The sequence below is a fragment of the Prionailurus viverrinus genome, chromosome A2, assembly GCF_022837055.1.
Source record: "Prionailurus viverrinus isolate Anna chromosome A2, UM_Priviv_1.0, whole genome shotgun sequence".
Classification (NCBI taxonomy): Eukaryota; Metazoa; Chordata; class Mammalia; order Carnivora; family Felidae; genus Prionailurus; species Prionailurus viverrinus.
Genome location: NC_062562.1, coordinates 162949223 through 163016571, shown reverse-complemented (window position 1 = coordinate 163016571; position 67349 = coordinate 162949223). Strand labels below are relative to the sequence as shown.

The window sequence follows — 67349 nt, the reverse complement described above, 5'->3', positions numbered from 1 at the left end:
GTGGTTGAGCAGGAAGCGCGGCTCGCGGAAGCAGCGGCCGCACTGCGCGCACTGGTGCGGCTTCTCGCCGCTGTGGATGCGCTGGTGCGTGAGCAGGTTCTGCTTGAGGCTGAAGCAGCGGCCACACTCCGGGCAGGGGAAGGGCCGCTCGCCGGTGTGCGTGCGCTGGTGCACCTCCAGGTTGTGCTTGACGCTGAAGGCCTTGCCGCACTCGGGGCACACGAAGGCAGCCGCGCGGCCCACCCCAGCGTGTGCCTTCTGGTGGCGCACCAGGCTGGGCTGCTGCGAGAAGGTCTGGCCGCACAGTGGGCAGCGGTGAGGCTGCTCCTCCGCGGGGTGGTGGATGACCAGGCCTCGCTCGTCCCCCAGACCCTCCTCCCCGTCCCCCGCAGGGGACCCGCCCCCCGAGGACGCCAGCTCTGTCATGGGCACTTCCAGCCGCAGTCACCAGTCCCTGGGGAGGCAGAAGCAGAGAGAGGAGTCAGGGGTGGGGGGATCCAAGGATCAGCCGGCCCCCAACCTCAGGGTCACTGGACCTTGAACTGGCTTCCCACAACTTCAGCATCCACCCCTCTACAGTCTTGTTCAAGCCAGCGTTCCCCTGCTGGAAAGCCCTTCTTTCTCCTCTACCCTTTAATCACACCCTGCCCCTCCTTAAGGCCTTTCTCAAGTTCACCTCCTGCTAGAACCTTTCCCTGGCCCCTCCAGCCCCTCCTGAGCCCTACGGCCCAACCTTATGACCCTCAGTCATCACAAAGCCTTAAGGACAGAGCCGCCTCCTTCTTTTATCCCCAACAGCAAGCACCCAACCTGCCACACAAAGTACTGAATAAATGCCAACGGGTGATATCCAAGGGCTTCTAGTCTTACAACTTAGCACCTGCATATGTCTTATCTCTCCAACCAGCATCTCAAGGAGGGAGGGGATAGGTAGGTGCATCCCCAATCTGGAGGGAGGGATGGGGTCACCGGTGGCTCACAGATATTTTTGAAAAGCGTAAAAGAAGAAACAAAACAAAAACCCTGTACACTTGAAAGTAATCTCAATTAAACATTAAAGGCAGCAGCTCTTTGTTTATCAAAATGTGGCATGCCTGCAAAAGGTTTGCAAGTCACTGAAAGGGAGGGTGACCTTCCCTGGGGGGTGGGGGGGGGGAGGGCGGTGCTGGTCTCAGCTTGATTCCTCTTGGCATCCCCAAGACACAGAAGCCTGACCCCGAGGCTCAGCAAACACCCCCAAGTTCGGCTCCATTCCATTCATGCTGGTTCTAAGGATTCTCTTCCCCATAGCACCGTGGTCTCTTAAATTGTTTCCCACTGTCCTCACAGCAACCCCAAGGAAGGAACAGGGCTTATTGAGCCCTACTTTATAGACAGGGTAACGGAGGCACAGTGAGGTCACCTTACTTGCCCAAGGTCGCACAAGGTGAGCTCGGACTAGGCCCTAAGTTTCCTGACTCACTGTCAAAAGCTCCTCTCAATGTGCCAGCTGCTCACCAGCTAAACTCCCCTCAAAATACACATGCATGTACAAGACCACCACACCACTATCCTGACCACTGCAGAGTTCTAGATCACCCAAAGGGCCACTGCTCCTGTACAACCCTGTCTGCAACCACTCCTCCCATGCCCTCCCCCGCAAATAAAAGCCTAGGGCTCCTGTTCCTGCAGAGCACTGAGGCCTGCCCCAGAGCAGGCTGAGCCGGCACTCCCCTGCGGTCCTCCACCCCCATCAGGGACCTAGACCTCCATGCAGGCCTTCTCTACACTTCCAGATCTCACTGTTCACTACAACCTCAGTCGATCTATCTGCAGAGTGGGGTCTCAGAGATCCCCCTTCTTTCTCCCCCTACCCTCAGGCCAGGGTGGAACACACACCCGCCCTGGAGAAGGGGACCAGTACTACTTGCAATGGACCCCACCCACGAGGCTCTCAGCCCGCCAGCTGCACTGACATTTGCAAAGACAGACCATCACGGTCCCCTCGGCCAATCTCAGCCTGCCCTTGTCCCTGGACAGCCTCCTCGCTCTCCCCGGCATGTATCTCCGACCAAGGACCCCACTACGGAGAGGGTCTAAAGCCACGGCCCCCTCTTCTCCCCCAAGTTCCTCCATCCCCTCCCGCACTCACAGCCCAGGCTGCGCCCCTGCTCCTCCGGTCTCCAGCAGTGGCTCTCTCCTCTAGAGTCTGCGCTGCCCAGCGCAAATACGGTAACTCTCCCGCAGCGACTCCCGCGCCCCTTCTCCCTCGCCCCCATAAAGACGGCCAGCCTCCCGCACGGCCCTCCTTATCAAACTGCTGCATTAATCAAAAGAGCTGACCCCACCCACCCGACCTCCGCACCCACAACCGGGCCGACTCCCGGGGCCAGAGCGACCCAGGAGAAATACGGGAAACTCTGCGTCGCAACCTCGCCCCCACGAAAAGACGTAGGCCTCCCACCCTGCTGCCGCAACCCACCCCACGTCGCTGCAAGGCCCGGCCTCCTCGGCCACGGATGCGACCCACCCCCACCCCCAGCTCCCGCGACGCCCCCCGGGAGAACCACGCGACCCTGGATAAATACGCAATTAAGTCGCGGCGCTCCCCGCTCCCGGAAAGGCTCTGCGCGGCTCCCGGCAAATACGGTAGCGCGCCCGCAGTGACCCGCCCCCAAGGGTCCGGCACTGGCCTCGATAAATACGGTAATCTCCCGCCGCGGCCCCAGCCCCGGCGGCCCGGGACTCACGTGGCGCCGCCTCCCGAGCCCTCCGTCTCCGCCGCAGCGCCGCAGTCGCCAGCGTCGCCGCAGCCGCACAGCAGCCCCGTGAGGCTGGGAGGTCTAACTCGCCAACGACCTGGCTGGCGGAAAAAGGAGGGCTGCGAGCGCTGCGCCCGCCCGGGCAGGAGAGGGAAGCCGACGGGAGCCGCTTCGGGAGCCGGAAGCCCCGCCGGGCGGGTCACCCCAACTTCCCCGGCCCCCCCCCCCCGCCCCCGGCCTCGGCCATTCCCATCGCCGGATCCCCCCGAGGCCCCAGTCCAGCAGCAAGAGCCTCATCCCCATCTCCGTCATCCTAAAACAGCGCTACCCAGGCCGGGCCCACGATCTGCCCCCAGGAAGCCGGAAGGGTCTGGGGCGCTGGCGGTTTAAGCCTTTCCTTGCAAGAGAGAGCAGGGGGTGAAGGCAGGAGCCCCTGCTGCGCAGCCTCTCTGCGCGGGGTGTCTGGGAGACAGCCATCGAAGGGGCGGAATCAGAGCTGCCCCAGCTGACGGGGTTGCGAAAGCCTCCCCCTACTCTGTGGCCCGGTTTATGCCACCAGGACGGCTGGCAGCAAGGAAGAAGTGATACCCCTACTGTCCCCACCTCCTCAGAATTGGTCTCATTCCGATCTGACCAAAGATATCCCATACAAGGTATCCCGGAGGGGCCTGGACTTCAGCTCAGGGCATGCTCTCACGGTTCTGAGTTGGAGCCCCACACTGGGCTCTCTGCTGTCGGCGCAGAGCTCCGCCTAGGCTCCTCTGCTCCCCTCTCTCTGCCCCTCCCCTGCTTGTATGCTCTCAAAAATGAATAAACATTAAAAAAAAAAAAAAAAAAGATAGGGGAGCCCGGGTGGCTCAGTCGGTTGAGCCTCCGGCTTCGACTCAGGTCACGATCTCCCGGTTTTTGAGTTCGAGCCCCGCGTCGGGCTCTGTGCTGACAGCTCAGAGCCTGGAGCCTGTTTCAGATTCTGTGTCTCCCTCTCTCTCTGCTCCTCCCCTGCTTGTTCTCTCTCTCTCTCTCTCTCTCTCTCTCTCTCTCAAAAATAAACAAACATTAAAAAGAAATTAAAAAAAAAAAAGATATCCCATAAAAGAGCCACCTATCACACCCCTTTAGACAGGCCTGGGCTGAATTCCAGCTTTCAACTGTCCTTCAATAATAATACCCCTTACCTATACATTACTTTTCTTTTTACAAAGCCTTTTCCCATTTATTATCTCGTGGGAGCCTTCCAATAACCATGTGCTGTGTATGTTACACAAGTATCATTATCCTATTTTATAGATGGGAAAATAAAATAAAATTGAAATACAGAGAGCTTCCCTGGAGACCCAACGCTCTAAGCGGCCAAGCCCAGATGGGAAGACAGGGCCACCACCCAGCTCACTGTCCCCTGCACCACCCTGGTACCAAACCCCAAACAGAAACAGGGTGTGATGATCGTGATTGGAAATAATCTTGTCCAGAGTGAGAAAGTGCCTCAGAATTCACATCTCATAGATCAAGAAACTGAGGCCGGAAGGGAAAGCGATTTTAAGTGAAAAGTGCTGAGAGGAACATCAAGTAGCCTTTTTCTCTGTAACCCCTGGTAGCTGCCAGCTGGGGCCCGGGCAGAGCTCCTTACAACAGATGGTGGATGTGACAGCTGGGGTGGCGCCATCCCTGAGGAGGGGCTGTGGGAGACACAGGCCTCCCAGCCCTGTGAGGTCGCCCCTGCCACTCCACCCTCAAAACCTGGGAATCGTAGAATTCCGGGGGGGGGGGGGGTAGCTGGAAATAAACTCAATCCCTTATTCTCAACACCAGACCTGAAGATCAGGCCTGCCTGCTTTCACATCCCGCTCTGTGGACCAGTGAGTGCATCCCAGCAGGTCCATCCTGCCACCCTCAGCCTCTCAAGGACCCACCCCGACCCCACCCCCTCCGTGCTGCTTTTGTAGCAACTCACTGAAGTATGCGGGACTTCATGAGTTAGACATCCCAAGGACGTTGGTATTTAAAATAGAAGCAACAGGGAGGGAATTCTGGGAAGCCAAAAGAAATGAATCCACCAGGATAGATGTGCCCATGGCATTGACAAAAGGACCCCTTAACCACTGATAACTGATACCCACGCTCTACCCAGGGGCTGGCGCTTTGCTGGGGGGGGGGGGGGGGGACAGCCACACCTCCCAGCTCTCCGGCTCCCTTTGCAAAAGTTGTCACCTGTCAGAGCAACCAGCTTTCATCTCTTCTGCAGGCTACAGGACAAATGGGGACACTTGGTAAATGACCAGGTTTCTCAAAAGCAGCAACAACACTATACCTGAGGATGTCACCCATATTTTTAGCAGCACTTTCTAAGTAAGCTGTGCCAAAATGGAAAGGCACACGGTGGGGGGATGGGCGTAGGAGGGAGACAATGCCACCTAACACCCACCTTGTCAGTGCCAAGGGCCAGGGGATCCCGGAGGCCTCCACTCTCTGCTCTGCCAACGTGTGATTTCTGCTGAGTCACCTCATTTCTCTGGTTTCATACACATGCAACCCCCCCCCCCACAACAGACACCCCTCCCTCACCATTCTCATGTGCTGCGGCGAACACAATAGAAAGGAGATGTGGAGACATTTTGCAGAGGAAGCCATGCCTCTTTACACAGGCAGGGCTAGTGGCCGGCACGGCAATCACCGCGGCTCCACCAGGCTCTTGTGACAGCCGGACACTGGACCCTAACAAAAGCCTAGGCTGCTCACAGCCAAAGTGTCCCCAAGCAACGCAGGCTTGTGGCCCCCCGCTGTGAGTAGAGCCCTGCCCAGGGCCCTCCCACTCGCCCGGGGTTTACTAGGTGGACAATCACCCCCGCTTGCTCCTGCAGTACCCGCGGGGCCTTCCTCCAGCTCTCCTGCTCTGGGCTCGGTCCCCAGGGCTTTCCTGCTCAGCTGGGCAACCACTTCCCCCCTCACTAGCTCCTCCCATCTCCCCCAAATTGGACAGCGGTCACTAACATCCCCTTCCAAAGCACCTTGTGCTGACTTCCAGTTGGGATTTAGCACACCTTTGTGTTCCCACCGGGCTGTGAGCCTCAAAGGGCAGGGACCATGTTTTTGGCACCTCTGCATCCCAAGCGCCCAGCATATAATAGCTCCTCAGTCAATCTCTGTTGAATGAATGAATCTGGGTCTGCAAGCTCCATCTGGGAGCGTGGAGAGAAGAGATGCCCGCCCCCCCCCCCCCCAGCTAGCCAGTGTGCTGATGTCTTGTAAGGAATTGGGGGGGGGGGGGGCGGGGTTGCAGGGAAGGCTACGGCCCCAGCATTGGGGGCTGGGAGACCCCGCCGACCCCCGTTCAGAGATGTGGGGCTGTGGGTGCGCGGTGTCACCTGCACCCAAAGTTTCTCTTTCCTTGACACTAAAACCCAAGATGTGACCTATGATCAACTCAGCCAAGCCCTTAAACTTGCAGCTGGCCTACTTAACACAGGTGGCGACTTCCTCCTTAGGGGATGGCGCTCTGGGGAAAAGCCCATTCTTCTCTTTCCACAATAAACGTCCACTTGCACAAATGCTGTGCAGGTAGCCACACATGGAGTTTATCAACGTGACGACTGGAGCTGCTATTTATTGAGCGCTTGCTGTGTGCCAGGCACTATACTATATGCTCTCCCACAGGCTATTTGCACGGGGTCCCATGGCATACGTGGGAAAGGCAGAAGTCTGCCCCCGAACTCTCTGACTCTGTCCACTACTCCCAACAACAAAGGAAAGCTCTTTCTAGGTTTACGCGGTGGCAGGGAGAGAGACACAACATTTCTACCCCTTCTCGGGAGGAGCATTACTCCTAGGACTGTACTGTCCAACAGCCACGTGTGGCCATTTAAATCAATTAAAATAAAACAACATTTTAAATTCTGCTTCTCAGCCTCACAAGCCACATTTTAAGTAGCCAGTAGCCACAGGTGGCTGGTGGCTAGGGTATCGGACAGCACAGCTATGGCATGTTTTCATCATCACAGGAAGTTCTACCGGATAGCGCACCCCTCCTTCCAGATCTGAGTAACCTAGGAGACACCACTCTCTTTTGAACCCAAAAGACGAGCTCTAGGATACCATTCGTTTCTCTCTCTTCTCTGCCACGATCCAGTAAGAACACTGCCATGTGAGAACACACTGTTTCCAGCCGCAACACTCCTCCTCTTGCCAAAAGGTCATTTTTTTGTTTGTTTTGCCAGACGACTTGATAAAAGGAAAAGGTCTCAGAAGCACCCCCCACACCCACCAGGAGCTACCAAGTCCCTGCTGGTCCCGCGGCCTCCCTGTGGGTGCACCTGCTAAGAGGGTTTCCAGCCTATTCTCCCTGGGGCAACTCCCTGGGGCTGGGCAGCAGGAAGCCAAACTCTCCTGAGGAGGCTGCCCCCCTGCCGGCTGACTCCTGACTGGGAGCTTATGATGCTTGCCAAAGAACCACCATTTTCCAAGCTCCAGGGTCATTATTCTTAGCTCCCAGCCTACTTCTAACACGAGGATGATGCGGGCACTTCCAGAAACCCCAGCTCCACCAAGCTCATCTGGCCCGTTGGAAGCTTGACTGCGGGGTCCCTGACACAGACCTGCACTTACCTGGATGTGGACAGAAGTCTTTTAAGATCCTGACTGGCTGTTTTCTGCACCCCCGTGGAACTCTTTTCTCTCCGCATGCTCTAGAGTATTCGGGAGTGTAAGCCACTAGGATAGACCTGACCTCCTTCCTTGTCTGATTTTATGACATGACGTTTCCTGAGTATTCCCTGGCCTAGTTTTATTCTTCCAAAATGAGGGGGGATGAATATGGAAATTGACGATCCAGGCCACCCTGGGAGAAGCCTGGGGTCGGGACAGTGGAAGGGGCTTGGCTAACAGGAGGCCTGGCACCTGCCCTTAGTTCTTAACTTGAAACAAGACCTGGCAGACAAGTCCCTCTGCAATATCCCGCTTTCCCGGATCACTGCCCTGCCACGATCACCGACCCGCAGTGAGGCTAAGTGACACGATGAACAAGGAAGCTTTAGGAAGGGGGCTGGGGGCTGCTCTTCAAGAGCTGGCCGTACAGATTGTTCTGAGCTACGTGTGTGTATCAGTGACTTTCCACGAAGGTTCATGAACTCCTCAAGGAGAGGGGCCCTGACTGCTATTGGCTGAATTGCGTCCCCCTCCAAACTCACATATCGAAGCCCTGACCCGCCCCCCAGGTGATGGCATTCAGAGACGGGTCCTTTGGGAGGCAGTTGGGTTTCAGTGAGGTTGTGAGACTGGGGTCTTCCTGACGAGATTAGCGTCCTTGTGAGAAAAGGAAGAGACGCACCCCTGTCCCCACCGTGTGAGGACACAGAGAGAAGGTGGTTGTCTACAAGCCAGGAAGCGGGCCCTCACCAGGAACTAAATCTGCCAGCCCCTTGATCTTGGACTCCCAGCCTCCAGACCGTGAGCAAATACACGTTCATTGTTTCAGCCCCCGGCCCGTGGCACTCTGTTGTGGTGGCCCACAGCGTCACTCCAGTTTGGCACAGCGCCTGGCACACAGTAGGCTTGTTTAGTGAACCGATGTTTGCCCTCCCCTGACCTGGTCCATGGGGCAAGCATCGCAGTACCTCTCTGCTCTAATGGCACCCTGTCCCCCTTGTGACCCAAAGCACTCACTTGTGAGGACCGGTCACCTCGGGTTAGTGAACGGACAGCCTCATGAATGTGCACGGGGAAGAAAGCTGCAATTAGACCTTGTTAACCCCTAGCAACACAGCTCTTTGATTGACTTAGCCATCAAACACAGGCCTTTGTGGACAACGGCCCGTTCTATTGTACAGAAACTCCCATCTGACTGAGGCCTTCACCGTCTGCCTGCACTGCCCCTCAGGCACCTGATTTGACAGGGCTCCTTCCCGACAGCAGCCTTCTAATGCAGGAATGGTACTCTGGGACACCTTCCTGGAGGAGGTGGGCTTTGCTGGAGTTGGCCTCAGGATTTGCTGAGTGGCAAAGTGGAAGAAGCAGATGACTCCCGAACTTTCCCCCTGTTTCAAGTAGGTGTTGCTGAGATCCCGGGCCCTTGGCCTCCCTGAGCAGGGCAGCCTGGGACAGGAATTGCAGGAGGGGGCAGGCATTACACGGGAGGTAGGGCAGCGCCTAGCGCCTAGAAGAACCCTGCTGGGCTGAGAGCCCAACTCTCACATCCGTGCCAACATCCGGGCCCAGCTCACCCAGTGGGAGATTCCACACAGCAGCGTTCGCAACGGAAGACCTGGACCAGTTGGGCAGCCCGGCTGAGCGCTGACCGTTACTGGTGCCCCCGTTAACCCAAGTAAACCCCGTCGCCTCCACAGGTCTTCCCATGATGCTACAATAATCAGAGCTCCTGCCGGGTGAGGGGATTCAACAGAACCTGAGAACGTGGTGGCCAGAAGCCGGGCTAAATCCGGCAGCTCCTGGAAAACAGGTAGCACTTCCTCCAGTTCAGAGAAACCGGCGGGCCCCTGGGACACAGGCAGGCACAGTCCGTCCTCCTACAGAATGCTAGGGTCCCCTCTTTTTCCTCCCACCTCCCAGCTCTCCAGCCCTAGTGCCCCAACACCCACCCTCCCCTCCAGAGGCCCGGCCTGGAGCCCCGCATCCTTGTTTTGGAAGGGACCCCTGGGGACCAGAAGTAGAGGAGGGCATGTGGGAAGACACCAAATGGCTTGGAGAGGGTAGGAGAGTACTGCCCCCCACCCCCAGCCAGAACCAGGCATGGGGAGCTGCTACGCTCAAGGTCGAGCTCCCTGTCCCGGTCCTGGGGGCAAATGGATGCCTCAGAGCACACACAGACCTAGAGTTCCGAAAGGGCAGCTTACAAAGGACAGTGAGACCACGTGAGACAGTCCATCCTTCATTTTTTTCTCCTCTGCAACACTGACGTTGAGAAGGATCCAAGTCAGTGACGGCCACTGGGAGCGCCACAGGAGGGCTTCTTTTCCTGCTGTGGGCCCCTCCCCAAGCTACTGAACTTCAGCTGCCACCCACCCCTCTCGTGTCAGTCCGGCCACCACACCCATACCAGTCCCAACGTCCAGCCCGCTGTGGCAGCACCCTGGGCTTTGGGGCACTCAGGGTTGAGAAGGACCGCAGAGCCATTCAGTCCTTCCAAACATATGCACTGAATGGCCATTAAGTGCCAGGCACTGCCCTTGACATTGGGACTGTGCTTGACCCTCCTCAGCCGCGACTGCTTGGCTTCTGTCCTTGCTATACCAGCGCGTCTGTTAAAACTGCCGGCACTAGACTGGCCTCTGGCCGTCCGGCAGCCTGCATGGGACAATCAGTCCAGCCCTGGGCCATTCCCCACCTCCCTCCCACCTCCGAGGGACAGACGGACACATCCGGCCTCCTGAGTGAGGAATGCTTCGTCTTACGTCCTCCCTGAGCCCACACTGGGACCTCTACCTGTCCCCTTTGGGATGCTACTGGAATTCTGTTCTCTAGCCTTCGGAGCCCGGAGGAAATCGCCTTTTGACGGGGGTTTACCCCCTGGGGTCGTAGGAGCCACCATTCCTGGCCACGCGCACCCCCCCACGGGCGCACCCCCACGGGACATCCCCTCCCGCCCCCCACGAGTCCGCTTGGGTCCGAGGCGCACTAAAGCGCCTGGTCCTTGGCGCCGGGGGTGGGCGCCAGGGCCCCCCGGTGCACGCGCTGGTGCTTGAGCAGGTGCTGCTTCTGGCTGAAGCCGCGGCCGCACGCGGCGCACAGGTAGGGCCGCTCGCCCGTGTGGTTGCGCCGGTGCCGCGTCAGGTTGGGCTTCTGGCTGAAGCGGCGGCCGCACTCGGGGCACGGGTAGGGCCGCTCGCCCGTGTGGATGCGCTGGTGGATGGTGAGCGCCGACCACCACGAGAAGCTCTTGCCGCACTCGTTGCAGATGAACTGGCGGGGCTCGCCCGGCCCGGCCAGGCCCGCCCGCGCCCGGCCCCACGGCGCGCCGCCCGGGCCCCGGGCCGCCTGGGGGCCGCGCGGCGGCGCCGTCAGCCCCGGGGGCGCCTCGGCCTGCGGCTCGCTGCGCACGGCGGGCCCGGGGCGCGGCGGCGCGGCGGCGGGGGCGGCGTGCGCGCGCTGGTGGGCGCGCAGGGCCGCGCGGCTGGGGCAGCTCTGGCCGCAGCTGGGGCAGCGCGCCGCCTGGGCGCCGGGCAGGTGCGTGCGCTGGTGCTTGAGCAGGTGCTGCTTCTGGCGGAAGCTGCGGCCGCAGTGCAGGCAGGGGTGCGGCCGCTCGCCGGTGTGGTTGCGCAGGTGCCGCGTCAGGTTGGGCTTCTGGCTGAAGCGGCGGCCGCACTCGGGGCACGGGTAGGGCCGCTCGCCCGTGTGGATGCGCTGGTGGATGTTCAGGGACGACCACCACGTGAAGCTCTTGCCGCACTCGTTGCAGATGAACTGGCGCTGCTCGCCCGGCCCCGCGGCGGCGACTGCGGCCCGGGCCCCCGCCTGGCGCCACCAGCCCTGGCAGAGCCCCAGCCAGGCCCACTCGGGGCGGCCCCGCGGCGGCCCGGGCCGCAGGCGACAGCCCCTGCGGGCGGCGGCGGCGGCGTCCCGCAGCAACTCCTGCAGCCCCGCGCGGGCGCCCAGGCGGTCCCGGGCGTGCGCGCGCTGGTGGATGCGGAGGCCCACCTGGTGGCGGAAGCAGCGCGCGCACTCGGGGCACGAGTGGGTGGCGGGCCGCGCGTGGGTCTTCTGGTGCTTGAGCAGGTGCTGCTTCTGGCTAAAGCGCCTCGCGCACTCGGGGCAGCAGAAGGGCCGCTCGCCCGTGTGGTGGCGCTGGTGGCGCGCCAGGTTGGGCTTCTGGCTGAAGCTCTTGCCGCACTTGCCGCACAGGTACGGCTTCTCCCCGGTGTGGGTGCGCTGGTGGATCTTCAGGGACGACCACCAGCTGAACCTCTTCCCGCAGTCCAGGCACACGAAGTGACCCTCGCCGGCAGAGAGAGCCCGGCCCGCCAGACCCCCGGCCTGCTCAGGGGGAGGGGCCCATCTTGGACCCCCAGGCTCCTCCTGTCCCCCCAGGGCCCGAGGCTTCCCCACGGTCTGGCATGGCGGGAGGCCCCGATGCTGCTGGAAAATGTTTTCCTTATCCTTCTCGGAGAGCACGGCCTGCGGCATCAGCGTCTGCAGCAGCCACTCGGGCTTCTCTTGCTTGATCTTCATCACCGGCCCATCTCCTGCCGGGGACAGAGAGAGAGTGGACGCGGAGGGTCACTCACTGCCCGTGGGGTGGAGGGCAAGAAGTGCCAGGAAGGCAGAGCAAAGGCAACGGGGCAGGAAGGAGGAGTGGAGAAGGCAGCTTTTAGGAGGAAGTAAGGGGGTATAAAGAAGAGAGCGGGGACGGTAGAATAAAGGCAGGTCGGGGTGCCGGGAAGGGCAAAGAAGAAAAGGACAAGAAAGGAAGAGAGGCTGATGCCCCGCCTTCTCTGCCCTGAGGCCCTGAGATGCAGGGAAGGTTAAAGAAACCAAGCCAATGACCCCTCCGACCAAGCAGAAAACGGCCAAGCTTCCAAAGCATCTCATTCTTTTTTTTTTTTTTTAATGTTTATTTTTATTTTGAGAAAGACAGAGACAGAGAGAGTGCAAACAGGGGAGGGGCAGTGAGAGGGGGAGAGAGAGAATCCCAGGCAGGCTCCGCACTGTCGCTGTCAGCCCAGAGCCCAGTGTGGGGCTCAGTCTCACCAACCATGAGATCATGACCCGAGCTGAAATCAAGAGTCGGACCCTCAACCGACCCAGCCACCGGCATCTCATTCTTTTTCTAAGAGGATCCATGTGCCGGGAGCTTGCAAAGTGAGCGCACGCCCGGCCCCTCAGTGTTTGGGGGGCCTAAGCTCCACTCCACTGCCAGGCTCTCCAAGGCAGCCGCCCCGGTGCCTGAGCACCTCGCCTTCTTGGACCTTGGCTGTTCGGGAACTTCACCCTGTCTCCAACAAAACAAGAACAAGAAAGCAGGCCAGAAAGGTCTAAGCACCCAGAATAGGTGCTGCGCCGTCCTGACTAAACCCGGGCTGCTTTACTCCCCACGCAGCGCTGTGCGCTCAGGTCTACAGGGTGTGTGTTCCCCTGCTCGTGGACATAAGCCGTGATGGAAAAGGTCTGCTACAGACACTAAATACAGACTGTGTGATTCCACTTAGATGAAATTCAAGAGCTGGCAAAACAGTGAGTGAGAAGTCAGGATAACGGCCCGCCTATGGACAGTGTTGTGACTGGAAGGGGGCCTGAGGGGCCTTCCGGTGTCCTGGCAGCGTTCTCTTTGTCAATCTGGGTGCTGGCTTCATGAACATGTCCACTTTGTAAGAATTTATAGAACTTGTGATCTGTGCCTTTTGCTGTGTTATACCTCAACAAAAAGTTTACATTCAATAAAAAGCAGGTGAAATTGGGGCGCCTGGGTGGCTCAGTTGGTGAAGCGTCCAACTTTCGCTCAGGTCATGATCTCTCAGTTCGTGAGTTCGAGCCCCACATCGGGCTCTCTGCTGTCAGCACAGAGCCGGCTTCAGATCCTCTGTCCCCCTCTCTCTCTGCCCCTGCCTCTCTCTTTCTCTCTCTCTCTAAAATAAATAAACTGGAAAAAAAAGTAGATGAAATAAAACAGTTGTGAACAAAAGAAGAGAAACTCTAAATAAGTTCCAATATAAAAAAAAAAACAATAAAGTAAACCCAAGGAAGTAGGAAGTAGGGATTAATAAAGATAAAAGCAGAGATTATAGGATGAAGGGAACATAGAGATATAAAAAGGAGTCTAAAAATCCTAATGCATAAATGTTGTATCAATTTGAAAAATCTACATAAAAAGGATGATTTTGTGAGACGACATAAATTAACAAAACTAACTCAAGAGGAACTAAAAAAAAAAAGAAAATGCTAAAAGATAACAAAAAAGACAGCTAACATTCTACCTCGAAAATGGGTAACAGTTCTCTTAATGATAAAAACAGGTTCTACTAAAACTTCCAGGGAAGGTTTATCCGCAGCATGCATAAACTGTGACAGTGACTAGGAAGGGGAGGGAGCCCCCAGGCTAGCATGGTCCAGTGTCTATAAGACGAGGGCAGAGCAGGCGGGAAACTATAGGTTTAGCATTTGAAAGTAGACACCAAAAACGAACAAGCAAAAATACTAGCGAAGCAAGTTGAGCTGGGATCTTCCCCAGGAAAGCAAAGATGGTTCAACATAGTTCATGACATTGACATTTTAAACGTGAAGAACTTTCTACAATCTCAATACGGAAAAAAATGTCCTATGATAAAATTCAACATCATTTCTGGAGGGAGAGAAGGAAGAAGGGCTGGAGGGAGGAGGCTCTTAGCAAACTAGGAATATGAGGAAACTTCCTTAGGTTGACAAAGAAGCTGCACTGGCGGCTGCAGCAAATGTTATAACCAAAGGCAAGAGATCAGAAACCCATTCGAGTGACGAACAAGGTGATGCTCACCGTCACTGCCACTCTTCAACATTGTCCTTGCGGAACTAGCCAAGGCATAAGGGGAAAAAGAAAAACATATATAAATATTGGAAAGGAAAAGTGTCATTGGCTGATAATTATTCACCTAGGATGTGCAAAAGAATCTGACAAAATATTAGAAATAACAGGGTCGGCAAGATTGCCCGATACAAAAACATACAAAAATTCCTTTTTAAAAATGGCAATAAAAGCTATGAAATAACTGGGAATATACCTGATACACATGCAAAGCTTATATAAAGCAGGGGCCCCTGGGCGGCTCAGTCAGTTAAGCGTCCAACTCTTGATTTCGGCTCAGGTCATGATCTCATGGTTCGTGAGTTCGAGCCCTACGTTGGGTTCTGTACTGACGACTGTCTTGGGAAGCCGCCTGCTTGGGGTTCTCTCTCTCCCATCTCTCTCTGCCCCTACCCCGCTTGCGCACACACACACATTCTCTCAAAAAAATAAACTTAAAACAACCCTTATATAAAGCAAACTATTAAACGTTATTGGAGGGATAAAGAAAAGGTAACGAAGAGGACAGAAACATCATATTCCTAGACGAGGAGGAAGGAAGCTCTTCACTCCAAAACATGTTTAAATTCGGTGTCATCCTGGCGAAGCAAATTACAAAATTTCTGATGTGCATAAATCATCCAGGAGACGCTAAAAATGAGCCAGGAAGAATCTGGCTTCTGCACCACTGAAAGCTAAAATACTACCCCTGCATACCTATTCGAACGGCCCAAATCCAGAACACCGCCAACACCGAATGCGGGCCAGGATGTGGAGCCCCGGGAACTGTCACCCGCTGCTGGAGGCAATGCCAGAATGGTGCAGCCACTTTGGAAGACAGTTTGGCGGAAGGAGACCTACGCTCACCATACAGTACAGCAACCGCTCCCCCACGTCTACACCCAAAGGAGGTGAAAACCTCTGTCCACACAGAAACTTGCACCCAGATGTGGATCGCACACGCAAACTGCACAGGACAAGTGCACGCGTGGCTGTGCCGGGGGCATGAACTGATTCAGACCTTTTGGAGAACAATCGGGCAGCGCTTATTACAATTATAAATGTATCTGACCTTCCACTTCCTCCACCCAGCAGTTTCTACTCTAGGTGTTCGGCCTAATGAATGCTTCCGTGTGAGCGGACAGAGGAATGTCTGAAAATATTCACTGCAGCGCTATTCGTAACCAGTACTGATTCCCCATCAAGAATACTGAAACAAAATTATCACTCCCTTCACAGTATGGAATAGTATGCAGCAATTTAAAAGAATACAAAGGCAGGGGCGCCCGGGGGGGCTCAGTCAGTTAAAGGTCAGCGCCCGGGGTGCGGGGGGGGGGCCTCAGTCAGTTAAAGGTCAGGGTCTTGACTTCACCTTAGGTCATGATCTCAGGGTTCTTGAGTTCAAGTCCCCCGTTGGGCTCTGCGCTGCCAGCCCGGAGCCTGCGTGGGATTCTCTCTCCCTGTCTCTCTGCCCCTCCCCTGCTGGTGCGTGCGCTCTCTCTCTCCTTAAAATAAATAAATAAACTTTGAAAGAATAAAAAAAAAAAATAAAAGAATACAAAAGAGCAGTATAGGGTGGCATAAAGATTTCTGAAACACTTTAAGGAAAAAACAAAAAACACAGATCGCAAAATGGTATCGTCTGACCCAATTTATGAAAAATAAAACTATGGACGTGCATATGCACAGTCCAGGATGATTCACGACAGTGGTCACCCTGTAGACAATGTGGACAATATAAAGGCTAGACAGAAGAGGTCAAAGGGGACCCTTGCTTTTCCTGCATTGTTCGATTTCTTTTTATGTTTATTCATTTGAGAGAGAGACAGAGAGAGAGAGAGCACATGTGCACCAGCAGGCGAGGGTCGGAGACAGACAGAGACAGAGAGACAATTCCAAGCAGGCTCTGCAAGGTCAGCACAGAGCCGGACACAGGGCTCCATGCCACCAACGGTGAGATCATGACCTGAGCTGAAACCAAGAGTCAGATGCTCAACCGACTGGGCCACCCAGGCACTCCTCTGCACTGTTTGAATTTTTATGAGGATACTCAGTATAATTTTCAAACCTTTAAAACATTTTAAGAAATAAAAAGAAAACCTCCTCTAGAATCTGGCAGCCTTTGGTTCTCGGGCCAGAGAGTTCCGCCCTGCTCCACAGCCTTGCTGCCCGTCACAAGGACCCGAAAGAGGATATGGTGACCGCGGGGATGAACGTGGGAGTCACAAAAGTACCTGTGAGGGGCCAGTTTTCCTCCTGGCAAAATGACCTTGTGAGGCCTCCACAGGTGCTCAGTTGTGAGAAATCATAATTTGAAAATGAAAGTGGTGACTTCAATCGCACATTGGCAGGAAGTGAATACCCAATTGTAAGGAGTTTACTTGATTATAAGAGGGTTTCCTTAGATGCACTGAAGTGTTGGGCGGCTGAAGTATTTTACGGGGCGGCTAGAGGTCCAAATTGGGTGGGTAGTGAATCCAAAATATACTCACGTGGCAGGGTCCCAATTAATGCCCCAGAGCCCCACAAAAGCCACTGCCTTACTCTCATTAAACCTGACCTTGACGTTCATCATGGTGCCTGATGGCTGGGAAGGTTCACCCTCTCCAGCCAAAAAGAAGACCCCAGTCTGAGAGCCCAGAGAACGTTCCTGCCCACGGCTGCGGGGCCCAGAGAAGACACAAGTGCCCGGGTTGTGCATGTGCAGACCCCGTGAAGTGCACGCACTGGGACTTCTCCCTCAGGGCTCAGGTATTAATGTAAGGAAGACAGGCCTTGGCCTCTACCTGTGGAAGGATCCCTAAAACAAAGGTTCTGCTCCTCAGTTATCATAAAAAGGTTAATTTTTTTTTAATTCTAAGCAGTTCAGATAAAATAAAAAGGTGCTCTATGGGGAGCTCTTACTCCCCAGAGTTTCTGGGGTGATGAAAATGTTCTGGAGACGGACGGTGGGAGATGCTCGCACAACAATGTGAATGGACTTAATACCACTACACCCACTGTATGCTTAAAAATAGTGAAAATGGTGACTTTCACGTTACGTATATTTCACCACGATAAAATAAATAGAACTTAAAAGGTGCTTAAAAGAGGTAAGCTCTTGGGGCACAGGGGTGGCCCAGTCAGTTGAGCATCCAACTCTTGATTTGGGCTCAGGTCACAATCTCACTGTCGTGAGGTCGAGACCTGCATCGGGCTCCATGGTTAGTGGAGATTCTCTCTCCCTTTCTCTCTCTCTCTCTCTCTCTCTCTCTCCCTCCTCCTCCTCCTCCTCTGCCTGCTCTCTCTAGTTCAAAACAAAAACAAAAAAAAGTAAGCTCTTAATTATCTGGAAACTTTGGCCAGCCAGGAAGAGTCCTCCCTAAGCCTGGCCAGCAGGCGGCGGAAGCCTGTGGAAGGCCCAGAGCCGCAAGGATGTGACTGCAGCCCGAGACGCCCCCCAGTCCCCTGGTGTCTCTGTCCTCAGGGGTCAAAGCCAGTGTTCTTCCGCCTCTTTCCTAAGACCCCAGGGTACCCCAGAAGCTGCCACAAGTCGGGGAGAGGGCCCTGGCAGACCCTACCTCTCATGCCTGAATTAGGATTCTCCTTACGAGTTTACCCGGGAAAAGGTTCCTTCTGCTAAAATGTTTGGAACCATGTCCTTGGTTTTCCTATAATTATGGTAATGTCAGCATCGCTCACACACACACACACACACACACACACACACACGCACACACACACACCACACACACCCTGAGGACTCAGCCTTCAAAGTGACAGGGCAGCAGTGGGTGGCAATGCTCACCGAAGTCTGTGTCAGGACCCAACCCCAGAATGTGTGGTGTCCATGCATCATACCAGCCCCTTGGAGCTGGAGGCTTCCTTCCTGTAGTACCCTACCGGCTGATTTCTGTCCCCGTCTTAGGTTCATCGCGACGTTTATCCGGGGAGGGTTGGGGCTCTGGAGGGGAGGGGAGGTAAAGGAAACTGAGTCACTGAGCCTAGGGGCAGCATTCCTAGGAATGGGCCCTACCCTCCTCCCAGGACCAGAGCCATTCTGCAAAAGGGTGGCTATACTCTCCCCAGGGCCTGCGAGGAGGCTGGGGATGCTGGGGGGTGGGGGGGCGGGGGGGTCTTCCGCTGAAAGCACAGGACTTTCCACTCACAGGAGCACCTGCTTGAGAGACACCAAAACTGATGGCCTATTTCCTCCCCATCGGACCGTGAACTCTGAGTGACCCCAGGAAGCCTCAATGGACCAAACTGCACTTGGTGATGGAAAACCAACAGGGATCGTCCCACCCGGAGCGCTGGTTTTCAGAGTTAGATCCGCACGCCCGCCGCGCACTCCCTGTGCCACACTTAGCAAGCACCTCGCTCGCCCTCGGGCATGGCTTCCTACGCGGGTGTGCACACGTCCCCTTGCCTGGTGAGTCACAGCGGACTTGGTCATTGTATTAGCTCCATAGTCTGTCTTCTTTCCATTTTTTTTTTTAATGTTTATTTATTTTTCAGAGAGAGAGGCAGAGAGGGGAGGAACAGAGGATCTGAAGCAGGCTACAAGCAGACAGCTGGATGCGGGGCTTGAACTCACAAACCAGGAGATGGTGACCCGAGCTGAAGTCGGACACTTAACCGACCGAGCCACCCAGGCGCCCCTTCTTTCCATTCTTTGACATGACCTTCCACATCCTGGTCCCGCCATGCAGTTCTACAGGGAGGGCAGCAGCACGCGCTCAGCGGCAGGGCAGGGGGGGGGCGACCTGGAAGAGGAGGCCGCTGTTGGCTCCCACCCCTCCCTGTGCTCCCTTACCTGTGCTCGCGCCAGCCAGGCCACCCTCCATCCGCGGAGGCCTCCGGGGCACCCGCTCTGCCGTCTGTGGGGGAGAAGGGGGCAAAGGAAGGACAGCTGGCCATCAGGACAAGGACCGAATGGGCCCCCCTGTCCTCCTGCCACCTCACAGAACATGTTCCCTCTTTATTAAGAGCTCCTCTGTCCATGACCTCCGTTGAAAGCGCAGGGCTTTTATAAGCTGCACACTTACCTGCTAGGCAGGAATTATTCTCATTTTATGAGGAGGAAACTGAGGCCAGGGAGGGCCACTGACATGCCCCGAGTCACAGGGAACAGTGGCGCCGGTGAGGCCCCATGTCCTCTGACTCCCAGACCAGAGCCTCACGCCCACGGGCTCAATACCGGCAGGGGAGGGTGTGAGAGACACCACCCCAGGAAACTCAGCTGAGTCCAGAGACCTTCCTGAGTGGTCGTGAAGACACCCTGGAAGGCAGAATTGACCCTCCCAAATCACCGGCCCCTCTGCTGTCCCTTTCCACCCCTATTCCACGTGAAATCACACACAGGCCATATGGGGTGCTGGTTAGAGCTCACCAATCTGGGGCTCGTCTCTTTTCCTTTATTTATTTTGAGAGAGAGAGAGAGAGAGAGTGCACACGCGCCAGTAGGGGAGAATCAGAGAGAGAGAGAGGGCAAGGGAGAATCCCAAGCAGGCTCCACGCTGTCAGCACGGAGCCTGACTTGGGGCTCAAACTCACAAACCGTGAGATCGTGACCTGAGCCTAAAGCAAGAGTCAGAGGCTCAACAGGCTGAGCCAACCCGGTGCCCCTCCCCCGCCTTTTCTTTCTTTAATGCTCAAAGCTGTGGACACACCCTGACCGGCTCACTGTCAGGGACACGTCGCGCTGCTGGGGGGCCCCAGGCTTTACACCTCACATGCTGCCCGTCTGCCCGGGAGGCTCTACCCCGGAGCCCCACGCCGCCTTTCAGGTCTCTGCCTAAACGTCTTCAGAGTGGTCTCCCCAGGCTACCGTGTACAAAGTCACAGCCCTAACTCCACTCCACGTTCCTCTGTGACTTTCCACCACCTGACGTGGTATGTATGTGCCTGCCATCCCCCGCCACGGAGAGCTCAGGACCGTTTTGTGCTCACTGCTGAATCTGGGTCCGGGAGGGAGCCCCTGCCCAGCAGGCACTTCGGGTGCAGAGGCTGCCCTGTACTCGGAGGGGGTGCCGCAGCCCGGGGGCTTCTGCGCGGTTCCCTGGCCTGCCCCTCCTAGGGACGGGGATCTTGTTTCACACACCCATACCCGCTCAGCGCCCAGGCTCACAAAGGCCCGAGTGAGGACCTGGGGCGTCTGCCCCCCCCAGCCCAGATGCTCGGCTCCCCCCCCCCCCGCCACCTGCCGCTACAGAGGGGCTTCTCCAGGTCACAGTCAGGGCTTCCTTCCCGCGGCTCGGCCACCTCACGAAAAGCCGTGTCCTGCTCTTCACCTCGGCCCTCGAGCAGCCCCATCCCAAGGGCATCTCCCTCCCCTCTCCCAGGTCCCCTTCCAACAGCCACTCCCCGACAGGGATCCAGGCTGGGAACCTGGGCCCTGCCCAGAGAGGTGGGGGCAGGGGCAAAGGGCAAGAATAAATTTAAAAAATAGGTAAATCGGAGCACCTGGGTGGCTCAGTCAGTTAAGCGTCTGACCCTCTCAGATCACGATCTCACGGTTCGTGGGTTCGAGCCCCGCGACGGGCTCTGTGCTGACAGCTCGGAGCCTGGAGCCTGTTTCGGATTCTGTGTGTGTGTCTCTCTCTCTGCCCCTCCCCCACTTATGCTCTGTCTCTCTGTCTCTCAAAAATGAATACACATTAAAAAAAAAAACTTTTTTAAATAGGTAAATAATTTTCCCTGGGGCAAAAAGGGAAAGAGGCCCCTCCCTTTTCTTTTATAGCATTTACTTGAGAACAGTTGTCATTCTGAGTTTTTCTCTGCCCCTTAGAGATGCACGCAAATCTTTTTAAAAGCTACCACAAGCCTCTTGCCAGCTTTGCAGCCCAGGCCTCTTTCCCAAGACCCTGAGAGCCACCTCCCTGATACCTAAACATCACGGGAGATGGTGACCCTGGGTCCCGCTGCCCACAGGAGGGAGGATGGGAACCTGACTTCTGCGGTCGCCAGGCTCCAAGTTGCAAACCCACCTCCTGCCATAAAGATAGGAGCCGTGCATTTTTCCTTTGCATGAAGGCAATTAGCAAACACAGGTGGCTACCCCAATCACCAGGTGAATTCAGGATGAACTACGGGTGACAAATGGTACCATCGAGGAAGTGCTCTTGCCCGAAGACTAGTTACACTTTATCTTGAGCGTGTGTGTGCACACACACACACGTGCACGCACACCTCTGCTGGGCTGTGTAACAGGGTGAGATCTCTTTCTGTTTTCCTGATCTCTTAGCAGATTGCCTGTGATGTGCAGCTCTTTCTGGTTTAATGCTTATTCAATCGGAAAAAAAAAACTGTTCTCTTTCTCTCCTCCTTTTGTGGGAGCTTTTCTGACTTGGCAGGAGATTTTGTTTTTAATTCTATTTCCCCAAAAGGGGTCTGCCGTGCGCTCCTACCGTGGTTTCCTACAGACACTAAAACATGCTGGTGGTGCAGAGAAAAAGCGGGCGTCAAAGACGGGAGGAGTGGGGCGCCTGGGTGGCGCAGTTGGTTAAGCGTCCGACTTCAGCCAGGTCACGATCTCACGGTCCGTGAGTTCGAGCCCCGCGTCGGGCTCTGGGCTGATGGCTCAGAGCCTGGAGCCTGTTTCTGATTCTGTGTCTCCCTCTCTCTCTGCCCCTCCCCCGTTCATGCTCTGTCTCTCTCTGTCCCAAAAATAAATAAACGTTGAAAAAAAAAATTAAAAAAAAAAAAAAAAAAAAAAGACGGGAGGAGGCCCGCCGGGAGGACCCTGATGGATGCTGAGGCACCTGCCCTCACGCCCCCTCTTCCCTCTGGGGTTCCTGTGTGTCCTAGCCTTGGGGAAGCCTCTCACCCGCTGGAGATACAATGGCCCCCTAAAGAGGTTCAGAGGGCTGATAAAGGAGGAGGCTACCTCAGTTCGGGAAAAACTCAGAGGGGCCAGAGCCCCCGGGGCCACAATTCAAGGTGAGGACAGAGCTTAGGGCCCGGCCTCATTCACAAAAGCCATACACAACACCCTTGAGCCCGATTAGATCAGTGCTCCTTGATCCGTTCTGTCTTCCAAGGAATATTAGGACCTAAAAATCACCTCAGGTGGAGAAAGGCTTCAATTCTTGGTAGATAATTCACAGTGAGCCACAGAGCAGCCCCTCCCGTGTCCCAGGGTACTTCTTTCTGCCCCAGCCACACTAGGGCTCAGGGTGTGGTCCGAGTCAGCAGAGTGGGATCAGAGGGAAGGGGACCCGAGGAGACAGGGGACAGGGGAGGCACAGAGGACAGCAACGGGGGGCAGGCCCCCAGGTATTGAGGGCCCATCTCCAACTGGGTGTTCAGGTGGGATGTGTCTGGAAAACAGGCCAGCAGGTGTCCTGCAGGTAAAACGCTGAGGAGGCCAAACGGTGGAAAGTCTCCGCGTGTGGCCACGTCTCTGCAGGTCTGTCTGCCAGGCCACCCTGAGCTGTGCCCTTTCCAAGCTTTTCTTTTCTGCCTCTGCCCTGCTATACTGCTCTGCACGCCCCTTCCTACCCGCCACTCCCCCACCCTCCCTGACACACGGCTCACCTGACCTGGCCTGGAGTGCAGCCTGCCCAGAAAACAGAAGGAAACGAGGCTGACCCGCCACCCCCACCAGTGCCCACACTGAGTCCCTGAAGGCTGCTCGCTTGGCCTGTCGTTCAGGGCCCTCACCCCAGTCTCCAAGGACCTCCCCCCTCCCTGCTCAGCAAGTTCTGTGGATCTGGGGACAAACCCCTGGTCACCTCCCCCTTCCCAGCACCTGGCTCTGGGCCCGGCCCTCCCCACACTGGGTCAGGCTGCAGTTGGGATGACAGCCCCCCAAAGAGAGGCCTCCAGGGTTGGAGAGGGGGCAGCTGCATGACAAGGCCAGACCACACAAAGCGGGGATTGTGCCCTGCAGCAGGTGGTGAGGTTTGGGGGCAGGGGAAGGTAACAAAGGGGCTTTGCTCTCAGCAGAAACGTGGGGGCAGGGAGGGGAGCGGACAGCAGCTGGGGTGAAGAGAAAGGCCACAGATGCGAGGGGCAGCGCAGGGACATGGCCACGTCTCCCCGCATGCTCCCAACCTCAGCCCCTGGAGCTTTTTCCAGCAGCCAAGCACAGCCTTCTTCATAGATCAGGCCTCAGGCAGGAAGAACCGGATGGCACCTCCCGTGTCCTTTGTCACTGGTGGTGTGGGGATTGGCCACGTGCCAGGAGCGGAGGCTTGGAGGGGGTGGCATCTCCCCAAACCCTGGCCGAAGGCCCAGCTCCCAGGCCCTTCTCAGCCATGAGCTCCCCCCAGGGCCACACCCAGTTCCTCACCACCCACCACTGCTCCCCCAATAATCCCCGCCCCCCCAGAAACCGCTCCTCCCAAAGTGCCCCCTCCTCATCAAGCGGACCCCTTCTGCCACACCAGCAAGACTGCCATGCTTCCCGAATCCTCCGCTTCCATTAACCCCATCTTTCCCACCCCTCAGCTGGCCTGATCCCACCCGCTCCGCAGTGGATGGCCCACCCACCCAGCCTCCCACCCTGGCCGCCACATGCTCTCGTCCGCCTGGCCCGCTCCCAGCTTTTATTTCCTCAGGTCCTGTTTCCCTGTGGGCAGGCACCACTTCTCATCTCCTTGCCCCGACCCACCGTGCTGGCTCACACAGGTCACATGCCCAGGGAACGGGACTCCAGACTGTGGCTCAGGACAGCATTTGCAAAGGGGTGGCCCGGCGGGCACAGGCTCCAGCCAGCCCCCGCTCTGGGCAGATGCTCTCAGAATGTCCCCTGGGAACGGAGGTTCTGCCTCTCCTAACCTCGTCTATTGAGGGGAGTGCGGGACTTCCCTGAGATCTTGACATTGATCTGGCTGTGGAAAGAAAGGGTGGTCAGCCAAGACTCCACTACGGCCAGGGAGACAGCCACTACCTACTGAGCACTTAGCCGGCGTCGCCCATTTCAGCCCTCACGACCCATTTCGGCTCAGGAGCCAGGGCTCCGAGAAGTTAAGTCATTTGCTCAAGGCCACCCAGTTAGTAGGTACCAGAGCCAGAGGGGTCAGCCTGCCCCAGCCAGAGTTCTTTCTCCTGGACCACGCTGCCTCCTGGGAGAAAGTGCACGACTTAACCAAACCTTAAACTTCCAATCCCTCGTTTTCAGGAGTCTGGCTTCTGTACCCACATGTGGTTATTCAGATTTACATAAATTCAAGTTTAAATTCAGTTTTTCAATCACACTGGCCACATTTCAAGTGCTCCAAGGCCTCATGGCGCTCGAGCTACCGTATGGACAGCGGAGGACATCCCCGTGTTCACAAAGCTCTGCTGGGTGGCACTGCGCTGGACTGTAAGCTCTGGGCTTGCCCTGCCCAGTCCCTGATATGCTCGATTTATAGGCACACCTCATTTCATTGCGCTGTTTTCTTACACTTCACGGATACTGCATTTTTTTTTGTTTTTTTTTTTTTACAAACCGAAGGTTTGCGGCAAATCTGCACTGAGCAAGTCTATTGGCACAACGTTTTGCAACAGTATTTGCTCACTTTGTGTCTCTGCGTCACATTTCGGTAATTCTTATGATATCTCAAGCGTTTCCATTATTGTTGTATTTTTTTATGGCAATCTGTGATCAGTGATACAACCTGCTGAAAGCTCAGGCGATGGTTAGCATTTTTTAGCAATGAAGTTATTTTTTAGTTAAGGCGTGTACATTGTTGTTTTAGACATAACATATATATAATGCTACTGCACAGGTAACAGACTACTATATAGTGTGAACATAACTTTGGTATGCACTGAGAAACCAAAAAATTCACTTGATTCGCTTTATCCCAGTATTTGCATTACTGCAGTGGTCTGGGAATGAACGTAATGTCTCCGAGGTATGCCTGTATACTGAATGAATGAATGAATGAATGAATGAATGAATGAATGATTAAATGAATGGAGAAAACAAATGAAGGAGTACAGAGAAGGCTCCTCTGGCCCCAGTCCTTGGTCACTAATGACCACGATCTCAGGACAAGTTGATGATGTTTTTTTGCCTGGGAATCCAATTTCAGTCACTATCAGTGGATGTTTTCATCTACCATACGGCAATCACAGGCATCCGAGAAGAAGCTGATATGAACACTAAATGTACACACAAACACAACCAGAAACCACCGTATCTAACATCTAACACAGCTGTGTAAACAAAAGTCCAAAGGTGCACAAATACAATACGGAGACTCTCATCCCTGAGATCATAGTTGCAAAACTATATGCAAAGTACGATGAAACCGAGGTGTTTAGAAACCCAGAGATACACCTGCAGACCCACAGAGACCAGCGTGCGCCAGGGCGAACCACATAAGCAGGGCACGGCGTGCTCGTGAAAGTGGAAATGTGGATCTTTGCAGGGCACGAGTATCCTCGCACATTCACGATCCTCCCAACTGCCCACTGCTTGAGAAAGGGATCTCAGGGAGACGGTAGCATGATGGAGGACCGCCACCTGTTAGGTCACCTGCGCTGGGGGAAGGGACGGGATGAGGTCAGCCAGGCTGCCGCTGGCTGGGGAGAAGTCAGATCCACCCAGGAAGCCACAGATGGGAGCACTGGGGTCTGCTCAGCAAGCCCAGAGCAGCAAAAGCCCCCTCCCAGGGCCAGTCCTGCAGGGGGTCTAGCCCAAGAGGAAGCAGCAAACCCTTCCCCTGCGACCCTGAGCCCCACAGGGCTGGCCCCTCGGCCGGGTCTGCTCCCAAAGCCTGCCCCTCTTCTCAGGACCCGGTCTCTCACATCGGGCCCATGTCACGCCCAGACTGGGGATCAGGGCCCTGAGTCCTAAACCACCTGTCCTTGATAAGCCACTTGGCCTCTCGGCCTCAGGTTCCTAAGGTGAAGGTGGCTGAAAGGCCTGCTCCCCAGGTTTGTCTCGAGCACCGAATGAGACAAAGCTGCAGGAACACTACATAAGCTTCCCGAAGCCTACACACCAGCGGTCTCTCTCTCTCTCTCTTCCATTCCCAGGGACTGAGAACAACCCACTCCCCACTCCCTCAGCCCTCTCCAAAGGGCCACTGCCGCTCACTCTTCCTAAACCTTTACTCCTCCAGCTGCTTCAGAATCTTCAGAGGCCTCCGATGCCCACTCAGTCACCCCCAACCCTGCTCACCAGCGTGAGCGGGCCTGGCGGGAGGAAGCGGGTGTGCCCGGATTTTACTGTCGGGACTACCTCAAGGCCGCGCACAGCTCCATGTATGGCAGGTCACTGGACCCTCAGCGGCCCTGGGGGAGGAGAGGCTCCTGTGGGCCGGGTGCAGGTGCCTAACAGGGTAGGGGCGGAGGTGGCCCTGTGGGCAGTGGTAAGGAAGGCAGGGCTGGGAGCTGGGGTTGCTAAGTGCCAAGTAGGAGGACTGGACTAGAAGCCTTGGATGCTTCTGCTGGTCTGAGGCTCAAAGCTTCAGCTCTGTTGTGGGCAGGGTGTCGGTGGAGCCTGTCTCCCAGAACCTGTTCCAAAGCCACTGGGCCCTCCCCCAAGGCCAGTCCTACAAATGCCACTCCTGTACAAGGCTGGCACCCTGGGGTTGTGTCCCGGCTGGCCTCTGGATAGTCAGCTCTCTCCAGGTTTCAGGCCCCTGAATACCAGACCTCCCACCTTCCTCTCATCCAGAGTTTATGACCAAGGAGGACACACAAAACGGTGGATTTAAAATCTTAACAGAAACACAGCCCAACTGCTCTCAGGGCCCCCAGGACACCTGCTTCCTACCTTACATGGCCCCAGGGCCCAGAGACAGACAAGCAGGCCCAGAGGTCCCAGCTCAGACCAGGGAGGTGTCTCCTCCACCACCTAGAGGCCCACCTCCATCCCACACCCCGACGTGAGCATGCTCAACATCCTTCTGTGACTCCCACAGGACTCCCCAGCCCCTCCTGGGCCTCCACTCCGTCTTCCTCAGATCTCACTCAGCCCCGGGTCCGGTGTGGGTGCCCCACGCACCTTCTTCCAACCCCCGCCCCTTCTCCTACTTCTACTCCAGCATCTTCAGACCTAGTCTCCCAAACACAGGGTCCTCAGTCCTAGAAGAGGGGTCAGAGGTGGGGAGCAAGGGGAAAGAGCGGGCCACGATGCCACAGAAATTATTAAATGGTTATCTGGAAAACAAGAACACCTGTTCCTGTGTATAGAACTGTTGAATCAAGCAAGGAGGAAAAACAGTATGAAAGACTCTGAAGAATGTTCACAAGGTGCAAGACAAATTATTTTTAGGTCACTTCATTGCCTTCACCCCCTCCCTGCCTTCCACATTGTAAGAACTGCACCTGAGGGTTGCCCTGGTAAGAACAGCCCCGTTCAGTGACTTCAGGTTCCTTCCGGCAGCATTCCCAGGGAACCAGGTCCATAGACAGCCCAGGCAGCTGCCTTATCCTCTCATGCTTGCCCACCTCCCCAAGGTCCAGGATTTCACCCCAGGCCAGTCTCAGAGGGCCCTCCTTCCAGGACCTCTGCCCCCACCTGCCCAACATTGGCACCTTTGCAGGGACTGCCCCACCCCCACCTCCCTGCCCCCGTGCCTGTCCCTCACCTGTGGCATTCACAGCCCCAGTCTCTGTTCACCCATCTCCCTTTAGAGGAGATCCCTCAGCCCCAAGTCCAAGACTCAGGAGGCTGCCAGGGCCTGGAGACCCCCGTCACCCGATCTGAAGGCAAGGGATGAAACTGACTGCTAACAACACTTTGAACAGACGCCACGATTCCATTTATAAACACCTTTCCGCACCCCCTGCTTCATTCAAAAGAGCTTGGAAGGGGCAAGGAGTGCCACCCCACTTGTCAGATGAAGAAAGCAAAGCCCTGAGGTGACACCCCTTGCCTCAAAGAGTTAGACCTAAGGTCTCCTTCTGCACACCCCAACCACACTCTTCCCTCCCAGCCACCCCTGCGCTAGGAAATCTTGGATTCCTCAGCTTAACCCTCACTAGGGGGCAAGTGCATGGGTCAGACCACCTCCATGAAGTTCTGCACTTTGTCCCGGGTAGCCCTTGTCTCTCCAGCGGGGACAAAGGGTCTTCATCAGGCCTCCCAACACCACGGCCACTTGTCACTACCACAAAGTGCAACTGTCCCAATGCATCGGTCACGAAGTTGTACTAATGCTATTTTTAGTGCCTGCAAGATCCTACAGCCCCACCTCAGTCAGGCCTCCCTTTTCTTGCCCAAAGACTGTAGCTTTATAGTTTTATAGCTTCTCTTGCCCCTCCAATCCATTCAGCACCCAGAACTCGAAAACTTCACCTAAAATTACAGTGAGGACAGGTTACTACTTTGCTTAAAATATTCCAGTGGGTCCCCACCACTTGCAGGTTCAGCTAAAAATGTCTTGGCAACACCATTTAGAGCCTGGCCTCTGCTCACCTCTCCTCACTGCCTCCCAGCTCCCTATTGTCCCAACATGTGACTCCCTGACCTTGTAGCATCTTGGCTCGCCCATGACCAGTCTTGGAACACTCTTGCCCAGCACTTCTCTGCCCAGCCTAGATCAGGGATCACTTGGACTTAGAAGCCTTTCAGGGTATGCCACCCTCAGTTAGGGGCCCTTCTGTTTGACCTGTGCACCTGCCCAACCCAATATCATGTACATGGAATAATAATTCGTCTGGGGGCACCTGGGTGGCTCAGTCAGTTAAGCAACCGACTCTTGGTTTCAGCTCAGGTCATGATCTCACACTTCATGGGTTCTAGCCCTGAGTCGGGCTCCCGCTTGGGATTCATTCTCCCTCTCTCTCTCCCCCTCCCCTGCTCTCACTCTCTCTCAAAATAAATAAACATTAAAAAGCATAATAATAATTCGTCTGTCTCCACAACAAGACTATAACGATCTCATCATGGAGTATTTCTCTCTCCCCAACATCCAGCCCAAGGTCCCACGTGTTGTAAACCATGAATGAAAATTCTAATAAATAAACATTTACAATACAGAAATTTAAGTCCAAAACAGATTAGAAGCACTGAATCATGGAACTTTAGAGTTGAAAGGAGACTCTACCCTCTAATCTGTTCATTTTACAGATGAACAAGGACCCAAAAAGAACAGCTAATTAGTGGAGGCTGGACATCAGGCAGCCTCAAGCTCTTGGGCTCTGACCACACCCAACCCCAGGTCTGGCTGACGAGGACACACTCCAGGCTCCCTCCCACCCAGAGGACTGGAGGAGGCAGCATCTCTGTATCCATCCTCCACCTTTACAGGGGAAGAAGCCCCCAGCTCCTACCTCCACCCCCACTGAGGTCTTGACTCCGGTGCCCATTTTCCTGGAATGGAGCCTCCCCAACACACACACACACACACACACACACACACACACGCACGCACGCACACACACACACGCACGCACTCTGTGGCGCTTCCCTCTTATTGTTCGCACTCCCAGTGTTTATGCCCACTCATTTACTCATTTATTAAGCACCTACTATGTGTCACTCTGCGGCGAGCACTGGGGTTCCTGCCCTCCAGAAGCTCGGTCTTTCGCACAGCTGACACAGCTCCCAAGCATCCGGGCAGCGCCTGGGCAGAACGCGCCCGGAGGGACTAGGGATCAGTCCCCCGCTTACCACCCTGCCCTCCCGCTCTCACGCCCCCCCCCCCCCCCTGCTCTCTGCCCCAGCCTGCAGCCCCTTCCACGCACGACCCGGGCCCCTTTCCCCAGGGGCTGTGTGGGGGTGGGGAAAGTTCGGGGCCGCGGCGTCAGGGGCTCAGGGGACCCCGAGACCCCCGAGGCCGCCTCCAGCCGGAGGCTGGGTGGTGGCAGCGCGGGAGGAGCGGGCCGGGCGCTGGCCCCACAGCACGGTCCGTCCCTCCGCACGCCCCTCCCGCCCGGATTCGGAGGGACTCGGAGGGAGGAGACGGGAATAAATACCTTGACTTTGTGGTTAAGGTTAACGGGAACTGCCACCCCGGGGCGACTTGGGCACTGGGCTCCCCGGCCCCGCCAGTCCCGGGACAGGCGGGGCGGGCACCTGCTCTTGATTGGTTAATGGGCCTGGCCATCCCCAGGGCCGTCCCCCCACCTGATTGGCTGAGCGGCTCAGATGACCAGCTCCGCCCTATCGGAGAAGCCCGCGGGGCGGCCCCTTTGTTCTCCTGAGCCAATAGCCCGCGTGGGCGGGCTGACCTCGGTGCCCGCGGGGCCTCCCGGGGCCCCGCGCAACGTTAACGCTTTGGCCGCCGGCTCCGGACTCGAGTCCAGGGCTCGGAAGGGAAGGGAACGGGGGCGAGGCCGGGTGCTGATCACCGGGCGGCGCCGCGGCACCCTGGTGCTCCCCTCGCCGGGCTCTCCCTCCGGCTCCAGCCCCGCGGACGCGCTCTCAGGTCGATCCGGTCGTTCCGCAACTATCCGTCCGACTCAGGGACGCGCCCGCACCGCTCTTGGTGCCGGGATCCGGGGGAACGAGACGTACAAACCCCACTCTGACGCTCCCACTCGAGTGTGCGTGTGACATGGTGGTGGCACTTGGCACTACGGTACACCAAGTCTTAGGGTGAGAAGCAGTACTTGTCTCGCGCGACCCGAGAGAAATCGCCCTCCGCACCCCGCGCTGTCCCAGGCACGTCGTGGGCGCGTGATGGACGATCCTGGGGTCTCTGCGAGAGACGGAGACATCATTAAATCCAACCCCCTCGCTTTCTCGTCAAGAAACAGCGGTCTGAAGAGGTCACGTTCTTAGGTCGAGTGCCACTGCTGATTTTTAGAGGCAGGGTCCAGACGACCAAGGAGGATCTTCAGGAAAGAGAATTTTCATTTCTACCCACACTAATTGGAAGCCAAGGTTCCTTTATACCAGTGAGAGTCCTGACAGTGCTGCCTCAAGCCAGCTAGGTCAACTCCCACCGGCAGGATGCTCTCTGGAGCTGCCTAGAAACTGCCTTTGAGACACGAGGTTGTTAAAAACATAAGCTGGCCGCTCTCTCTCCGAGACTTCCTACAAATCTACCGTTAAGCGGGTGGACCTCATTCTAATTACTCTAAAGCTGCCTACTAAGCATTTGCCACGGCCCCAGCTATTGTTTAGCCGCCTAACAATAGATACTGTTGGACTGAGATTCTGTCAATTTTGCCACTAACTTCTGTGCAGTTTTTACAAAAGATACTTTTCTGTCGCTGGACTTTGACTTAACTGTAAACGAGTTAATAATTTCCTAGTTAGATACTTACCTTCCTGGATTTTTGCAGGACCCAAATTGTTCAATTGTCTATGGAAGCATTTATAAAGCATAAAACCCTACACAGAAGCCACTCGGCCATCAACCTTTTACAGAATCCCATTCGTCTCTTCATTTTCTTGATTGCCTACTGAAGGTTTAACAAAGGCTTGTGTAATTCCAGTATGCTAGTTCCCAGATCTGCCACTGGTTATGAATGAGAAGACCACTTCTCTCTGGACATGGTTCCTCCTCTAAAGAGTGCAAGACTTCCTCCAGATTGACATTTCACGACCAAGAGTATTTCAAGGACCAAAAGAATGAAGCCCATCTGGGATCCTATTTGCATTAAGAAAAAAGAGACAGACGGAGCACCTGCGTGGCTCAGTTGGTTAAGCCTCCGACTTCGGCTCAGGTCTGGATCTTGAGGTTTGTGAGTTCGAGCCCTACACCAGGCTCTCTGCTATCAGCACAAAGCCTGCTTCTGATCCTCTGTCCCCCAGTCTGCCCCTCCCCCATTTGCATGCACCCATAAGCTCTCTCTCTCTCTCTCTCTCAAAAATAAATAAACATTTTTTAAAAAAGGAACAAAAAAGAGAAAAGACAGAATGGGGAGCAGGGAGGAATGGAAGACTTCCACATTTAAAAAATATATGTCTGTATTATTAAATTTTGAGAAGATAATTGAGTACTTTTGTGACTGTAGAAGAAAAAGGGGGAAAAGAAAACTGGACACCTCGGAACAGAAGCATAGCTCCTGTCTGCAGAACTACGGCCCCTCCAGCCTGAGCATTTCCTCCTTCAAGACTGCTGTCAGCAGCGCGCCATGCTGAGCAAGGATTTGGGAACCACCTGGTCCCCCAAGGGACCCAGGAAGGACCCACGGACCCAGCTCTGTCACAGCTTTACCAGCCCTCTCAAGGCAACTTCTGTGGCTCCCCCTTTTTCAGGGCACTTGGGTGGCTCAGTCGGTTAAGTGTCTGACTTTGGCTCAGGTCATGATCTTGGGGTTGGTGAGTTCGAGCCCCAAGTCAGGCTGTGCGCTGATAGCTCGGAGCCTGGAGCCTACTTCAGATCCTGTATCTCCCTCTCTCTGCCCCTTCTCCACTTGTGCGCCCTCTCTCTCTCTCAAACACAAATAAACATTTAAAAAATGTTTAATAAATAAAGATGATGGTTTTTCAAAGTCAGGAGCCCTGGTCAGATCCCCTCTCCCACATGCTTTTCCCCAACCCGCAAGTAAAAACCCTAGATGCCTGAGGACCTGTCTCCTGCTCCCTGCCCATCATCTCCAGACATTGACCTACTTTCCTGCCCTCCCCCCCCCACCAAAAAAGCATGGTTCCCCTTCCCTTGAAGCCCTGGGGTCCCATAAAGAGAGATATTGGAAGTGAGGCATTCTTGAGACAATGCTTCCAGTCTCTGAAAGATAATTTGCCATTTACCACACAGGTTTTTCAGTGGCTCCCTACCCTCATAAACCCGTATGAAACTTGGAAGCTATCTACTTCCATCCTACACGCTTGGGATGGGGGAGTCCCCATCGTCTCTGCTGTCATCTGCATACACATACACGTCCTCCCCGGACTTGGGCCTCTTGGAGGTAAGGACAAGATCTTGTCTCGGTAAACCCCTAGTTTCCATTGTGACATCAAGACCATGGTGGGCATTTAATGATGATCTGCCCCCAAAGCAGCAGCATACTGCATTCACCCGATAAATAGGTGGCAGAGGTCAAGAGCACAGGTTCCAGGAGCCACACAGGCCTGGGTTGAAATCTGAAATCTGGATTCTCAGTCATGTGCCCCTGAGCAAATGTTTTCACCTGTGAAAGAAGAGCACCTACCACACCAGGATTACGTGAGACGGTTTAGGTAAACTTCTTTGCGAGGTGCCACTCACATAACCATACTGCGGTTATTATTATGCGCTGCATGCTAGATGCTGGATCTGTGCAGAAATTACTAAACCTGGTGGGAAAAGGGCCTCCCGATATGTGTCAAAAATAGGCACCCAAATTTGCAGGAGACAACCGGTGCAGGGAAGCATCTGTAGTTCCAGATGTGGGGGGCTGCAGCGGGCCAGCCTCGAAGGCACTGCAGGACATTCACATCAGACCTTTTCCTCCTGATAACTGGCACCAGACAAGTCTGACTCGACCCCACAGAAAGCTAGTCCCCCGGAGAACCAGTCCCCCCTGCGGGGTGCGCCTGGCCTCCCCCCGCCAGGAAGAACTGGAGGCAGGGTGCAAAGGAGCCCGGTGGGGCACTTGTCCTGTGGCCAACCCCCGTCCCCAAATTCCCCTCCTCAGAGCAGAGTATGCTGCTGCTCCTTCAAACTACACAGCTCCCCGGGAGAAAGGAACACTCGGCCACCAGCTCTAAAACCAAATCTTTATTCTCTAGTTTGAAAAGGAGGGTAAGCGGTTGTTCCGTTTCATTCCAGAGAACAGAAGGAGCCCCGGTAGGTAGAAATTACAGGAAAGCAGATTCCATTCATTCTAAGGAAGAATTTCTAACAATTAGAATTATCCTACAATAGGACCAGGGCCTCAGGAGGTGGGGACTACCCGTCACCTAAGTGTTCAAGCCGAGACTGGGCATCCATGCCCTAGAAAGGCTGGAAAGGAACCTCACCCCTATCTTCCTGCCGGCTGACCCTCCATTATCAGTGGGGCGGTCCTTTCCACCATGTTGAGTTCCGGAAGGAGTGGAGGGTTGGGGTGTTCAGACAAAAGCCTGGACACAGGGCTGCTGACAGTCAGGGGACGCTCAGAGCGCCGGGAGGGCGGGGTGTTGACGGTGGGGAGGGACAGGGTGGAGCTGAGTGCTAACAGCAGATGGGTCTCTGTCAGTCCAGGTGCCTATGCAGGGGCAGGAGGAAGGGGACAGGGTGGGACAGGTTACAGCAGCACAGCCTCACCTCTCAGTGCTGGAAAAGGCCCAGGTGCTGCCTAACAAGGCCAGCAGGTTCTCCCAGGTGTATCCAGCTGGTCCACTTTTCCTCCCAAGTGCTCATTTACTAAGGACTGTACCACACCTGCTTCCAAAAAAAAAAAAAAAAAAACCAGCCGAAGGAATTCATAATAAAGGACAAGGACATTAAGGCGTTAACACCAGAGGGGAAGGGTCTTCTTCCTGCCCCCTGGTGGCCCCTCCAGCCAGAGGGCTCTAAGGGGTAAGTGGAGCTGCTATTGCTACTTTTCCAGGGCACAGGACAGTCAGGACAGAACCTTAGCAAACACCAGCTGGAGGCCAGGGTCCCTGTGCCCCGGACAGTGGCCTCCCCGGCCGCAGGGGGGCCAGACCTCCCTCTCTACCAGGGCCCCCAGCTCACTGGCTGCCTCTCCCACCCCTCGCCTACACCAGCAGCAACCTAGGGGCCCCCCGACGGCCCAGGCCCACGGCAACGCTCCCCTGTGAAGGGCTCCCGGGGCCCCTCGCCCTCAGCCTCCGCAGCCCCTGCCCTCTCAGACATCATGCTTCTTCTGATGGGCCAGGAGCTTCTCCTCGTCGTCAAAGGTCTGGCCGCAGATGGCGCAGCAGAAGGCGCCGTCCCGGATGTGGCTCTTGCGGTGGGTGATGAGATTGGACTTCTGGCTGAAGCTCCGGTCGCAGTCGGGGCAGGCGTAGGGGCGCTCGCCCGTGTGGATGCGCCGATGGGACACCAGGTTGGACTTCTGGCTGAAGGCTTTGCCGCAGTCCGGGCACACGTAGGGCTTCTCGCCGGTGTGGATGCGCCGGTGGGCCGCCAGGTAGGGCTTGTGGCGGAAAGCCTTGCCGCAGTCCGGGCAGACGAAGGGCCGCTCGGGGGCATGGTCGCGCCGGTGGGCGGCCAGGTGGCTGCCCTGGGAGAAGCGGCGCCCGCACTCCTCGCAGGCGAAGGGCCGCTCGCCCGAGTGCACCCGGGAGTGCGCCACCAGGTGCGTCTTCTTGCCGAAGTTCTTCCCGCACTCGGCGCAGGTGAAGGGCCGCTCCCCGGTGTGCTGCCGCTGGTGGGCCCGCAGGAAGCGCTCCAGCCGGAAGCTGCGGCCACAGTCTTCGCAGCCGAAGAGCGAGGGGGACGCGGCCGCCGGGGCCCGCGGGGGCGCTCCCGGGGCCTCGGGCGCAGGCTCAAGGGCGGGTTTCAGCGGGGCCTCGGCGGGGGGCTCCGACGAGGCCTCCTGCGGGCCGGCCGGAAGCTGGGGGCTCCCCGCGCCGGGGACGCCCGGCGCGGACCCTTCGGACCGCTTGTGGATCTTGCTATGAGACAGCAGGTTGGGTTTGTGGCGGAAGCGGCGCCCGCACTCCGTGCACGGGTAGGGCTTCTCGCCAGTGTGGATGCGCCGGTGTGAGGTCAGGTAGGGCTTATTGGTGAAGCGCTTCCCGCATTCGGGGCACTGGTGGGGCCGCTCGCCCGTGTGCACGCGGCGGTGGGCGATCAAGTTGGGCTTGTGCCGAAAGCGCTTGCCGCAGCAGGCACACTGGAAGGGGCGGTCGACCGCGTCTCCACCGGGCCGGGGGGCGGTCACGGCCGGGCGGCCCCTAGGCCGGGGCCCCAGAGCCTTGGCTGCTGCCTCCTCCAGGGCCTCGGCTACGTGAACCCGCTTGTGAGCAACTAGCTGGTCCCACTGGGCAAAGCTGCGGCCACAGTTGCCACATATGAAGGGCCGGGCCTCCGGGGCTGGGGGGTGGCACCTCCGCGCGTGAGCTCGAAGCTGCTTTTGTCGCCAGAAGCGTCTCTCACATTCAGGACAGGCGATGGGCCGCTTTGCGGCCGAGTGGGCTCGCAGATGCAGAACCAGGGCCACCCAACCTCGGAAGCTCTGCCTGCAGAGGTGGCAGGCGAAGCCCAGATCTGGGGTGGCGGCGGCATGGACCTGGCAGTGCAGCGCCAAGAAGGGGGCGTGCCGGAAGCGCCGGCCGCATTCAGGACAGGGCAGGGGCAGGCGGGCCTGGCAGTGTCGGGCGTGAAGCCACAGGGCCACCCAGCCGGGGAAGTGCCTTCGACAGTGGGCACAGCGATGGGCCCTGCCCGGGGCTTGGCTGCCCGACGGGGCCACGGAAGTGCCTTGTAACCTCAGCCCGCGGGGCTCCTTCTCCAGGGTCGGGGGCAACTTCTGGGAGGGCCCAGAGAGCCTGGGCTGGGCTGGGCCCATGGCCAGGGGGCCCCTGCAGCGACGTTCCAGCATGGGTTCTTCCTCTGCTGAGGGTGGAAAAGTAGTGTCACTCTGGGGATCAACTCATCCTGCCCCCGTTCCTCCCTGGCCGACCCCAGGCCCGAGTGGAGCTCAAATCTCTGAACTGCTAGAGCCCTTGAATCAGGACTACCCTTCTATTGCCTTCTGTGTTCTGCGTCAGTTCAGTCAGGGGCTTCCAGATACCATTCCAAGTGTATTTGTCCTAAGTGTTCATGAGCCTGGAAACTACCAGAAGGGAGGAACTCTGACACTTCTTGGAATCCCCCTCGTGGCAGTCACCCCGGGTCTGGCATGGAGTAAACACTCCAGCGCTGGCTGCACAAACATTCCTGCCTTAGGACTCACCAGAAAACGCCGTCCCCTCTCCCTCTAGTGCTTTCCACTTTTCAAGTGCTTCCCTGCTGCCCTCGGCTTGTTTCTACTATTTCCTCTTGCTACCTTTGAGTAGCAACCTTGTGAGGCTGGATGAACAGACATTATTAAGCTCCCTGCTTGACAGATGAAGCAACTCTGAGGCATAAGAGGAAGGAGGGAACTTGCCCAAGAGGACACAGTAAACCAAAAGCAGAACCAAGACTAGGGGACAGGCCTTCTAAACTCCCAGTTAGCGTTCTTTCCTCCAAAACACCGGGGTATGTACAGCTCCCACAGAAACTCCTACGGCCCTTATCGTATTTACCCTCTCCCGGGCTCTAAGCGCGCCACAGGGGAGGCATTTCTGGCCTCCCTAACCTCAGTGTCTCAGGGAGGAAGCCTGGAGAGCAAGAGAGAACAGCGCTTCTGGGGAACAGGAGGGCAGAGCTTGGATGGTACTCCCAGGACTGCAGAACGCCAGGCCACTGTCTGTCCAGGCGGTGCCCACACTCTGCCTGCCTGCCCCCCTCCACCCACACGCGATTAGGACATCGCGAGAAGGAAAGCGCCCATGAATCCAAGGAACACCCACAGCCTGTTAGCCTCGGGCCCGGATCCCTGCCTCCCCCGGGGTGGTAGCGATTACTGGGGCAAGAGAAGGGGAGGAAAGACAAGACTGCAATCTGGGTCCCCTGCCAGGTCATGCCCCAACCCCACCGGGGGCTGCCCCACATTCAGCTATTCCGCGGTGCCAGGGAGCCCAGATTCCTCAAGAAGAGCTTCCTATAGCCACTGAGGGGTGGATGGTAGTTAGCCTCTTAATGGACCTTCACTGCAGGGTTGCAACCTCCGGACACATCCTCCCTAAATCCCCTAGAGCAGAACTCCTCTGGAGGAGCTCAGACGTGACTCATTCCCCACAGCCAGACTGAGCACAGGGAAGAAAGACGCTGGTACGAGAATGTGATCCTTCCCCCCTACAGGTGACTTCCTTCCTCCAGGAGGAGATCTGAGCACTGGGGCTGTGGAATGGTGTGGGAACCCAACAAAGAAGGCCAGACTCTACCCTGCAGACCGTAGAGCTGGAGATGAGGCTTTTTCCAGCTCCTCCGGGGGATGTTCCTGGGGATACTTCTGCGGCTGTAGCGCCTGCTTCGGCCCACACTCTGGTAGCCCCCAGATGTCAGAGAAAACTGCAGCAGTAAAGACACCCCTACCCCCATGGCAGAGCTCAGACCTCTGAGCGCAGAGAGGCCAGCCTTACCTGCGGGGAGGGGAGAGAAAACACGCGTGAGGCTCTGAGCTCCTCTAGGGCAGTCATCTTTGTGTCCTCGCCAGCCACAACCCCCTCCCCCACCCAGGCTCGACACCCCGCCCGGCAGGGGAACCTTAATGGCTACTGGATTAATAAATGAATGTGTCCCCTTCACCAAGGAAGTACACGCCAGCGTTCGGGGGTCATTTCCTCCACTGGTAAGGTCACAGCACGAATTCTCCATGCTGATGGCCAAAGGCCGGCCGATGGCAGAAACTCGGGAATCCCTGCTGGCTCCCCTTCCCCCACCCTCCTCCCAACAGGAATTCCAGGCCTGTTTCCCAAGGGGCTGCGTAGGGCGAGCTAGTGTAGCCAGGTCTCGGTCACAATCCCCTTGCGCCTTCTGGACGGCAAAGGGTCGTGGAGACCCCACACCCCCCTTTTGTTTTCGCGCGTGTCCCCCGTCCACGTCGCGAACATACGGCTCCGCGCACCCCGAATGGGCCCTTTCGGGTCCCCACGCAGAGCGCACCTCGCGGAGCCTGTGCGCAGGTGCGCGGGCTCGGCCCCCCCCCCCCCTTCGGTCCAGCACTGTCCGCCACCCCCCCCAACACACACACAGCGCACACACAGTCACGCGCCCGGCAGGTAGGGCCGCCCGCCTCGGGCCCGCGTGGAACCCCGCGCCCTGCCCGGGACGAACCTCTCCGGCGGGGTGCGCGGAGGCGCGTCGCGCGTCCATGAGGCCGGAACGCCGGCGCCGGCGGCCGCGCTCCCCACCCCGCGCGGCGACAGCGGCAGGTTCGAGTTCACAACTGCCAGGCCCGGGCCCAGCCCCCCCGCCGGTTCCCAGCGCCACGTGACTACAGGAGCTGCCGAGGGTCAGTCGCGGGCTGGGGCCGGCGGCCGCGGCCGGAGGGCGGGGCGGGCGGCGGGGCCAGTCCCCTCCGCACCCCTCCTCCCAGCGCCCCCTCGCGGGCTGGGCCGGGTCGGGGGCGGCTGCCGGGAGCCCGACTCGGTAGCCATGGCGACCGCAGCCCGGATTTTCCGGGACGGGCCCGGATCAAGTTTCCCGACCCTTTGTCCCTACGGAGGACACGCGTCCCTGCGCGACCGCGTGGCCGGGCCGCGGTCCCTGGGCTAGACCCGGCCTCGTTGGCTTCTTCCGAGAGGGCGCTCGCGGCCTCCCGGCCACCCCTGCCCCGCTGCGGCCGCCGTCGGCCACCGCGACCTCTGGCCTCGCTGCAGGATCGAAATACCCCTGGCTGGGGGCGGCGCGGCTGACCCGAAAGTCTGGCTTCTGGTTTGTTCACGAGTGGAGAAAGGAAAGGCCCGATCGCGTGAACTTTACAAAGGGAATGCCCTCAATTCCAGAAATTACCACGAGCAGGCGTTCGCTGCTTCCTGGGGCCGGGGGCATGGGGCCTGGCTCAGGGACAGCTCTCGCACCGGGCATTTCGCTTGGAAGCGCGCGGCAGCCGGTTGGCGAGTGCGGAGGCGGGTGCGAGCCTGCGCCCGTGACTCACCGGCGAGCAGGTGGCCGTGGCTTTCCAAACCATACACTTCCTGGGGTTTCCAGGCTATTACAGTGTCATGCACTTTTGGGCTTTTCAACAAAGTCAATGTTAAGGATACAATCATTTTTAAAACACTTAAATCTGTTGCAACAGTAGGAAATAGAATATAAAAATCTCTCCTACTCTTAGATCCGTTACATTTGTGTTTTGGTATGTCTCCTCCGATGTTTTTTCTATGCTTACCTATGCATGTTTGATGTGATTAGGATAATGCGATGCAAAAATGTATTCTGCCCATTTCTCCCATTTTATTGGATATTCTTTTATGACATGATCCTTAATGGCAGAGTAAATGTACAGATACATTTTCTTGTTTTTCTATATCACTGATCATTATAGATTCATCCTTTATCGTACATGCCTGATTTTAAAATTCTAGGAGTGGGCAACTGATGGGTCAAAGGCCCAGTATATTTTTTAAATGTTTTCTAAATTACCTTCCAGAAAATTTTATTAGCTTTCCCTTGAGAAATGCCCATTTTTCCATCTTATTGACAACACGGGCTATTTTTTTTCAAATTTAAAGTCATTGTCGGGGTGCCTGGGTGGCTCAGTCAGTTAAGTGTCTGACTTTGGCTGGGGTCATGATCTCACTGTTGGTGAGTTCAAGCCCCATGTTGGGCTCTGTGCTGACAGCTCAGAGCCTGGAGCCTCCTTCGGATTCTGGGTCTCCCCCTCTCTCTCTGCCCCTCCCCTGATCATGCTGTGTCTGTGTCTCTCTCCCAAAAATAAATAATAAAACATTAAAAAATAAGTAAATAAAGTCATTGTTTCTCATTGTTTTGAATTTCATATGTCACTTCCTGGATTACTAGTGAGCTGACTTGTTTTTTCACATAGTTATGTGTTGCCTTGCCTTTTTGTATTTTTTTTTTTTTTTTTTTTTTTGGCGAATTTGCTTATGTCCCTTTGCTCACTTTTCTATTTGTATGTATGTTTTTTTTTTTTAAGTAGGCTCCACGCCCAGCACAGAGTCCAGTGTGGGGCCCAAACTCATGACCTTGAGATCAAGACCCCAGCCAACAACAGTTGGTCCCTTAACCGACTGAGCCCCCCTGGCGCCCCTCTATTTGTCCATTTTTAAAAGCTGGGAAATTGGTTTTATTTCACATTGGGGACTCATTTCTTATAAAGTAAAAGACTTTCATGGTTTCTGCCTTGGGTGTCATATATAGAGCAGCCACTGCACCCCAAATTAAATTTTATGTGTATGTTTTTATCACAGAAAATAAGTTTTAATATCTAATAATGTAAGTACTCCCCCTGTGCACAGATTTCTTTTTTTCCCCCCAAAAAAACTTTCTTGGCTACAGACAGTCGTTTATTCTTCCAAATAAACTTTAGAATTTGCCCATATTTAAAATTTTTTGTCAATATTTTAAAATCCATTTGAAGAGATTTGAGATTCAGGTCCCTGCATTTGTTTAGGTCTTATTTTACTTCTCACAGTCAAGGTTTCTACTTGTAGATTAAATGTAGGGGCGCCTGGGTGGCTCAGTCAGTTAAGTGTCCAACTTCAGCTCAGGGTATGATCTCACAGTTTGTGAGTTCAAGCCCCGTGTCGGGCTCTGTGCTGACAGCTCAGAACCTGGAGCCTGCTTCGGATTCTGCGTCTCCCTCTCTCTCTATCCCTCCCCTGCTCACACTCTGTCTCTCTCAAAAATAAACAAACGTGTAGACAAAATGCTGGGCCAGCCCAGAGTAATTGTGAGATATCCATCAGTTCATGGCTAAATGTGATACATCCAAACACTGCAATCCCACAAGCACCCTCAATGGGAAATTCCTTCACAGACCCTCCAAAGTATCTTCCTCTGTTGGTAATCAGAGTCTCTTAGTCGAAAGGCTCTTCACTGAAGTCCATCAACTACTCCCTCACTCCCTGGGCCCCGATGGAAGGAGTGTCTTCCCGCCAAGTCGGGAGTTAAGCACCTGCTGTAACTTCCTCTTCTGGCAGAGCCAAAGGAAATGATGGGTCCCTTGCTCTGCAGAGACGAAATGAACACAGGAGTTGCGAGGGATTCCCTGACTTTCTACCAGCCAGGAATTCTAGGCCTTGGTATTTGAGACTTCACCCCTCAGTATGCCTTAGAGGAGGATTTAGCAGGGGAGGAGGATGTAGGGGGGAGGTACAGCAGCCAGCCAAGTGGCCTGCCCCGGGTGGAGTAGCTCTGACGTGCTCACCAGAGAATGATGGGGCTGGACAGGGTATAGGACCCACCGGACAGCAAAAATTGCCAGGGGCTCAGGGAGGATCCCCCTTCCCCTCCAACGATGGCTGGCTCCCACTACTGGATTAGATGACAAAGTAGTTGGGCATGCCAGGGGATGAGGGGAACCATGTCTCCAGAAATCCTCCTTGAAGAGAATCGAGTATTGTTCAAAATGTTTTGTTAGGCCATAGCATCTCTTTTTATTGTTTTTTATTTTAGAGAGAAAGCACGTGTGCAAGCGGGAGAGGGAGAGAATTTCAAGCAGACTCCACGTCCAGGGCGGAGCCGGAGACGGGGCTCGATCCCACAACCCTGGGATCATGACCTGAGCCAAAATCGAGACTCAGACGCTCAACCCACTGAGCCACCAGGCCCCCCAGGATCAAGTATTGTCTGGAAGCCGTCCTGTATCTGCAAGAGGGAAAACTGCATCCACCTCTCGCAGATACACTGTCCCAGCCGTCCCCACTGGACTCACTGGACATCCAACAAATAGGGAGTCAGCGCCTGCCGTGTGCCGCTGGGCCACACGCTCACCCCTTCACGAGCCACACAGAAATGGCCCGCGCTATTTCCCATGAAAGGATGTTGAGAGGACTCGTAGCCCTGGTTTAGCGATGGAAATCTCTCTTGGGGGATAGTACTTAATATGAAATGAAACCAAGCAGTTGCTGACAAATTTTGAATGGATGGCTATTGAAAAGCTGGAGAGAACGTCACTAACACAACTAACACTTGTTAACTCTGGCTTGAGACAGCTTCCCGAAGGCAGACTGGAAACCCTCACAGGGCTCAGTCCAGGAGTTTGCGGGCAGCCGGGGGAGGAGGCTGAAAAGGTCCCAGCAGACCTTGGTGGAGGGCATGCCTGCTGGCCCCGTGCACCTGCTCAGGCAGCCCTCCATCGTGAGCCTCCCCCATGGGGATGTGGGCAGAAAGCAGCCGCGGCCCCCACTGAGGAAGGCCCTGAGTGTCCCAGGCCAGCACCCGGGCAAAGGAGCCTGCTCAGTGTCGTGGAAACTCCTCAGGAAAAGATCAAAGCACCCCTCCTTGTGCAAGGCAAGGCGGTGCTGTAAGAGCAGCCCCAGACAGAGGGCAAAGGTCCCCCCCCACCCAAACTGCTGAACCAGACCTTCTCCTGTAGTGTCTGTTTTTTTATGAAAGGAAAAGCACAGAATTGGTCAGTAGGAAACCAGGTAGAGATCTGATTTCCTGCGGTGAAGCCACTTCCCCGGGCGCCTCCCAGCTGTGCCCCCTCACTGCCCCAGGCCCTTCCGCCAGCCTCCCCTACTCTCCCCTCTGCCCCAGGCCCAACCCTGGGCCAGCATGGCCCTTTATTTGGAAACCTCTCAGATGGCCAGTGTCTCTCTCGGGTTCCACCGGGTCTGACCATGCCCGCCTCTGTCCCTGGCCCCCCCCCACCTGTCTGGCTGGACGCTGCCCAGCCACAAGAGCCCAGTCCCCCCATGGGGCCTTTGCCGTGGCGGTTCCATCCGCTGGGATCACTCATCATTTCCCTCAGATCCCAGCTCGAGTTTCCTCTCCTCCAAACGCTCTTCCCAGTGAAAGGCCCTCCTCTCTGCACCTGTAGGAGCTTCCTGGGGCCTGCTGTGACAAATTACCACCAATCTGGTGGCTTAGGACAACACACATGTGTTCTCGCGGTTCTGGAAGAGGCCAGAAGTCCAAAGTCGGCTAGGGCAGGAATCGAGGGGTCGGCAAGGCTGTGTTCCCTCCGGAGGCTCTAAGGGAAAATCTGGTCTCCTCACCTCCTGCAGCTTCTAGAGCTGCGTCCTGTGTTCCTCGGGGCTCGGGGCCCCTTCCTCCGGCTTCCAGGCCAACAGTGTAGCGCGCGTCACTTTGGTTGCCACATCTGTCCCTGTTGGAGTCAGAGCTCCCCCTGCCTCTCTCTTGTGAGGACTCTTGTGATCATGTGTGGGGGCCACTCGGACAATCCAGGCTAATTGCGAGGGCAAATACAAGTTAAAAGTATGAAAAATAAGTTTTAATTCTCCCTGGTGCAAAAAGGGACAGACTTTCCCTCCCCACCCCTTCCCCTAGAGCATTTACTTGAGAAAACTCATCATGGTGGGGCGGCTGGGTGGCTCAGTCGGTTAAGAGTCCGATTTCAGCTCAGGTCATGATCTCCTGGTTTGTGGGTTCAAGCCCCGCGTCGGGCTCTGTGCTGACAGCTCAGAGCCTGGAGCCTGCTTGGAATTCTGTGTCTCCCTCTCTCTCAGCCCCTCCCCCAATCGCACTCTGTCTCTCAAAAATAAACAAACATTAAAAAAAATTAAAAAAGAAAAGTTGTCATTGTGAGTTTTTCTCTGCCCCTTGGAGATGCATGCAAATCCTTTTAAAAGCTACCACAAGCCTCTTGCCAGCTTTGCAGCCCAGGCCTCTTTCCCAAAGCCCTGGGAGCCACCTCTCTGATATGTAAACATCAAGGAAGATGGTGACCCTGGGTCCTGCTGCCTCCCCGCCACCCCCCCACACACACACACCCAGGCAGGAAGGGTGGGAGCCTGACTTCTGTGGGTCCCTGGCTCCAAGCTGCAAACCCACCTCCTGCCATAAAGATAGGAGCCGTGCATTTTTCCTTTGCATAAAGGCAATTAGCAAACACAGGTGGCTACCCCAATCACCAGGTGAATTCAGGATGAACTACGGGTGACAAATCCGGGAAGGACTAGTTACACTTTATCTTGAGTGAGTGAGTGAGAGTGTGTGTGTGTGTGTGTGTGTGTGTGCGTGCGTGTGTGTGTGCATCTGCTGGGCTGTGTAACAGGGTGAGATCTCTGTTTTCCCGATCTCTTAGCGGACTGCCTGTAATGTACATCTCTTCCTGGTTTCTTGTTTATTCGAGAAACTGTTTTCTTTCTCTTCTGCCTTTGAGGAGAGTTTTTGCCGGGTTGGTAGGAGATTTTGTTGTTAATTATCGCTCCCCAACATAATCTCCCCATCTCGAAATTCTTAGCCTACTCACATCTGCAGCCCCCTTTGCCATATAAGGTAACATTCCTAGACTCCAGCCACTGGGACCTGAGCAGGGATCAGAGGGTCTTTATCAGCTCCCCACCGGCTCCTACCCCATCACCTGCTAGCTGCCCTATTCGGCTTTACTGTTCTGCATTGCTCTCGTCACCCACGGGAAACCGTTTAGATATGTACTCACTTAGAAAGCAAGGATCTGGCCTGTCTTGTCTACTGTAGCCAGCCTCTAGAAAGGCTTCAGGTTCATGGTAGGAACTCAGTAAGTGCTGTGGGCCAAATGACTGAGAAAACAGAAGAGCTCCAGCCCATGCTGAGTGAATTGGATTAGAACACACAGGTGTGGAGGCAGCATTACCAGCAAACTTCAAACTCTCCCCGCCTTGGCCACTGCTTGTGAAGCAGATGATAGGAGTCTCACAGAACTCTGAGAGAAAAATACCACTTTTCCTCGTAGGAAAACTCCAATCAATATGTGAGGGAGGCAAAAAAGAAGACACTTAGGAGAAAACTTGGGTCTGTAATTCTCCCCCTTGAAGGACTCTGACTGTAGGTAGCAGTGCCTCAGACATATTCTTTTACCCAGAACATTATTCTAGAATGACAGGAATGCGAGAACCTTTGAGGAGCCTCTGGCTCTGAGGGGAACCGATGCTCAGTGGGAGGAGGACACCTGACGTCCTGGGGACCACGTTTACCAGCCGCTTGGTGATTTGCTCTCAGGACCACACGCTGCCAGGAAGAGTGGCAACAAAGCATTTTGGCGTCTGAGCCAAGAGAGGAGGTACTTGACTTTCCCTGGAGATCTCCATTTTTACCCTTTCCAGGTCAGATCACCTCTATTAGGATGATGCCGGGTCTATTTCTACTCCCGACTGGCATCGGGCTGTGTCTTCTTCAACTTAATTCAAAAGGTGGATTTGGAAGCCTGTGGGTATCCATTCGTGGTTTAAAAATCTACTAAAAGCCAAGCTTGATTTAGAAACACAAGGAAATTCTAAATAGAATCTCTGTGAAGCCTTTGCAGTTCAGCAGAAGCAGGTGTATGTGCAAGTGTTTCCTTCCTGCAAGGGGCACGCACCACTCTGCGTGTTCACCAAATACCGAAAGTGCTACCTCCGACCTGAGCTCATTCCCACCCAGACTCCTCTCAAACAAATCCACGTGGCAAGTCAGAACATAAAGCCTGGTTTCAACTCAGAGCCTTTCTCCTCCGTTCCAAGACCAAATCTGGGTCACAGTTAAATTCGATGCCTTCAGAACTGGCCAATGAGACCTCAAATGTTCTCAGAAGTGGTTTGCCTCAGCTGTCTTAAAACATGAGAAGAGTCTCCTCTAAACGAGACTTAAGAAGGTTTGTTTTGAGGACGTTATTAGGAATTACAATAGTACGGGCGCCCGGGTGGCTCAGCCGGTTGAGCATCCCACTTCCGCTCAGGTCGCAATCTCACACTTCATGGGTTAGAGCCCCGAGTTGGGCTCTGTGCTAACAGCTCAGGGCCTGGAGCCTGCTTCGGATTCTGTGTTTCCCTCTTTCTCTGCCCCTCCCAGGCTCACGCTCTGTCTCTATCTCTCTCTCAAAAATAAGTAAACATTAATTTTTTTAAAAAAAATTACAATGTAACATCATTAACTGCTACACAGTAACATTCCATTAAATTACTACATTCAACCACATTATACAAAATACAACCAATTTTAAAAAGAACATTTGGAAAGTATTTAGTTTCATAGCTTCTAAACTGCTCTAAGAACCTTCCACTGGTGGAGACGCTGTTTATTATCTGTGCCTGCCCTGGTTCACAGTTCTAACAAATGTGTGCAGGGTAGACAAAAATCATTGTAACAGATTGGCATGAGTTATGGGTCAGATGGAGCTAAAAACACTTCTTACAGTCAAACCATAAATCAAAAAGTGACCATAGGCTACCGCAAGTATGTAAGAAAAATAATTCTACAGCCTATTATTTGAAAAAATTGGTAGAGGGGCACCTGGGTGGCTCAGTCGGCTGAGCCACCGACTTGGGCTCAGGTGGTTCATGAGTTCGAGCCCCGCATCAGGCTCTGCACTGACAGCTAGGAGCCTGGAACCTGCTTCGGATTCTGTGTCTCCCTCTCTCCCTGCCCCTTCTCCACTCATGCTCTGTCTCTGTCTCAGAAATAAATAAACATTAAAAAAATTATTTTTTTTTTTTAAAGAAAAAATTGGCAGAGAACTGGCGAGGGGTAAAGGACCTAGCTTGTGCTCACCATCTCCATCTAGTGGTGGATCCCTGCGTGAGGTTTAATGGACTCCATGAGGTCTGTTGGATATTCAGCTTGGTATTTGCCTTCTGACCACTTTGATTTAGAAAAATAATTTTGCATCATGAAGCTGACTCTTTAAATGTACTCCATAAAGGTGCAAATTCCTTGTATTAGTTTGCTGAATTTTCTTGAAAGAGTAATTATAAATTATAAAATGTTAATGGCATATTAATATTAAGGTACTTCCACTGATTAAAATCCAAGTTTCATTTCCTGCCACGTTAAAACATTAAAAATGTCATCCCGATCTCTTAAATATTTTTTCCAGATAAAATACAAGATTCACATGTTGATTCTTTTGTTTTAATGTTTTTCTTTTTTAAGTTTACTTATTTATTTTGAGAGAGAGAGAGAACGAGAGAAAGCAGGGGAGGGGCAGAGAGAGGAAGAGACAGAGTAGCCAAGAAGGCTCCGTTCCGCACTGTCAGTGCATGGAGCCTCATGCGGGGCTCGAACTCATGAATTGTGAGGTCGTGACCTGAGCTGAAATCAGGAGTTGGATGCTTAACCGACTGAGCTACCCAGGCGCTCCCATATGTTTATTCTTTTTTTTTTTTTTTAACGTTTATTTATTTTTGGGACAGAGAGAGACAGAGCATGAACGGGGGAGGGGCAGAGAGAGAGGGAGACACAGAATTGGAAACAGGCTCCAGGCTCTGAGCCATCAGCCCAGAGCCTGACGCGGGGCTCGAACTCGCGGGGCTCGAACTCACGGACCTCGAGATCGTGACCTGGCTGAAGTCGGACGCTTAACCGACTGCGCCACCCAGGCGCCCCTCCCATATTTTTATTCTTAAAAAGTTAATTTTGATTCTTTTTCAGCCTAGTATTAGCCATCCTAGCCTCATTCTTTGGATCACTGATTATTGTGTCGTATAGACAAAGACGTGGCTTTTCTAATAATCGGGTTGAGTGCATAGTACCAAGTCTTAGGAAAGGATTTCTTCTGTACGTGTGTGTGTAGGTTTGCTAGGGCTGCTGTAACACACACACCGGGTGGTTCAAAGAGTAGAAAGTTATGATCACAATTCTTGTGGCCAAAAGTCCGAGGTCAAGGTGTCCACATGGTTGGTTCTTCTGCAGCTCCTCTACTTGGCTTGTAGATGGCTGTCTTCTCCCTGTGTCTTCACGTGGCCCTCCTTCTGTGTCCTAATCTTTTCTTATAAGGACACCAGTCATACTGGATTGGTGTCCCCCGCCCCCCCCCATGACCTTGTTTTACTTTAATTACCTCTTTAAAGTCCAAACTCCAAATACAGTCACATTATGAAGTACTTGGGGTTAAGACTTCAACATATGAATTTTAGGGGAACACAATTTAGCCCATAACTCTCGCTCTCTCTCTCTCTCTCTATATATATATATACACACACACATATATAAAGTACATTGTATATAGTGTGTATAAATAAAAATAGTTCATGAACTCTGATTAAACATGGTGGATCACACATGTGTTTATCCCTACTCCCTTCCAAAACTCCATCAAAACGATGGTAAATGAATAAAAAGATATAAATTCACAAGGAGAAAGAAGCCGGGAAGGAGACAACCATGGTTGAGACACAGAACCTGTTCTACAAGCCGGCTGGGAAGGAGCCGTGGTAACTGAGCTACCAGAAGCCAAGGGTCTTTCTGGTACCCCCAGAGCACATGGCAAAGGAAGCTGTCAGCTCCCTGTGGAGAAGCACAGCAGGAGTGAATAGGGAAGGGGAGGAAACTTGTGCCAAACCCTGGGCCATCAGTCACTTTCCACGTATGTCCTCATTTAATCCTCAAAACAAGCCCGTAGCGTGGAGTTTCTGACGGCCACCTTGCAGAGAAGGAAGCAGAAGTTCCGGGGATTTGGGGGGAGGGTAAATGAGACCCTCTGTTTGGGGTAATTAGCCTAGGGCCTGGAGCCAGAGAAACGCCAGTGCTGGTCCCCGGCCCACCAGGTCCCAGAGCTGGTTCCTATTTGCTCAGGATGCATGGCGGCTGAGTGGTATTTGGACAGTTTCCCCCTCGTCCCACACTAGCCTGGTGAATTCCATCACACCGTTCCGAGGTGCCTGCGGGCTCGCACGAGACCTCTGAATCTATCAGCACCAAGGATGAGACACGCAGGATCAAGACTGAACATGTTTGCTGGTGGTAACTCACTGGACACCATACTCCTCTCTCTCCGTGTGGCCTCGGAGGCAGGGGGAGGGGTCGAATGACTCCTGAGGCCTCATCGGGTTTAAGGATGTCTGTATTTGTGGGAAGGCTTTCCTGAAATGTGGGTCTGAGGATGCTGGGGACTGGTCACCCAGGAGGGGCTGAAGAAGAGGGCAGCCCTACAGAGGCAGGACAGGGGGCCGGGCAGTCCCATATTCCATGGAGAAGCCGGGCCAAGACCGCTGAATGCTTGGACTCCTCAGCCAAGGGGAAGTGGAGGGGAGGGTGGATTGGCCAGGGTTGGGGTGAAGGTCAGGCGGCAAGTCAGGGCGGGGAAGCGGGAGGGTGGATGGGAGGTGGGAGGTCTCCAGGGCTGGCTGCCTATCCTAACGGGGTGGGGAGGAGCCTTGGGAGGGCTGGGAGCTGGAGGGGGGTGTGGGAGGAGATGGGGGCCCGAACCGGATTGGAGGGTGGGGGGCAGGAAGAGGCTGACAGGCTTGCCACAGTCGGCCAGAAGGGCAGCAGAGGCCCTGAAGCAGAGAGGAGGTGAGGAGGGGAGAGGGCCCCAGAGGCAGCTAGGTGAAAGGAGGGGACACAGGGAGCAGCTCCAAGGGTGAGATCCGTCAACCCAACTGTCCATCTGTCCGTCCATGAGCCTTTGCTATAAGGCAACACCCTGGTATCTTTCACCGAGGGGGCTTCTGTTTCCACATCTGTAACCTTCTGGTTCTAAGACCGCCAGTACACCGGAGTTCTGGGGGTGGGTCCATGCCTCAGGCAACCCCAGTCATGGGCTGGGGTGGGCTGGGGTGGGCTGGGGGGATCAGAAGGGCTGGGAAAGGGGTGGTGGGGGAAGGCCCCAGAAAAGAAGTTAAAGGAGATTTCTGCCTAAAGAAGAAAGCCATGGTAGGGTGGAGCTGAGACCCCGGTTTGGTTTCGGGGATCAGGGCTACGTAGGGCCAATGGCCACAGGCAGCCCCAGCACAGGGAGGGTTAAGCATCCTCCGGGTTCCCACCCTGCTCTGGGCCCCTCCCTTGTGTTTACGTCCTCCCAAAAATATTCTGCCTCCAGCTGGCCTCCTTCAGTGTCCTGCCCCTCCCCCTTGAGTTAGCCTTGGGGGCCCGAGGGGGTGCCAGGGCCAGGGCTCCCAGGACTACAAGGGAGCCAGCAGGCTCGGGCGTGCTGGGGCAGAAGCGGACCTGGAGAGGCTGAGGTGGGGGAAGCAGAGAGGAGCTCTGGGGCAGCAGGCAGGAAAGGGGACTGGAGACACACGGGGAGAGAAAAAATGCTTTAGGAAACAGTGAGGCAGAACCGTGGTAGTGGGAGACAGGAGGGCTTCCCAGGCTCTTGGCCTGAGGACAAAAGCCAGCTCAGCATCTAGCCGGACAAGGCCAACTGTGGGCTGAGCTGGATCCAGGGCAAAGTGGGGGGTGGGGTGGAGAGGGGAGCAAGGACGAGGGGAATACCAGGGGAGTCTGGACAAGAGGGCCACTTCCTGCCCCTCCACCTCTGCCTCCCCCACCAGCTGCAGGGCCCGGGGTTGGTGGCTCCTCTGGCTGAACACACTCTCTGCAAGGCCAGGGTGACAGAGGTGAAGCCATGTGGCAGCTGCTGATCCCCGTGGCCCTGTGGCTGGGCATGGTGGGCCTGGGCAGAGCGGAGCTCACGGCGGCCCAGCAGCGGGGCCTGCAGGTGGCCCTGGAAGAATTCCACAAGCACCCGCCTGTTCAGTGGGCCTTCAAGGAGATTGGCGTGGACAGTGCCACAGACACGGTTAGCGGCACTGCCTGGGGAGGGGAAGGGAGGGGGCAGGAAGCAGGTGCAGAAGTGCTTGGGCTTGAGCACCCAGTTCTCCAGAGGCGCCGGCATCCCAGCCGCCTTCTCAGATGTGCTGTTTCACGCAGGGGAGGAGGGGCAGATCACATCTAGGGACTGCTGGGCCACTCAGCCGGCTGCTGGCCTTTGTCTGTCGGCAGTTCTTCCCTGCAGGGACCTTTGTGAGGCTGGAATTTAAGCTCCAGCAGACGAGCTGCCGGAAGAAAGACTGGAAAAAAGCTGAGTGCAAAGTCAAGCCCAATGGGGTGAGTGAAGGCCTGTGTGTGTGTGTGAGAGAGAGAGAGAGAGAGAGAGATGGGGGCATTCACTCGGTGCGAGCATATGTCATCGGGGTCCAGCAAAAAGCCGAGGTTGGGGCAGCCTCCCTAGAGGCCGACCTGGCTGTGTGGGCCCCGGGTCATGGCACTGTGGGTGGCCAGGGCCGGGACAGGCAGGAGCAGAGAGGACAGATGTTCTTCAGGGAGAGTCCTCCTCCTGTCCGAGCTCCTCTCTCCGGCTTCCAGTCACTGGTGGAAGAGGCCCACGGAATGGGGTTTGCCGGGTCCCCATCCCAGGCCCGGTGAACTCCCCACTTTCGTGAGTCTTCAAGTAGACACAGCCCAGCCTGGACTGATTCGTAACAGGGCTTAACTGTATTCTGTCACTTGGGGGGCACAGCCCTTGCCACGGGGGAGTCCCCAGGCGGGGAGTGCCATGATCTGGGAGATCCAGTGCTAGTTCTGGCCCTCCCAATCACCAGCCTGTGACTGTCAGCTCCTTGAAGGTCTTAGTTCCCTCCGTCTGTTAAGGGAGGGACTGGATTCTACCAGTGACTTTTTCCAGACTTTTATGTCATGACCCTTGTATTCAAATCAAATCCCAGAAGAAAATACAAATTAATATATCAGTAGAGTGGCTCTGGTCAAAGTCCGGTGGGGAGAGTCCATCTGGGGAAGGAGTCCTGCCTGCACACACACCATTAGCTTGAGAGCTGCAGGATGGGCCCGACTTGTGAGATCTCCCCGTCCTGGGGTGGGCCTGGCCCGCAGGACCCCTCGCCTCTCCGCCCTACAGCCTGCTGGGAGCACCCATCCCCACGGCACGCAGCCCCCAGTTTCCACCCCACCGGGGCCACAGGACTGCCCTGACCTCTCTCCTCCCCCGGCCCCATGCTCCCCTCCCCAGAGGAAGCGGAAATGCCTGGCCTGCATCAAGCTGAACTCTGCAGACAAAGTCCTAGGCCGGATGGTCCACTGCCCCATACTCACGCAGGTCCAACGGGTAAGAGTGGGCAGAGGAGGAGGTGGAGAGGAGCGGGGAGGAGGATGGCAAGGGGGGGAAGGTGAGGAAGGGGTGAGGAGGTTGTGAAGGAGGGTGGGGAGGGGCTCTGGGCCTGGCCCCGCTATTCCTTAAGGGATGTGGAGGCGGGCGCCACCCTCCCCGGGGCGCCGCTGCGGGGACAGCAGGGACAGCCATGGGCCTGAGCCGCTGCTGGCGCTGGCAGGAGCCTGAGGAACAGCACGAGGAGCAGTGCAGCAGGGTGGAGCGTGCAGGAGAGGACCCCCACAGCTACTACTTCCCGGGACAATTTGCCTTCTTCAAGGCCCTGCCCCCCAGCTGAGGCCTGCTGGTAGGTGGCCAGGACAAGGGGGACTGGGCGGAGCCGGGACAGCTGGGCCAGGGTGGGGCCCAGGGAGGCAGCGGGGATGGGGGGGGAAGGGGTAAGGATTCAGAGCCTGGGAAAAAAGCTTGGACCGACCCAAACAGCCTCCCTCACACCCAAATCTTAGCTTCTCTTTCCTTTCCTCTAGAATTTTGTCCCGCTTCCCGGACAGCAGGAGGTAACCAGTGAAAGACCCACCTCCCATCCCCGCGCCCAGGGAGGACGATCCCATTATCCCCGAGCTAATAAAACCGCTCTCCCAGATTCGTGCTCTCCTCCTCTTGTATGGCCTCCTTCTCGGCTCAACTGTGGGAGCGAGGTCTTACAGGAGGGACAGGAGACTTCCCGTCTGTGCTGGGGAAAACGAAACTCATGCATGAATGACAGGCAGCGATGCTTCCGCCAACAGAAAGATTTAATAGGGATCAGTGAGGGTGAGGATGGGCAGCGAAGGCTCCAGGGTCCCACGGGACAGGGGGGACCACAGCAGAGGGTCCTCTGAACAGGCAGCTTTGCAGGGTGGAGGACGCCAGCTTCGGTGCTCTGCCGCGTCCTCTCCCCAGGACTGGCCGGGACAGCAGACGAGCGCGCCCTGCCTTTCTTACCTTTAACCTTAGGAAAAAGCGCCTTTCTTCCCTTAAGTCTCAGACCCGCGCAGCCACGGTGGCAGCGGCCGAGGACGCGGCTCAGCACGCAGCCTCCTCCCCAGCTGCACAGCGCAGGTGGCAGACAGCCTCACGCCACCAGCCGCTCGAGGACGGTCCTCACCCATGCTAGAGGCCGCGGAGGTGGTGTGTCCTTGAAGTGCGTGGAGGGACAGTATGGGATCTTCCTTGAGGTGGGGGTAGGAGGGAGGGGCTGCTCTTAGGAACACAGGTAAACAAAGAGCCCAACTTGCGGCCCGGTGGCCAGCGTGATTAAAGCGCACAGGCGAGTACCAAGGCAGGAGAGGAGACATGGGCAGCCGGGCCACAGCGTGCCAACCCTAGGGTCCCGTGCCCAGCTGTCACGGGCCAGGGGCATATTCAAAACACAAAGGACGAGGCGGTGGCCGCGGGGCCAAGCGCTTGCTCAGCCCGGGCCAGGCTGTCGCTGGCCTGGCGGTCCAGCTCGTGGCACTCCTGCAGCGTGTCCCGGAACTGCCGGCACGCCTCCTCCAGGATGGAGCTGCTCCGGGGGGGCCACGACTCCCAGTACCCTGGCTCTACCCAGGGCTGCGCCTCAGCAGCTCTCGGGCCCGGGCTGGAGCCGGGGCGCAAGGAACTGTCCAGGTCCCGGCACAGCTGGTAGAACTCACTGCCACGCCCGGTCACGCGCTCGCCATCGATGACCTTCAGGCCGGGCAGCAGCTCTCGGACCAGCGTGGAGTAAGAGGGGCTGGCGCACAGCGGGTTGCCGAGTCGGGCCAAGGGGTCCCGGAGCCTCAGGCACTCGAGGCCCCGCAGGCCGGCCAGACACTGCAGCTGCCCAGGGGTGGCCAGCAGGTTGCCCGCGGCATTGAGACTCTGCAGGTTCTCGCAGGCGGCCAGCGGCTCCAGCCCCGTCAGCCGGTTGCCGGAGACATTGAGCACCACCAGCCGGCGCAAGGAGGCCAGCGGGCCCAGCTGGGTGAGCGCGTTGCCGGACAGGTCCAGCCACTCGAGAGCCAGGCACTCCCCCAGGCAGCCCAGGTCCACCAGCCCCAGACCCCGAAGCTTCAGCAGCAGGATGGACTCCAGGGCGAACTCACCCGAGCGCGACTTGAGCAGCTGCGGTGTGACGCGCGCCCCGTCCGCCTCTCCTGGCTTCTCAGCCTGGGGCTCCATCAGACGCGGTCCGTCCAGGCGGCCCAGGCCCTGGTCCTGTCACAGGGACGTGGGTGCCGGGAGGGGTCAGGTGACCGCGCGCCCAGGAAAAGGCACCCTCGAGTCCGCCTGGGCCAGGGCCAGAGGCCTGTTTCCAGCACCGCTGCTCAAGGGCCGGAGGCTCCTGAGGAGAGACAAGCAAACAGTGAGCAGGCCTCTCCTGAGCGTCCTGAGTCCGCAGCTGTCGACGGCACCAAGTACCGCCCAGCCCCTGCCACTGAGGCAGAAAGCGAGCTGGCCCAGCAAGACCTGAGGCCACAGAGCCCCTCTGAGGGAGGCGGGCCAGGCGCAGGCCCCCACCTAAGCAGGGGGCCCTGACGAGGCTCGAGCAGTTACGGCCATAGCGGACGGAATTCAGATTCTTCCCCTTTTCCGTATCTGCACCGGGAGGCAAATTTTCCTTTTTTGGCAACCGCTCTTTATGATCTATCTTTATGAATTCTGAGGTGTTTCTTTTTAACTATTTTAGCTTTTGAATAGATTATAGGTCACCACCACCAACAATCTGTTTTGTTTCCTTCCATATGCAGACGCAAGACAGCACGATAGGCCTTGCTTCGTTTTCTCAAAAATGTTCTTGACTCAATGTTTTATTTTTATTTTAATTTTTTTAACGTTTATTCATTTTTTGAGAAAGAATCCAAGTGGAGGAGGGGCAGAGAGTCGGGGACAGAAGATCCAAAGCGGGCTCTGGCCTGACAGGCTGACAGCAGTGAGCCCGATGTGGGGCTGGAACTCACGAACCGCGAGGTCATGACCTGAGCCCAAGTCGGATGCAACCGGCCGAGCCACCCAGGCACTCCCCCACCCTTTTAAAAATATTTTTAACTGACCCAATGTTTTTTTTAAAACATTAGCAATGCATTCAGAATGGTCTCCAGATTGCATAGGCCAACGTGTAACCTCTGGTTGCAGCTGTGGGGCCTGAAGGCTCAGCTCTCAGTCCGATGAGGAGCCTGAGGTCAAGGGAAGGAAGGGACGGTGACGGCCCTGGGAGCAGGTGCAGCACTGCCGGTCCTGATGCCATTGCTCTCCACCCTAGCCCGCCAAACTAGCTCTTTACTCCGGCATCAACGGAAGGGCACCAATCCCTATGTGCCAGACAGAATGGTCCTACCTGCAAACATGACGTCACTTCCTAAGAATGCAAGTGGGGGAAGGCCAGGCAAAGAAGCCATCCTGGACGGAAGGACCGGGGTAGCACATGGGTTCCGGGAAGGCAGGGGAAGGAGGGCCTTTCCAGTTACCAATGGCCGTGGGCCAGCATGAGCCTAGGCGCCAGTGCAAGACCACGCGCAGGAGGGAGGAGGCCTGGGCGGGGGGACATCGGCAATGCCGGCCACAGAGGGGTCAAGGTTTGAGCAGAGAGAAAACAAGAAGGGACCTCTGCTCCAAGTGGCAGCTTCCCAACCCTGCAGACTCTAGCCGGGCCTGGGCCAGGCAGGGTAATGCCTGCAAGGAACCATGGGACCATTCACTCCTGTTTATAAAACCTGGGTTCCAGGGTGTTGACCAGTCCCAAGTCTGTGTTTACACAATCAATGCAGTTTTTTAGTTCCCTCTCCAAGGAAACCGGGCCCAGAATTCCTCCCACACCCCCACCAGGGAGCTGGGGAGGCTGCTAACAGATCTGATCCGCCTCCCCCACGGCTTTACCTAGCTCCTTCCAGTCCGCAACACCCCTTCATTTCCACTTCATTTCTTTCCAAAAGCGATTCCAGGCATCCACTAAGAGGTCTGGTTCACTGTATTCAAAAGGGGTCTGCTGGGGCTTGTAAGTGAGACGCGTTCAACTTTGCACCCACTTAAAACTGTCACCCAGGGGCGCCTGGGTGGCGCAGTCGGTTAAGCATCTGACTTCAGCCAGGTCACGATCTTGCGGTCCATGAGTTTGAGCCCTGCGTCAGGCTCTGGGCTGATAGCTCAGAGCCTGGAGCCTGTTTCCAATTCTGTGTCTCCCTCTCTCTCTGCCCCTCCCCCATTCATGCTCTGTCTCTCTCTGTCCCAAAAATAAATAAAAAACGTTGAAAAAAAAAATTAAAAAAAAAAAAAACTGTCACCCATGGGGGTGAGGGGTGCGAGAGGGTCACCAGACACTAGAACCTGCCATAAAAGCACTGGAGAGACAGGGCTTCACGGAAGGCAGCGAGTACTGAAGCGTGTAGAACAGCTTCCAAGGGTCTAGCCACGTCACTGGATGCAGGGGCTCCCTTCCCCGACATGTGGGGCACATGGGACAGCCTGAGGGAGGGGGCAAGAAGACATCCAGCTGGAGGTGACCATGTGCATCGGGCCTAGGAGGCAGTCGAAGCTCTAGGCTAAAGGGACTCAAGCGTCATCCGCAGAGGTGCCCAGGGAGAATGTGTGGCTCACGGGCCAGGCTTCTGGAGGACACAGACCTCTTTAAGTATCTGCAGGCCTCTGTCCGGGATTACGCACAGCTTCCCAACCACACGCTCTCTTGGGGGTGAATGTGGTCAGGAGCCCCTGGCGCACAGAGAAAGGGAGCAGTCACGGGCCGACGTCGAAAGAACACCAACATTTATGAGGCTGAGTGGAGGGCACTGACGAGCAGCCAGAGGGAGACGTGCAAGGACCCAGCGACGGACACTGTTCCAACGCCCACCAGACTCAGAGATGAGGCCCCCGGGCAGGGGCAAGCCCACAGACTGACCACGACGGTTAGGGAGCCATGCCCTGGAGAACTGGCTCGATGACCGTCTAGACGGAGATGGCTGCTCTGGAGGGAAAGGACGGGAGGACCGGGTAGGGGCGGTGGTGGGAGGAAGGGAGGAACTGTACGTGCTCCCCACGTTACAGCTGGGAAGAACGCTTTTTGCAGGAGAGGAAACAGAGGAGCAAAGAGCACATTAACTGGAAATCGGGACTTCTGTGCCCCCAAGTCCTGCCTGGGAGGAGACATGTGGCCCTCCAGCTCACCGCCCCACGCCCCCGCCGGTGATAGTACTGCATGGTCACCAAGGTGAATCCCTGACTCTCCAGTGCACAGACCTCTGCTCTGCCCCCGGTCCCATGCTCCCTGAAATCCGCACGCCTCAAGCAGGCAGGTCTGGGCCCGACCGACCGAGCGCCCTCCCACCCGCTGTGCAAACCCAGCTGACACACAGGTGGCAGCTTGGAGCGGGTGGGCCCTGCTGAGGGAATTGGCTCATCCACGCCAACCCCCTGCAACGCTCACCCCTGAACATCCAGAATCCGAGTCCTCCTATCCTGGTCCAACATGTGTCTGCAGACAGGATTTGGTCACACGGATGGGACCATGACTAAGGCACAGAGGACACTCGTCTCTCCTGCAGGAGGCCACCTTCCCTCGTTCCGAATCACCACTGCTGAGTCTCAGTTTACCTACCTGGCAAGTGGGCTGGCAAACGGTGCCCAGGAGCCAGCCAAGGCAGGACACAGCTACAGCCAAGGGGGAAACGGTTAACACAGCGCACAAGTGGACAGTCCCGTGGCTGCTCCAGTGAGCCCGGAGACCCTTCCTCCGGCCCATCGCCTCCCATCCCCAGTGGAGTTCAGGGTTCTTTACCACAGCACGACTGCCATCCGAGACCGGGTGAGTCTCTGTCGTGGCGGTGATCCTGCGCATGGCAGGTGTTCAGCGGGGTCCCTGTGCCACCCACAGAGGTGTGTGGCACAACTTACAGTCACTTTTGGACAGAGTTCACCTTTTCTATGCACAAACCGCTAGAGACAAATTAAGCAATATATGAATGGGAAATGACATCACCCTGGGGAAGAAAAAAAGGGCAATGTGTCAAGAATCGAGAACCTGTCCCTATTCCCTCCAAACAGGTCGGGGGAGGACTCTGGCCACCTCTGTCTAATGCCCTAGAGTGCAGCATCCTGCCCTCCCCTCTGATGCCGGACACACTTCCCACAGGCAGACTTTCAGGGCGTCAGACGAGGTCGGCCTCGCTGTTCTGCTCCCCGTCGGCCAGGTCTCCACTGGGGAAGATGAAGGCAGGGGCAGGGTAGTCGGGGAAATTCTCCAGGTTGCTCTTCAAGAAGAGGAGATGTTCAATGGTCCCCACTGGGAGAGGGGCGCTATGCTCTGCAAGGGCAGGGCTGTCCAGGGAGGCACAGACGCTTCCAGAGAAGGCCCCCGTCGGAGGACAGGACAGGTAGACAGTGGCCAGTCTCGCCAGAGCTGGCCAGACCTCCTGCCTCTTCTCCCAGTAAACCAGCGGGTCCTCCTGGGCGCCAACTGTCTCATTCTCACGCAGGTACTTCTTGACGATGACACTGGCCAAGTGGCTCTCGGTGGAGAGCGACGCTCCGCTTCTCTTGGACGCCAGCAGCCCCACGCTTTCCAGCTGCTCCAGCAAGCTCTTCTCCCTCTGGTCCAGCAGCAGAGACCCCGAGCCGCCGCCCCCCTGCACAGGCACCTTCTGGCCCTTGCCCTCGGCCCCGAGGCTCCTGGTGACTCGGCTGCTCGGGGTAGGGCCCGCACGCCTCGCCTTGGGGCTGTGCAGGGAGGGTGAGGGAGGCAAGGAGTAGTCAGACACCATGATCTCCTTCACCTTGTACACGAGAACCTGCTTCCAGTGGTCAATGTCGGCCCCCGCGGGCAGGATGGACTCGATCTTCCCCTTGAAGCGGGGGTCCAGGAGGGTCGCCAGCACAAACTCCTTGCGGTGGAAGAGCTCGTTGAGCTGGCCGTCTGTGGACAGCTGCAGGGCCAAGCCCTTGGCCAGCCGGACGGCTGCCCCCACCTCCCCACCGCCCTGCTCCTCGAAGTGCCGGTTAACCTGCTCCAGGAAGATATGCAGGTAGCGTAGCTGGGGCAGCACCTGGCTTAAAGAAGCCCGCGCGGCGCTCGCCTCCCGGACCGCCACCCAGAAGGGCTGCAGGAGCGTGACCAGACTGTCCGTCAGGCTCCAAAACGTAGTCGACAGGGCCGTCCCAGCCTTGCCCAGCTGGTGTCGCCTCTCGTACTCTTGCAAGGGCCGCTGCTGCCTCACCAGCCACTCCAGCAAGCAGTAGGCGGACACCCAGTGGTCCGAGAGCTCCCAGAAGGGCTGCTGGGCCGGGAGGCCACGCTGCTGCTGCAGCTGGCCGAGGAGCCGCCGGGCCTCCGCGGAGCCCTGGAAATGGCTGCAGATGGCCCGCACCGTACCCAGGATGAGCTGGACGCTCTGATGGTGACGCAGGAAGTTCCTCACCAGGGAGTCGAGGCAGTGGGCAAAGCAGGGGAGGTGGGTGTAGCCCTCTGTCCTCACTGCCTGCTCCAGGCCGAGGCAGCCGCCCGACACCAGGAAGCCTGGCTGCAGGGAGCTGCGGCTGAGCCACAGGCCCACCTGCTCCCGCAGCTCCCCCTGCCTCTCCTCCGGAGAGCTCCCCTGGGGCAGGCCCCGAACCCACAGCACGGCCTGCTTTCTCAGGCTCCCCGACGCCACCCGCCGACTGCCCGGCTGTACGGCTCCCCAGTGGGCGGTGATGGCCACGTAGTCCACAACCGTGTCCTGGGCAGCGGTGGACACGGTGAGGTGGACACAGCTGCCCTTGGCCCACTGCATCTCCCGACACACCTGCTCCTCGATCGCCTCACGGAGCAGAGGCAAGGCTCTCCCGCAGAAGAAGGCAGGAGGCGGCACGTGGTAGCAAGGGTCAACCTGGGCCATAAACCTTCTGAAAGGCAGCGATGACACAAAGGACAGCGGCAAAGCCAGGCTGCAGAGCAACTCCGCGATGCTGCGGGTCCAGGCCTGTGCTCGGGGCTGGCCGGGGGCATGGGTGCCACCCTGGTCCACCCCGACTGCCGGCGGGGAGGCGGCAGGGTCATCTCTACAGGAAGGAGGCAAGAGAGGCGGAGCCTGTGACAGCTGCTCAGGCCTGCCCGCCGCCAGCTGCCTGCCACCATCCACCAGAGGGGAGGCATCCGTGCAGCGTCCTGGTGACGGCAGCCCCTCAGGGGCAAGGCCAGCAGGACTTGCGGGCAGGCCCTTGTGCTTTCTCTCCTCGGCCCCGCCCTTCTTCTCCCCCGGGCTGGCGGCGGCTGGCCTTCTGTCTCTCTCTAGTCCGTGCTTACTCACCAAGTGACGGACCAGGCCTGAGGTTTGGAAATGCCCCTTAAATTTGCCCAGTCTGATGCTGGCATGACACAGAGTGCAGGTGACGTGGCAGACGTCCTTGCAGTCAATGGTAAAGAACCGTCCGATGTCTGACACGACCTTGTGACCCGCGGTGTCCGCAGGGCCGGGGGAATGCCCGGGAAAAGCCCAGCCCTTGGTCTCCGCTTTTAGAGTTCTGACCAGCTTCTTCAGGCAGGGTGGCTTGTCCCCGACAGCCGCAAGCAAGTGCCTCTTCTTCCATTTCTTGAGGCGTCGCAGCTCTCTGGCCAGATGGCCGATGAGGAGGTCAGCTCGTCTTGCCTTCTCACTCTCACCAGGCTGGCCCACCTCTGGCCTGTCCGCCCCGGCTGCCTGGTGTAGCGCTGGGGGAGAGGGGGACTGGCCAGAGCTGAGCGCTGGGGCCCTCGACTTCTTTCCCGTCGGCTCCCCCTCCTCCCTCTGCCCTCGTGCCTTCTGTTTGGACACCTTCTTCTCGGGCTGCCCAGGGGGCTCCTGCCCAAGCACAGACTTGAGGCTGTAGAGGCCAGAGTCGCCCTTTGGCTTCCTCCGCCCAGGGCTGGCCTGGCACTTTTCACGGGAGGCAGCTGGGTGCAGACCGGGCCTCCCCGGGGAGCAGGCTTCGCTCGTCTCACTGTGGACAAGTAGGCCCGGGGTGCCTTCCTCCTGCTCCTCCAGGAAAACTCCGTCAGGTGAAGGGACCGACGAGGAACTGGGGAGGGGGTGAGGTCTCTTCCTCCGTAGGGGCAGATCCGTCTCACTCCCCTTCGGGGAGGCAGACAGTCCGATCTTGCTGTGGCCACTGACAGCCCTCTCTCCTATGTCTACAAACTCAAGTTTGACCTCGGTCTCCGGCAGGCGCCCCCCCGCACCCCAGCCGAGTCCGTGAGAGGTATTGGTAGCTCTGGTTTTAAACTTGGAGCTAGGAGAAGCCAAGGAAGCAGCTGGGCTCCTGGGTCTGGTCACAGAGGAGGCAGCACACATAGATGGCCCCTGCCCCACTGATCCTGAAGGTGTATGTCTCTTGGGGGGCTTCCCGATTTTTTCCACTTCCAACATGCTTGGGAACTTGGGGAAATGAGATGGGCCCAGGCTGCAAAGCAAGATGAAAAGAACGGCTCTCAGCTCCCCTACTCAACCGTGGGGACTCTGCGGGGAAGGCCAGAGGGGAGAAAAACGAGCAGAGGACAGAGGCGTAGGGAGAGCCTAGGAAATCAGCCCCGGGACAAAACTCTCAAGACCGCAACCTCCTTGGTGAAGGCTGACATTCACTCCTCCAGACTGAATGGAACAGCCCTCAACCAGAATCCCCAGGGCCCTCTGTACGTTAGCAGTTTCTACATCCATCTTTGCCAAACTAACTGAGGTTCTCTTTTTCCTTTCGATGTTTATTGAGAACCCAGCAGGCACTTGGCGATTCTGCCTTGTTGTGGATAACGGAGAAGATCGGCAAGGTCCCTGCATGCACGTGGCCTCCAGCTTGGCTGGAGAGACAGAAGTAAGAGACTGACCCGCACAACAGGGAGGTGCAGGAACAGAGGGCCGCCACTTGCAGCTGTGAGTCCCCAAGGAGGGGACTGACCTGGCCAAGAAGTCAGGCAGGTCTCCCTGGCAGAGGTGCAGGCGCCAGGTGCTGTCAGCTCAGGCCAGGAGGCATGGAGCCCATGTCTCTGCATCCCAGGCACCCAGGCTGTGCCCGTTACCTGGCAGGGCATCAGAAACAGGTCATGATGCTGGGTACTGGGCGGTGAGGCCGCCAGAGGCCTTGCTTAGATCTTCTGAAATTCCTTCTCTAGAAATCAGCCAGCCTGCATCAGGAACACAGGACAGCAGCACAGAACAGTGTAGCCCCTGATGTCAGTGACGCGTGCCCCCCAGTGTCCCGTCACTCCCCTCTCTCTGTCCTAGAGAGACTCTATGCTCTGGATCTGGCCCCCACTGCTCATCAACACCCTTCTTGCCAAGGCCACCAGCGTCCCCCTCGGCACCGCCTCCAATGGACCTCTTTGCAACCCGTGGGGGCCGGCCCACGTCTTCTGTCTGGAACGCCACCTTTCCGTGGCCCTGGGATACCACACTTCCACCTGCACCTCCCCTGCAATCTCAGTTCTGGTCCCTCTTCCTCCGCCTGTTTCTTCCTGCTGTTTCCCAGGGTTCGCACCCAGATCTCGATTCTCAGTTCACATACCCTCCCCAACTGGGGTTGCGTTTACACACTGACACGGCGAGCCTCTCTCCGGCTCAGATGGCTCTCTCCAGCTCCCGCTCACCTGTCTTCCTATAGTCACCTCACTCGTAAACGGGACAGTGTCTACCCAGATGCTCAAGCCCAGGCACGACCTTTACCTCCCTTCTCCTCATTCGCTCTCCTAGAGATCGGGTCACAGTCAGATCCAGGCACACCAGAAAAGAGGCACAGAGAAGTCAGAAGAGAAGTACGTGGAAAGGGAAGGAAAGAAAGAAAAAGCCCAGCGCGAGAATGCATCTCTCTAGACAAAGGACAGACTCGCAGAAGGTGACCTAACAGCTCACCACACACATCAGAAAGCAAGTGAAGTTCAAGTCTCATCACGCCGAAATGAGATACGGATTAGACAGGAAGATTTAAAACCAGTACGTTCTGACACTGAGTGATGTTAAACATTAAAAAGAATCACCAGGCAGGCTCCACACTGGGAGTGGAGCTTGCTTAAGATTCTCTCTCTCTCCCTTTGCCCCCTTCCCCCCCACCAGTGCCCACCCTCTCCCCCACCCCTCTCGTGCACATGTATGTGGGGGGCGGTGGGGGGGGAGGGGGAAACAGAGAAAAAGAAAAACAGAATCACCAGAGAGAGCAGGACTGCCTTTGTAGGTGACAAGCCCACTAAGGCGGCTCCGGGAAGATTCTGACCATATACGAGGGTGAGCGACGTGATGCTGAGCCCCTCCCAGCGGGGAAAACCTCAGAAGGATGAGAGGCATCACCCCAGGCCCACTGCCCAAGAACCCAGCTGCTGCCACACCGAATATGTGACCCCCCCCACGGAGAGGCACCGTGGACAGGCTGGACGAAGGTGCCGCGAATTGTAAGACACCATCCCGGGGCCCAGGAGAAGTGCTCTGGGACATCAGAACCGGACTGGGCTTACCTCAGCTCTTATTTCATGGCTGTAGAATTGGAAATCCAGAGTGGGGGCGTGATGGCAGAGCGGACGACCAGAGCCGGCAGCAGGCCTCCAGAAGCGGCCTGTAGGCTTTACCACCACTGACAGCTCAGAGCGAGCAACTGAAACCTGGCCCGAGTCAGACCTGCGCTCACCAGTGATGGCCGAGAAAAGGAAAAAACCGGTGTGTTAGGACTGTGCCTGGCTCACACCAGTCCCGTTCTGTTCTCCAATGTGCCTTGTCCCGTCAGTACATCTTTTTTGGTCGATCCATTGGACCACTTAACAAGAATTCATCGGATACCTGCCGTAAGCCAGCCCTGTGCCCTGAAGACACAAATACAGGAGAGGAAGCACCCGGCTGGCACCCGAGGCTTAGGACAAGAAGACAACCTGGAAATGGGCTCATGGCACCAGACCACGGCAAGCGGTGTCCGCGCTGTGAAGGCCGGGCCTCGGCCTGACCTACAGATAAAAGGATTCTGTGACACTGGACTTTGGACTCCATCCTGCGAGGGGTCACTTACCTTCAGCTACTGCTTCAGGATCCTTAACTCCTGATGGACTCCCTGAGTATAGCTGGGACCTTGCGCAGGTGCAGTCGCCGATGTAACACACTGCCTTCTCTTAAGCCACCAAAGCACACAAGGACGACGACGAGGCTGACACTGGGAGGACCAACTCGAATCGAAATGAATCTAAGATGCAAAATTTGAAAGGAAAACCATTCAAAAACTCCAGTACTTTGGTTATCGGTGAGAAGTTACTTGTGACATTTCTCCTGAGAGATGATAAACGCACATTAGAGGACAGCTACAACGCAGAGGCCCTTGGGCTACCCACTGAGCAGCATCACGAGCACCGCAGCGAGGCCATGTGAGGCAGGCACGGCACACGGGGGGCGAGGAGGGCCGGGCAGGTAGTGGCAGAGGGACTGGGGCTGCGGGGACAGTTTGGACAGCTCACTGGGGGACAGAGGGGACTCCCTAGTGATCCCATTGACTAATGCAGGTCACTTTTGGATATACTGATTCGCGGTTGTTCTGCAGCAAATCTTTAGAAATACATGTGACAGATACGAGGTAAGGTCTGAGCTAAAGGTACAGATCCGTGTGAAAGCCTCCACAGAAACTAAGGAAAGGGCCGGAGGGAGAAGAGAGTGGCGGGCGGCTGTCCAGGCAACGCGGACACTGTAGAGAGGCCAGAAGGGGAGGGGACTTCCAAAATGACTGACAGGCAAAGACAGACACAGAAGAAACTAAAGCCAAGTTAGGAAAGCCAAGAGAAGACTCTCCAGGTAGGCCAGGCAGAGTCAAGGTCACTGCAGAGGACGAAGACGGAGACATGGCTGTGCAGTGAGAACTGGGGGACACAGGTGCCTGCCATGTCAGAGGTGGGGTGGCGAAAGAAGGGCCACGCTTTGGAGATAAAAGGCTTGACTTCATCTCCAAACAGAGAAAGGGCGCAGTGGGAAGAGAGAAAAGAATATACATATACAGGAAAGAAGTGATGGCAGGAACTTTCTTTGGGAAAGGGATGCAGGACACAGGCGGTGAGCGGGTTTATCTTTGGAGACGAGAAAGAATCTATTTTCTCTGAGAGCAAAGAAAGACGGATGGCTGCGGTGCCAGGCAAGCCCCTGAGTGCAGGTGGGGGAAGGAACTGAGGCAGTTTATGACAAGGAGCCTACAGATTCCCAAGGGGAAGCCATAGGTCTCCAGAGGCAGCAACCTGCTGGCTGAGACTGAGATGGCAGGTGTCTCTTGCATGTCTCCTACATCTGTGCAGCCTGCATGGATCAGGGGGCTCTCTTCTAACTGCACTCAGCAGCCCTTTCCCCATGTGCATGCCCAGAAGGCAAGGAACCACTTCCCTATTTCTCTGTGTCTGCCTCACTCCAGAGCCTCGTGCAGAGCTCAGCCTGCCCAGGGTATCCCATAACTATGCCACACCTTTCTCTCTGTTTTTACTGCCCAATCCCACCGACCAGCCCCCTCCTGTCTTAGCTCCTGCGCTGTCTATCCATCCCAGACCCCAGGACATTTCAAAGCACTTGCTGGGCCCTCAAGTCCTGGATTCCTCATCCCCCACCCTCCACCCACTCACTTGCGGGGAGACAGAAAGGTGGGGAGAAAAAGAATGGGAGGAAGGAAAAGAGTAGAGCAAGTTACTATACATTTTGGAGTTTGACCACGCGCGAAAATTTGGCTTCCAGCAAACCCTAAGCGAGACGTTTTAAAGAATAATCGCGTGTCGTTAGATTTCACATTATGCCAAAGTGACAAAAGATGAGATCTGTTTTAAATTACACACCAGGAGAACCCGTTGCTGTGTTCTGCGAGGCTGCCTTCCATAACGGACTGAAGAGCATGAGGTCTGGAGCCAGGATACGTGGGCTGAAATCCTGGCTGCTACCTATGATCCCGCACTAGGGTGCCTCGGTTTTTTCACCTATACAACAGGGATAACAGCCCCCACCTCACAGGCTTGTTCCGTGAGCTAAAACATGTAGAAGCCTGTTTAAGGGCAGTCCCTGGCACAGAGCGAGACTGGACACGACCCACTGTCCAATACAGACAGCCTCACCGGGCGTGCTTTCGGCGCCGGGCACTGGGAGGGGGCTGCTAGCCAGGGAGGGAGACCCCGGGGCCTTCCGACGCGCCGGGAGGGGCTGGGCAAGGCGCCCCACCCTCCAGCCCCGGCGTCCGCGTCCGTGAAGCGGGACCGCAACGCCCCCTCCCCGGCTTACCTAGGGCCTGGGGTCCGGGAGGGGCCTGGCCGCCCGCTGAGACCAGGCCCGCGAAGCTGCGAAGCCGGGCGCCGCTCCCGCCGCAGCCGACAGCCCCGCAGCAGTCGGCAGCGACGAGCCCACCGCCCCACCGGCCACCGCGCCTCACCCCCAGCCGCGGCGGGAGCCCCCGGAAGCCACCAAAGGCCCAAAGGAGCCGGGGTAGGGGGCTCGACTTCCGGGACGCGCAGGGGCTACTTCCGGGAGCGACGCGCGCCCACCCCTGCCTGCGGATGGTACGCTCCTCCAGCTGGCGGCCCGCGCCCCCCAGTGCGCAGGCGCGGGCGGCCGCGGCCGGAAGCCCTAGGATTGCGGGGTCAGGTCCGCCCTAAGTCGCGCGTTCTTTTCACCGTGGCTGGGAAACCCTAGCACTAGTTTAATACCGCTGCTTCAGCTGCGTGGCCTCGAGAAAGCAGTCACACGCGCGAAGAGACAGCGGTGGCCTAGTCTTCCTCCCTAGCTGATGTCCAAGGCCCTTTCCGACCCGGGCTCCCTGCGCCCGGGGAAGATGCCCGAGTGCGACCCGCGCGCAGACATACGGAACCGCAGCCATTGTAATGGACATGTTGTCGGGGTCTCTTCCAGCCTTGAAGGCTCGCGCGGCATTTCGGGAAGCCCTCCCGGGGTGTCTCCCGGGACGGT

General features: G+C 56.5%; 5 protein-coding genes across 33 annotated transcripts in view; 1 reads left to right on the top strand and 4 right to left on the bottom strand.

Annotated features, from left to right (window-relative positions):
- The window catches only part of LOC125159499 (zinc finger and SCAN domain-containing protein 2), an 18888-nt gene extending 4440 nt beyond the window's left edge, over positions 1-14448 (bottom strand). The window contains exons 1-2 of one of the 6 annotated variants that reach the window (XM_047847955.1): positions 14438-14448; positions 1-897 (exon numbers count right to left, since the gene is read on the bottom strand). The exon at positions 1-897 is cut by the window's left edge and continues 445 nt beyond it. In XM_047847955.1, coding sequence (XP_047703911.1) covers positions 1-426 — 426 coding nt within the window. In that variant the 5' untranslated portion in view covers positions 427-897; positions 14438-14448. Of the gene's footprint in view, positions 2053-2131; positions 2300-2729; positions 3476-8614; positions 9250-14437 lie in introns of those variants that run through there. The other 5 variants (XM_047847984.1, XM_047847964.1, XM_047847993.1 and 2 more) reach the window with 5 other exon arrangements.
- ZNF775 (zinc finger protein 775) lies at positions 9606-30154 on the bottom strand. Its single transcript, XM_047847869.1, has 3 exons — positions 30067-30154; positions 19016-19079; positions 9606-11929 (listed from the first exon to the last, which is right to left on the bottom strand). The coding sequence occupies exons 2-3, from the start codon at positions 19044-19046 to the stop codon at positions 10365-10367; spliced, it is 1596 nt and encodes a 531-aa protein (XP_047703825.1). The 5' UTR covers positions 19047-19079; positions 30067-30154; the 3' UTR covers positions 9606-10364.
- Positions 30155-33728: 3574 nt separating this feature from the next.
- On the bottom strand, positions 33729-39057 carry REPIN1 (replication initiator 1). Of its 4 annotated transcripts, none has more exons than XM_047847826.1 (3): positions 38841-39057; positions 37949-38146; positions 33729-36533 (listed from the first exon to the last, which is right to left on the bottom strand). In XM_047847826.1, exons 2-3 carry the CDS (start codon positions 38103-38105, stop codon positions 34819-34821), a joined length of 1872 nt encoding a protein of 623 aa, XP_047703782.1. In that variant the 5' UTR covers positions 38106-38146; positions 38841-39057; the 3' UTR covers positions 33729-34818. The 4 variants fall into 4 exon arrangements, with proteins under 4 accessions (XP_047703782.1, XP_047703792.1, XP_047703812.1 ...); XM_047847836.1 differs by lacking the exon at positions 38841-39057 and adding an exon at positions 38313-38377; XM_047847856.1 differs by lacking the exon at positions 37949-38146 and having other exon boundaries at positions 33729-36530; positions 38841-39056.
- A 10755-nt stretch (positions 39058-49812) lies between these two features.
- Positions 49813-53104, top strand: RARRES2 (retinoic acid receptor responder 2). 7 transcript variants are annotated; one of them, XM_047847894.1, is made up of 6 exons: positions 49813-49907; positions 50888-51135; positions 51267-51443; positions 52252-52458; positions 52682-52807; positions 52989-53104. In XM_047847894.1, exons 2-5 carry the CDS (start codon positions 50962-50964, stop codon positions 52796-52798), a joined length of 675 nt encoding a protein of 224 aa, XP_047703850.1. In that variant the 5' UTR covers positions 49813-49907; positions 50888-50961; the 3' UTR covers positions 52799-52807; positions 52989-53104. The 7 variants fall into 7 exon arrangements, with proteins under 7 accessions (XP_047703850.1, XP_047703859.1, XP_047703869.1 ...); XM_047847903.1 differs by having other exon boundaries at positions 49859-49974; XM_047847913.1 differs by lacking the exon at positions 49813-49907 and adding an exon at positions 49981-50121.
- Positions 53105-53237: 133 nt separating this feature from the next.
- LRRC61 (leucine rich repeat containing 61) lies at positions 53238-66962 on the bottom strand. Of its 15 annotated transcripts, XR_007149784.1 has the most exons (7): positions 66669-66962; positions 64447-64617; positions 63905-64064; positions 62359-62584; positions 58235-61869; positions 58055-58107; positions 54645-54808 (listed from the first exon to the last, which is right to left on the bottom strand). XR_007149784.1 is itself a non-coding variant. In XM_047847597.1 (5 exons), the coding sequence occupies exon 5, from the start codon at positions 61833-61835 to the stop codon at positions 58605-58607; it is 3231 nt and encodes a 1076-aa protein (XP_047703553.1). In that variant the 5' UTR covers positions 61836-61869; positions 62359-62584; positions 63905-64064; positions 64447-64617; positions 66669-66962; the 3' UTR covers positions 56624-58604. The 15 variants fall into 15 exon arrangements, 11 of the variants coding, with proteins under 11 accessions (XP_047703663.1, XP_047703653.1, XP_047703553.1 ...); XR_007149781.1 differs by having other exon boundaries at positions 57084-61869; XR_007149782.1 differs by having other exon boundaries at positions 58055-61869.
- Between the last annotated feature and the right edge of the window lie 387 nt (positions 66963-67349).

Coding starts and splice junctions, on each gene's coding strand:
- ZNF775 (XM_047847869.1), bottom strand. CDS start 19,046: ATGGAGGGTGGCCTGGCTGGCGCGAGCACAG. Junction 11,930..19,015: donor CCTGGCTGGCGCGAGCACAG/GTAAGGGAGCAC, acceptor TGTCCCCGGCAG/GAGATGGGCCGGTGATGAAG.
- REPIN1 (XM_047847826.1), bottom strand. CDS start 38,105: ATGGGGGTAGGGGTGTCTTTACTGCTGCAGTTTTCTCTGACATCTGGG. Junction 36,534..37,948: donor CCAGCTCTACGGTCTGCAGG/GTAGAGTCTGGC, acceptor TTCCACCCTCAG/CAGAGGAAGAACCCATGCTG.
- RARRES2 (XM_047847894.1), top strand. CDS start 50,962: ATGTGGCAGCTGCTGATCCCCGTGGCCCTGTGGCTGGGCATGGTGGGC. Junction 51,136..51,266: donor TGGACAGTGCCACAGACACG/GTTAGCGGCACT, acceptor TGTTTCACGCAG/GGGAGGAGGGGCAGATCACA. Junction 51,444..52,251: donor GCAAAGTCAAGCCCAATGGG/GTGAGTGAAGGC, acceptor TCCGCCCTACAG/CCTGCTGGGAGCACCCATCC.
- LRRC61 (XM_047847597.1), bottom strand. CDS start 61,835: ATGTTGGAAGTGGAAAAAATCGGGAAGCCCCCCAAGAGACATACACCT.